A 71473-nucleotide genomic window follows, 5' to 3' on the forward strand; every position below is an offset into this window, starting at 1 on the left:
TTATGGAGTATCTCTTACACACACAGTGTCGTCTTGTGCTGGTCTACTTCATATAAATGTCAAAACAACCCATGACTTACGTAGCCCTTAAATCTGACCTAAACAAATTGGTCCAATAAAGTCAATCAACTAAGTTATATCAATTATAAAAAGTGAAAGGAGTAATAACTGAAGAAAAAATAGCTCAAGTAGGATTCTCCAAATGAGACCAAAAACAATGCAGTGTACAGATTAAACACAATTTAACTTAATATACTCATGTCTTCAAAATATTTTCTGAGAACAATTAAATTTCATAAAAATTATTCTGATAAATTCTGAGGTCACATAAAGAATTACTTCATGAACTTAGTTCTTTTTTCTTTTTGAGACAGAGACTCATGTGTTGCCCTTGGTAGAGTGCGGTGGCATCACAGCTCACAGCAATCTCAAACTCCTGGGCTTCAGCTGTTCTCTTGCCTCAGCCTCCCAAGTATCTGGGACTACAAGCGCCCGCCACAACGCCAGGCTATTTTTTAGAGACGGGGTCTCGCTGGCAAAAGCTGGTCTCAAACTCATGAGCTCAAGGAATCCACCTGCCTCACCCTCCTAAGTGCTGGGATTATAGACATGAGCCATGGTGCCCGGCCTAAAACTTTATATACTTTGGAATAAGAAAATGGTTGTAGCATGAGTAAGGAACAAAACCTTACTCATGGGAAAGAAGATTTTCATGGGAAAATTTTGAACCAGGAACCATAAGACGTTAGAAAACTTCAATACAAAAACAGAGACAATATACTTTCAGAACCTTTGAGGTTTTTCCTTTGCTTGAAAATTATCAACACGTTTGAAATTGTATGTTTTCTTACAACCTATTTGTTTTCTTCTCAATATAGGTACACACTGACACAAACACAATCATGTTCGCCATAATCCTTTTACAAATAAAGTTTATCTTTAAGGTGATATACTTTTTTATTTTGCTCCATGTACATCGAAAACAAAAATACGTGTTTTCAATTCAGAGGTCATGTGTACATGGAAAAATGTAGAATGAAATTTTGTAAACAGTTACCCAGCACTCAGAAGTGTATGGCTTTTGGTTATACCCCTATATATTCTTCATCATTACCATCATAATGACCATGTAGCTAAATATTAAAAATATAACCTATAGAAATGATATTCTTCAAACATTTGAAGTTTAATACTCATTGGAATAAACGCCATTAAAACTGTTATTCCACTAAGTTATCCAATAGTACACTGCTATCGTCTTTTACCAACAATCTTGAATAATGTGGGACAGGTTAATGTTGGTGGCAAGATAACACTTAATTTTTGCACATCACTCTTTACACACTAAACACAATTTTGGTTTATTTAAAAAAATTAAATTTACATATTCCCTCATAAGGCATTTCAAAATTCACTGTATTTTATTACCTTAAATTGGTAAAACAACTTATTTCTAAAATTCAAAGAGCTTCTAAGTATAATGGAAAAGAATATTACTCTGAATAACTACCTTTGACATCATTTACAATATTCTTTTTTTGTTAAATTTTATTTATTTTATTGATTTACTTTTTTTTGAGACAGTGTCACTATGTCACCTTGGTAGAGTGCCATGGCGTCACAGCTCACAGCAACCTTACCCTCTTGAGCTTAAGTGATTCTCATGACTCAGCCTCCCAAGTAGCTAGGAATACAGGTGCTCACCACGATGCCCAGCTATTTTGTTGTTGTTGAACGTGTCATTGTTTAGCTGACCCAAGCCAGGTTCGAACCAGCCAGACTTGGCATGTGTCTGACACCATAACCACTGTGCTATGGGTGCCGAGTCTCACAATATTCTTGTAAGTCAAATCACGAACAGCCTTTCCAGTTATACTTTCTACACATATCTTACATTTCCATATCCTTCATATTCCTTGGAAGAGGATATGTATGCTGCTTACCTAATTTAGAAGGACCTTTCATAGTTTTGATAAACAATTGGCCACACAAATAAATACAAAAACTCTAAAAATAAAGGTACAGCATCAAGTAATTTCATAGTTGATTTACATCAATATTTAATTTTTAAGAAAATTTACAAATGTTTAAGGCATAATAGGATACAATGAATGTATAATTAAAATTTGCTATAAAATTAATCTCCAGTTCCTTTTATACATACATGCGCAAAAATTACCTAAATTATCTTTAATTTTGGATTATTCTGTACATTCAGTGCTCTACTTTAGAGTAATGTCTGAAACTCTCAGTGCCTTATTGCTTTCTACTGTGAATCCTATGAAGTTGACTTAGAGCTGATTCTTTGATTAAATATTTCTTCAAATTATGGTATCTCTAAAATACCTTTTAATATAAAATCTAGTGTTTCCTAAGGTTTTTTTGAACATTTTGTCTGTATTTATATATTTATAGCATTTTTTTCTCCAATCCAAATACTCTGAATTTTTTTTTATTAAAGAGCAATTGATGGAGAGTTTCATTCCAGTATGATTTATCCTGTGCTTTTTAAAAATAAAACGTTTGACAGAAGTAATTTGCACTACTCTTTATAGTTTTTTTTCTCAGTATGAATACCCTAGTGCATGCTAAGATGTTTGTCTTCTGAAAGGTATTTTGATAGTTTCATTTATACCACTGTTACCCAATATGACTCTCTCAAGTAGTATATGAACACTTATTAAGGGCTTTTATACTTTCTTTACATTTGTAGCATTTTGCTCAGGGATAGATTCTTTCACATATAGTATGGTAATAGTGTTGGATAAAGGCTTTGCCACATTCTTCACATTGGTAAATGTTCTCTTCAGTATATGTATCTTATGCTTAGGAAGGTAACCACACAGATTAAAGGCTTTGTCCACATTTGTCAATTTTTAAGGTTTCTCCCCAGAATGAATTCTCTTATGTTTAGTTAGGTCTGAGCACCAGTTAAAGGTTTTGCCACATTCTTCACATTTGTAAGGTTTCTCTCCAGAATGAATTCTCTTATGTTTAGTTAGGTCTGAGCACCAGTTAAAGCTTTTCCCACATTCTTCACATTTGTAGGGTTTTTCTCCACTATGAATTCTCATATGCTGCTTAAGGTATGAAGAGCAGTTAAAAGCTTTGCCACATTCTTTACATTTGTAGGGTTTCTCTCCAGTATGAATTCTCTCATGTGTTTGAAGGCTTGAACTATAGTTAAAAGTTTTGCCACATTCTTTACATTTGTAGGGTTTCTCTCCAGTATGAATTCTCTTATGTCTACGAAGGCTTGAGCTACACTTAAATGTTTTATCACATTCTCCACATTTGTAGAATTTCTCTGTAGTATGAATCCTCTTATGCTTAGTAAAGTATGAGCATGAGTTAAAAGCTTTCCCACATTCTTCACATTTGTAGGGTTTTTCTCCAGTATGAATTCTCTCATGTGTCTGAAGGCTTGAGCCATAGTTAAATGTTTTGCCACATTCTTTACATTTGTAGGGGTGTTGTCCAGTATGAACTGTTTTATGTACAGAAAGGCATGCATAATTGTTAAAGGTTTTGCCACATTCTTCACATCTATGGGTTTTCTCTCCAGTATGAATTCTCTTATGTATATTAAGGCTTGAGGTATAGTAAAAAGTTTTATCACATTCTTCACATTTATAGGGTTTCTCTCCAGTATGAATTCTCTTATGCTTCATAAGGTATGAAAAACGGTTAAAAGATTTGGTACATTCACTACATTTGTAAGGTCTCTCTCCAGCAGTATGTATTATCTTATGGTCAGTGAAGTATGACCACCGATTAAAGCCTTTGCCACATTCTTTGCATTTGTAAAGCTTCTCTCCAGTATGGGTTCTCTTATGCTTAGTAAGGTATGAGCATGAGTTGAAAGCTTTTCCACATGCTACACATTTGTAGGGTTTCTCTCCAGAATGAATTCTCTTATGCTGCTTAAGGTATGAAGAGCAGTTAAAAGCTTTGCCACATTCTTTACATTTGTAGGGTTTCTCTCCAGTATGAATTCTCTTATGTCTATAAAGGCTAGCACAATGGTTAAAAGTTTTGCCACATTCTTCACATTTGTAGGGTTCCTCTCCAGTATGAATTCTTTTATTTTCACTAATGTGTGAACACTGGTAAAAGGCTTCCCCACATTCTTTACATTTAAAAGATTTTTCTATAGTATGTCTTATCTTATGTTTATTTAACAATTTTTTGAAGACTTCCAAATATTTTTTACATAGAAAGATTTTGCTATGCATAGTAGCTGAACATTTATTAAGTCCATTATAAGAACCTTTCTGCTCCTCATACTCACCCATACTTTCCCAGACTTTCATTAAGTTTAAATGCTCAAGGCCACAGGTTCCATATTTTCTCACTATCACATTTGGAAATGAAATATTTATGCTTTCTTCTGACAAATGGTCTAGGCTGGAATAAGAAGATACAGCTGAAAGAAATCAAATAAAAATAAATTATCCCACTTATTTTGTTTCTTCAGAATCAGATGAATATACATTACACACTTAATACACAATTATACTAAGCATGTTATCAAAATGGCATAATACAATGTATCAGGTCTAATTCTTTTTATGATAAATAAATGTAACAAAACTACCTTTGTGAGAATTCTAACAACCAGATAAAACCTTTCAGAACACCAGGTAGGTAGAATTCCATGGGTCCCTCAGTAAGGTGGAAAAGGTTATTTTATTTACTGCCTAAACGCTTCTTCCTTCTTATACAGCTTGGTACATACTGAAGTAAACATACAACTCCCACAATTATGTCCATCCTTTTGGCTTTTGGGGGCCCTTCAAAAGAGAAGCTTGTCTCCCATAACACAGAGTGCTGAAGGAAATGCTTCTATAGTTTCAACGACAGAATGGTATGCTGAAACCAAAGGTTAAAAAAAAGTTACAGCAGCAGAGACTTTAGTACCACAAAGAATAGCTGTAGGAAATGGTAACAGGTGCTTATGAAGAAATGGGAGGAAATTAACTGAAAAAGAAACAGATAATTCCACTAAAGAAACATATCAGAACAGATTTAAGGACATCTAAATTTCTAGTAAAACCAACTGATGTGAAAATGCCCCTGAACAAAATCACTTGTTAAATTTTGCAAATGGTGGCATATTGTTAATTCTCACATCTGAATCAAAGATTACAACATATAAAAAACATACCTAATAGAAGAAAATAATCAGAAATCAACAAGAAAGGAATTCAGACATATAGGTCACCTGACAAAATTAAAAATAAAATATCTGAATTAATACTAAATGAATAAGATGGGAACAATAATTATAAGTAAATAAAAAAATAAAATCAGGAAAATGTGGCTACCAGGCTTGGTGCTTATAGCTCAGCGACTAGGGCGTTGGCCATGTACACCAGAGCTGGTGGGTTCGAACCTGGCCCAGGTCTGCCAAACAACAGTAACAACAATAAAAAAATAACCAGGCATTGTGGCAAGCACCTGTAGTCCCAGCTACTTGTGAGGCTAAGGCAAGAGAATCACTTAAGCCCAAGAGTTTGAGTTGGTTGAGTTGCTGTGAGTTGTGATGGCATAGCACTCTACTGAGGGTGACAAAGTGAGATTCTGTCTCAAAAAAAATGACTGAGAAGTTCTCAAATGTATAAAAGAAGATATAATAAAACCCAGAAGCTCTACATACTTCACTGAGGTAAACACGAAGGGACCAGAATAAGACTGATTATTAGCAAAGTTTTGAAAAGTAAAACAAAGGAAGAAAATCTTGAAAGCAGCAAAAGTGATTTGTCAGGTATAAGCATGGTCCTATTACTAGTGGCTGTACCAAAAGAAACCTTGCATGCCAGAAAAGAATTGGGTGATATATTCAAAATGAACAAAAGAACAAAAACTTCAAAGGAGAAATACTATATCCAGCAAAACTACCCTTCTAAATGAAGAAAGAATAAAGATTTTATCAAGCTAATGGATTCTGAACATGTTCATTACCAATGTACTTGCTGCCCAAGAAATACCAAAGGCAGCCCTTTCATTGAAAATATTAAATAAAATAAAAAGATGTTCTAAAAGGAGGCAAAACTATAGAAAATATTAATAATTCTCAGAGAAAATATGTAAGTACACATAAGCAAAATTCAATAGTATTACAATCTTGTGCAGAAAATACTTTCAATCATGTTCTAAAATTTGAAGACAAAAACAATAACAAAAACATTAAGCACCTCTTAATGAGCATAAAATATAACAAGATATATATAACTGGTGATGTTAATAACAAAATTGAGGACAGATGTAATGAGGAGCAATGTCCAAATGCCACTGAAGTTGTTACCAGTTTAAAAATATATTGTTGCATCTGTAAGTATTGAATGATTGCCATGGTAATTAAAGGAAATCACCTATAAAGATTCACTACAATAATAAGTCACTACAAGTAACAATGAGACACAAAGGAAGACAAAAAGAGAGTAAAAGAATGGCAAAATAGCTATAAAAATAAAAAAGAGCAATTAATAAAATGGCAATAGTAAGTCCTTCTCTTTCAGATTATATAAATATTCATAGACTACATTTCAAAATCTAAAGACTTAAGTTAAATGAAGATGTGGATTTCAAGAAGTTATTAACCAAGACCCTGCTAACAAGAGACTCACTACCTTAGATGGAATGACAAAAATGGACTGCTAGTGTCAAGACAGAAAAAGATATTCCATACAAATGTTAATCAAATGAAAGCAGGAGTGGTCACAATAAGGTACACTACATGTTGACAGAAAACTTGTCCTCTATCCTTAAATATACTTTACGTCAAACTGTCACAAGAAACAAAGAAAGACATTGAATAATAATACAAGTGTTCATTCACTGGGAACCTATGTTTTATTTTTATATTTTATATAAATATAAAATATAAAATATTTTTATATATACATATGTGTGTGTAATATCAGGGTTGTAAAGTACAGACAGCAAACACTGGCAGAATTGAAAGAAGAAACACACAGCAATATAAAAATGGTAGAATATTTCAAAATCCCACTTTTGGTAGCAAATGATAATAGTAAGGGAAGACATTACTAATCAAATGAGAGCAGGGGAGTTCACAATTAGGCAAAATATATTTTGACACACCATTCTCATATTGCCATCTGATCTTTGATAAAGTGGAGAAAAATATTTAATGGGAAAAAGAATCCCTTTTTAATAAATGGTGCTAGGAAAATTGTATAGCCACATGTAGAAGATTTAGAAGATTCAACCAGGATCTGCACCTTTGAACACTTACAAAAATTAATTCATGATAGATAACAGACTTAAACCTTAAGCATGAAATGATAAGAATTCTAGAAGAGTTTAGAAAAACTCATAAATAGCAGCCTAGGCAAAGAATTTATGAAGAAGACCCTAGAGGCAATCACAGAAACCAAACTAAATAAATGGAACCTGATTAATTACAAAGCTTCTGTGCAGCCAATGAAACAATCAATACCATGAACAGACAACCTACAGAATGGAAGAAAATATGTGCATGCTATATAACCAATGAAGGGCTTTTAACCTATCAAGAACTTAAGCAAGTCAGCAAGAAAACATCAAACCCCATTAAAAAGTGGGCAAAGGACCAGAACAAAAGCTTCTCTAAAGAAGATAGACTAGGGCTCAAAGGAGTAGGGCGCTGGCCCCATACTGGAGGTGGCAGGTTCAAACCCGGCTCCGGCTAAAAACTGCAGAAAAAAAAAAAGAAGATAGACTAATGGCCAACAAAAATATGAAAAAATGCTCAACATCTCTAATCATCAGGGAACTGCAAACCAAAACTATAATGAGATATCACCTAACTCCAGTGAGAATGGCTATCAAAAAGTCCCAAAACAACAGATGCTGGTGTGGATACACAGGAAAAGGAACACTTAAACACTGTTGGTATAAATGTAAACTAGTAAAACTTGAATGGAAAGTAATATGGAGATACCATTTGATCCAGCAATTCCATTGCTAGGTATTTACCCAAAAGAACAAAAGACACTTGCATTTGAATACTGATTACAGCACAATTCACAATCACAAAGATGTGGAAACAACCCTAATATTTATCAATATATAAGTGAAGTAATAAAATGTAGTCTATGTATGATCTAGTATCTTCCGGAATAACCTGAAGGAACTGGAGACCATCCTCCCAAGTGAGGTATTACAACAACGAAAAAACAAATAGCACACGCAGTCACTTTTATTGTTTATTTTTGGGGGACAGAGCCTCAAGCTATCGCCCTGGGTAGAGTACGGTGGTGTCATAGTATACAGCAACCTCCAACATTTGGGCTCAAGTGATCCTCTTGCCTCAGTTTTTCTACTTTTAGTAGAGATAGTCTCCTTTTTTGCTCAGGCTGGTCTCAAACCCATGAGCTCAAGCTATTCACCCACCTCAGCCTACAGAGTGCTAGGATTACAGGCGTGAGCCACCGTGCCAGGCCATGCACTCAATTTTAAATTGGAACTAAATGATCAACACTCACATGGACATATCGTACTAAAATTCAATGGAAATCTAGCAGGTGAGAGGGGGAAGGGCCTGGGTAAATTTATACCTAATGGATACAATGCATACTATCTGGGTTATGGACACCCTTATAGACTCAAAATGTACAAAAGTAATTCATATAACCAAATAATTTATACTCCAGTAATATCCTGAAATAAAATTATAGAATACAAGAAAAAAAACAATGAAAAGATTAATCACACAGTGAAAAAAAACAAGATACAATTATAATACTGTTTACTAGAGACTCACATTAGATATAATGACAAAAATAGGTCGAAAAAAGGAAGTCCATGCAAATGTTCAAGATAAGGGGAGGTCACAAGTAGGGACAATATATTTTGAGACAAAATTTGTGCTATTTCATAAAATGTACTTTAGTCGAAACTGTCACAAAATCAAAGGATATTAATAATAAAAGCACTCTCACTGGGAAAAATCTATGATTTACTTTTATATAGATATAAAATCTAACATACTTTATATTCAGCAGAACCGCCATAGTTGACCACATTCCTACATTGACTACCTCTACAGGTTGAACAGCTGTTATAGTCCCTTGGGTACTCAATGTACAGAGGTTCTACTGTATACATATATGTGTGTGTGTTTAAAATCAGGGTTGCAATATATAAACATTGATGGCATTGAAGCAAAAAATACATAATACACTAACGGTAAGATACTTCAACACTGCACTTTATGTAATTATAAATAATAATGCAAGACATTATATTAAGAGGACAAATTAAAAGCATGATAAAACAATTATACCTGATAGACATATAAAGAACACTCCACACAACAGCAGCAGAATACACAATCTCAATAGCTCACAATATACTATCCTGCATAGAACTCTTTACGCCACAAAACAATTTATAAATTTTTAAAAATTATAATCTTATAGACCTTTATTGATGACCAAAATGGAATAAAACTAGAAATCAGAAGAAAATCTAGAAAATACACAAATAAATATAAATTAAATGATACACTTTTGAGCATGTTCATTAATGAGTAAGAAAACTCAATATTGTGAAGATGTCATGTGTATATTTACTTATCCCAAATGATCTACAAATTTAATGCAACCTGTTTAAAATTTTCAGTGTCATATTATTAGGGGAAAAAACTATTTAAAAATCATACAGAATGCCAAAGTATCATAAAGAGCCCAACAACCTTAAAAAAAAAAAATCACACTTTCTGACTTCAAGACATGTTATGTTAAAAAGGTATAATAATCAAGGCAGTTTAGTACTGACAGAAGGGCAGACAACTTTACTAATGAAATGAAATGTATGAAAAAAATAAAACCCTCACATACGTGATGAAACAAAGAGTTATTTGCACATCTGTATTTACTGATGTATTATTCACAAAAGCCAACATATAAAAACACAAACTTACCTCAACAAAGTGAGTAAATATAACTTGTGATGTAAAAATGGAGTATTACTCCACTTTTCAAAAGCAAACAGATACTTTAAAATTTACTTGTATAAATAGTATAAAGTAGTTTTCAGAAACAAAAGAATGATAGTGTTTGTAAAGCAATAGGCAATAAGAAAAATAGGTAGTTATTTAATATATACTGAGTTTTAGTTTTTCAAGATAAAAATATTCTAGAGACATATGTTGAGTATCAATATCCTTAACATGACTTAACCGTATAACCAAATTATTTAAGAATGTAAATGTCATTTTTTTTTCTCTTTTTGTTTTTCTTTTTGGAGACAGAGTTGCATTATGGTGCCCTAGCAACCTCAAACTCTTGGGCTTAAGCAATTCTCTTGCCTCAGCCTCCCAAGTAGCTGGAACTACAGGCGCCTGTCACAATGCCCAGCTATTTTTGTTGTTGTAGTTGTCATTTTTGTTTGGCAGGTACAGGCCAGGTTCGAATCTGCCAGCCCTGGTGTATATGGCTGGCGCCCTAGCCGCTGAGCTCCAGAGGCCAAGCCAAATGTCATGTTTTTTTTTTTTTGTAGAGACAGAGTCTCACTTTACCGCCCTCAGTAGAGTACCATGATGTCACAGGACTCAGAGCAACCTCCAGCTCTTGGGCTTTCGCGATTCTCCTGCCTCAGCCTCCCGAGCAGCTGGGACTACAGGCGCCCGCCACAACGCCCAGCTATTTTTTGGTTGCAGTTCAGCCAGGGCTGGGTTTGAACCCACCACCCTCGGTATATGGGGCCAGCACCCTATTCACTGAGCCACAGGTGCCACCCATCCAAATGTCATGATTTTTATAATAAAAAACAATAACACCAAAAATAGAATTTTGAAGCTTTTCAAAAATTATCTTCAAATTACACAAATGTTTCACACAAACATAATGCTTATACACTAATAAGTATATACTGAAATTAAGACAATTTTCATAATTATTCACCTGGACAAGATAAAATAACCACTGCTCACCAACCAGGAATAAAAAATATATACTATTCAAAAACAATTATAAGTAATATTTACATAGGTTTTTATACTGAAAACAGAAATATACCTGGTTTATATTTAATTCTTTTTTTTTCTCTTTTTTGAGACAGAGTCTCACTTTGTCAAGCCTGGGTAGAGTGTCCTGGCATCATAGCTCACAGTAACCTCAAACTCTTGGCTCAAGCAATTCTCTTGTCTCAGCCTCCCAAGTAGCTGGGACTATATATTTAACACTTGCCTCACAATGTGTTAAAGCATACAGTTGAACATTTTCATACACATTTATAATACATAGGTAAAAGGTAAAAACATAATTGACTGATAGGAGGTGCCCTACTTTAAAAAATGAAACAGAACTATAAAATTACAAAACTAAAAGAAACTTTAGCCCATGAAATTCCGAAGAAACAAAGTTACTGAAGAATTCTACATCAGTGTCATTTTCAAGGGTGACTAGGCATCCATGATTTTGAATAATTAGAATATAGATAGGACAGTAATATTTCATAAAAACACACTATAATTATTCCTAAAAAGCTTTAATAAAAAATTAAGAATTAGGCATTTAAATGATATTAGAGATCATTAGAGATTACTCTTCCCTTAAATTATTAATAAATACCTGTCTTTCTCTCTTATACAGAAGAGAAAGACAGTAATCCAGCTTTAAGAAGCAAAGTCAAATCTTGCATTCCTAAGTACAGGAACTACATAAATATTATCAAATATGATGTGAAGTTGTAAGTTATACTTTCAGTCAAGTAAAGTCTGATGAAAATAGATGGAAATGCTAACATGCAGTAAACTGAAACAGACAAACCAGTCATTTTCACAAATGTGGGGTGTGTACTAATGTAATTCAGCTTTTATAACACATTTAAGTTTAAGCATGTTATTTCAAAACTTTTAAAAGTTCTTGGGCGGCGCCTGTGGCTCAGTGGGTAGGGCACCGGCCCTATATACTGAGGTTGGTGGGTTCAAACCTGGCCCCGGCCAAACTGCAACAAAAATATAGCCAGGCGTTGTGGCGGGTGCCTGTAGTCCCAGCTACTCTGGAGGCTGAGGCAAGAGAATCGCCTAAGCCTAAGAGCTGGTGGCTGCTGTGAGCTATGACGCCATGGCACTCTACCAAGTGTGACAAAGTGAGACTCTGTCTTTAAAAAATATATATTAAAAAAAAAACTTTTAAAAGTTCTCTATTAATACATGTACAACATAAAATGATATAACTGTCACACTGATAACAAGTGGAGGATGTCAGTCCAAGTTGACTTGTGAAATTGAACTATATAGTTACAGCTTTCAGAAGTTTTTGTACTCTCCATTACCTTAAAGTGTTTCAAAAGAAAATATGTACAGATGTAATATGAAAGAAAATGAGAAATGAAGCAAAGCAATTAACTACAAAGTCAATAAAATAAAAATGAAAGCAGTAAAAGAGTGCTAAAATTACTTCATTTGTTTCAATAATTACTTAAAACACAGATGAAAATCTTTAAAAAAGATAATATGGCTTAATTAAGAATAAATAAGTTCCTATAATATTCTGCTGATGAGAGACTCATTTTACCTCTAAGGAGCCAAATAGGCTGAAAATAAAAGGAGGAAAAAAAATCCATGCCAACAGTAACAAGTGGTGCAGGTGGCCATAATTACTTACATTAGACAAAATGTACTTAAGCTCAAATCTGTCTTAAGAAACAAAGTTTGATATTACATAATGATAAAATGTGTCAGGAATCTGTAACAATAATATATACATATATGTGTGTAAATTGTAAGAACTTCACATAAACACTTCAGTAAGTTATAACATGTGTTGTAGATGTTTTGTAACATTGATAGGTGTATATATACTGAAAAGGCTGTATTTCACCCTTTGGAACCAAAAAAACTTATATTCCAAAATTGTAAAAATATGAATTTTGTGAAATGTGATGAGAGTCACTGCTATGTGAAATAAACACTTGGGGAAAATTATAATTTAGATATATAAATTATCTAAAAGTGATGACAATGCTAGTGATTCCTTTCTGCCTACAATAAACTTTCAAGTACATCTTTTGAGTACATGAGATGCCTGCTAATTATCTAATTTACTTCTTGCATAATATGAAATTCTAGCATATTGTCCTGAATATTTAAATCTGGACTCAGTTCTAGCCTATTCAGCCACAGTCCTTGGCCAGTACTGCCCATCTAAGGACCCATTCTGCGGCCTTGGAAAGCCTCCCACTTATTCAGTGGGAGCTGCACTCATCCATATAACTGGTATCAGGTATACACCCTATGCAGAACCAGCTGCAACTGCCTGACCTACAGATGAAAGTCATGAACACAATCTAGTCTGCTCATTATAAGACAGGATTCACAACTACCCAAGCCCCGGGCATCAGGCCAACACTATAGGCTGACCTCAATGCATATATAGCAGCAGAATTGTGACCTAGTTATAACTCTTTTTATCCATAAACCCAGAGAAGACCCTATCAGCCTGGGTCCCCAAGAAAGGAAGATCTTTACCTGCTGAAACCGGCTTATAAAAACTATGACAGGTGCTGGCTCTTTCAAATGCACAGACACCAATGCAAGGCTATATTACACCCATCTTCAATGCTTCTATTTTAGTATTGAAATCCTAAGCAGAAATATTAGATGAGAAAAGAAAAAAAAAAGCTGTCTAAATAGAAAATAAAGAAGAAAAATTGTCACTGGTTGTAGATAATATCTTTTTTTTTTTTTTTTTGGCAGTTTTTGGCCAGGGCTGGGTTTGAACCCACCACCTCTGGCATGTGGGGCCGGCGCCCTACCCCTTTGAGCCACAGGTGCCTCCCGTAGATAATATCTTATACTTAGAAAACCAGAATACACAAAAAACTATTTAAATGAAAACATGCAGTAAATGTGTTTTACTCAGTAAAAACTCAGTAAATGAACAAAATATTATTAATAAATTAACATACAAATATCTATATATCATACATCAATAGAAATAAAAAAGAAAAAATCTAATTTTAATAACACCAAAATGTTAATTTTAAGGCAATAAATTTAACCAATTAACCAAAAAGCGTCAATACATGCATATAATGATAAGATAAATAGAAGACAAGTAAGTGTAGACTATCCCCTGTGTATAAACTGAAAGAATAACTACCATTAAAGTGCCATATAATACAAGTAATCTCTAAATTCAATGAGCTCCCTATCAAAATTCTGATGGCATTTTTCACAGGAGTAAAAAACACCATCATAAAATTTTTTGGAACTACAATAGACTTTGATAGTCAATGTAATCATAAAGAACAAAGCCGGGAGCATCATACTTTTTTTTGGGACAGAGTCTCAGTATGTCGCTCTTGGTAGAGTGCTGTGGTGTCACAGCTCACAGCAACCTCAAATTCTTGGGCTTAAGTGATTCTCTTGCCTCAGCCTCCCAAGTAGCTGGGACTACAGGCGCCCGCCACAACACCTGGCTATTTTTTGGGTGCAGTTATCATTGTTGTTTAGCTGGCCTGGGCTGGGCTTGAACCTGCCAGCCTTGGTGTTTGTGGCTGCACTCTACTCAATGAGCTATGGGAGCTGAGCCCATCATACTTTTGGATTTCAAACTATATTACAAAACTACACAAATAAAATAAAAACAGAATGGTATGTACGTTAAAAGGGACACGACCACCAATGGAATAGAACAGAGACCCAGGAAATAAATCCATGTTTACAAAGTCAACTAATCTTTGACAGAGTGCAGAAAGTATAGTCTAATCAATAATTGGTGGTGGGAAAACTGGAGATACACCAAGAAAAAAAAAATAATGACAATTTTCTAACACCATTTTCTCCAATTATCTCAAAATAAAGACTTATGTAAGATATGAATCCTTAAAAAATAATAAAAGAAAATGTGAAAAACCTTCCTGGTATTGATATTGGTAATGGATTTTTTTGGATCTGACACCAAAAGTATGAAAATAAAAGCAAATATAAGCATGTTGGATTGCATCAATCTAAAAAGCTTGTTCACTGCAAATAAAACAAAATAATAATATTTATAGGACAGGAGAAAACATTTGCAAAACATATGTTTGATAAGAGGTTAATATCCAAATTCTATAAGGAATGCATATAAATCAAAACAAAAATAATAATGACTACAATAAAACCAAATGAAAAAAAAGATAAGACTAGATATTTTCCCAGTGAAGACATACAAGTGTCCAACAAGTATACATAAAGGTGTTCTATGTCACCAATCATCAGGGAATTACAAATCGAAATCATGATGAAATACCATTTCATCCGTATCTACAAGGAGGGCTAATATCAAACAGAAGAGATAACAAGTTTTGGAAGGATGTGAAGAACAAAAAGTCCTGGACACTGGTGAGTTGTGAGTTGGTAGATTCATTATGAAAACAAGTATGGAGGTTCTTTAAAACATAACAAAAGTAGAACTACATAGAATTCAGCAATCTCATTTCAGTGTATAGAACCAAAGAAATTAAACAGTATGTTGAATAAATATATGCACTGCCCTATTCATTGCAACATTATTTATAATTGCCCAGATATGAAAACAACCTAAATGTTTGTGAATGCTGAATGGACAAATAAAATATGGCATATTTATGCAACAGAATATTATTCATTAACTAAAAATATTATTCAATCAATTCAACAACTTAGATGCACCTAGAGGACATTATGCTAACTGAAATAAGCCAAGTACAGAAAGACAAACATGCCATGATCTCCCTTACATAAAGAATCTAAAAACAATTGTATACATAGAAGCAGAATGTACAAAGTTGGGAACAAATAGGAAGATGTTATTAAAACAGTACAAACTTTCAGTTGTAAGATGAATAAATAAGTTCTGTGGGCCTGATGTATAGCACTGTGACTATAGCTAAATAGTTTATTTATTTATAAATATCATTAATATTTATAAAAAATTATTAATATTTATTTTATTTTAAAATGTACTTTAACAGTAGACCTTAAATGTTCTAAGTACCAAAAAGAGATAACTGTGAAGTGTTAGATATGCTCATAAACTTGATATGTGCATATATTATCATAGGCCTTACACTACATACAATAATTATATAGTTATACAACTTTTATTTGTGAAGAAAGTCTATGTCACACACACACACACATATACACAAAGGACACAAAGTAAGCATCATACTAAACAAGAGAAAATTATAAAATGATAGTTATTAAAAATTAAATAGACCAGGCACGGTGGCTCATGCCTGTAATCCTAGCACTTTGGGAGGCCAAGGCAGGTGGATTGCTTGAGCTCAGGAGTTTGAGACCAGCCTGAGAAAGAGCAAGATCCCATCTCTAAAAATAGCTGGGCGTTGTGGGCACCTGTAGTCCCAGCTACTTGGGAGGCAGAGGCAAGAGGGCTGCTTGAGCTCAAGAGTTTGAAGTTGCTGTAAATTATGATGCCATGGTACTCTACTAGGCATGGCAAAGTGAGACTCTGTCTCAAAATTAAAAAACAAAAAGGGAAGTTTAAAAATTTAAAACACAGAGTTCCTCAATATACACAGATATTTTTGCAACCTGAAAAGCAGCGGAAGAGCAATCAAATCCTGCAGTCCCTTATTAGCCATAAACAGGACTTTGACTCTCAGTGTAACTGTGAAGGAAGATCACTGAAAAGGAAGTCAAGTCCCTAAGACAACTTAAGAACAGAAAATAGAGATGCCCATATATCTGACACTAAGAGAAAGAAACCATTTCCACAGGGCGGCACCTGTGGCTCAAAGGGCTAGGGCGCTGGCCCCATATGCCAGAGGTGGTAGGTTCAAACGCAGCCCTGGCCAGAAACTGCAAAAAAAAAAAAAAAAAAAAAATTACCTGAAACCATTTCCATTGCAGCAGAGCTTCCCAACCACATTTTCAGGTCTGGCTTCCTCCTTGACCTTTGGACCTCTCACCTGAGTCATCTGCTTCCCTCACTCCCACCTACCTGACTGTTCTGCTACTGCTGCATGTCTCTTCACATTCCAGGGCTCTTTTCTTTGCTCCAAACAGGTGATCAGGTCTGGCTTAGACACAGCAAGACCTGTTTTATTAGAAAAAAGTAATATGACTCTTGCTAGGACTCTCCAATTACCAACCTACCATTGTACAAAGTAGAGAAGAAAAAGCATTACAGAATACTTTAGAAAATTAATCAGAAAGTATCATTTTCCGACAGAAACTTTAGAATATTGAGGAAGTATATAAAATTTGTGGGTCCTTATCTTTATTACCCAGTACTAGTGAATCAAAAATTGATGATAGAAATTGTATTTTAAGGTGTAGATAACAACATTTTGTGCCATTAAATTTCTGAAATTACCACTAAACTACAAATCATCTCAAGAAAGAGTAAGAGTAATGTCAAGATAAATCATTTTAGAGACTTTTTTCTATACTAAAATATCCTTAAGTTTTCCTTGGAAACAAAAATTTGACACTCATTCACATAAAGCAGGAACTCCCAAAAAACATTCTACAAAGGAAAAATATAAAATCCTTGAAACAGAAATTGTGTATTAAAATTATGCTCACCCAGGGTGAACAGGTTTCTGTAATTCTCTAACATCACATCCCTATATAAATTCCGCTGAGTAGGGTTCAGGCATGCCCACTCTTCTGGAGAAAATTCTATGGTCACATCCTTGAACGTCAACAGTTCCTAAAATAAAAACGCATATTCACAAAGTGGCCATGGGAAGCGTTCTTAATTTGACTTTAGGTGAAATGATAGAAGAATACGAATACTGTTTCTTACCCCTATCCCAGTCTCTGGAATTACTCAAAAAGATAATTTTTAATATAGAAATATTGTGTAATGTAGTCTCTAAATATGAGGAAAGAGGATGACACAAGATCCACAAAACCACTGTAGATATTAGTTATCTGAATGATACAGTATAAAATTAAGGGCATCAAGACGAACATTTATCTTTTTGAGTGCAACATTTACATCATACAGGATAAATGTGTCTATATTTGAGATGGTGTGTATATTTAGGAGGTATTACATCTCAAGCTTCAATGTGTACAGCAATAAACTGGAGATCTAGTTAAAATTATTTTGATCTAATCAAAAAGATTCTGATTCAGGAGATCTGGGGTGAAGCCTGAATTTCTAACCAGCTCACTGGTGATGTCAATGCTTCTGGCACAAGAAGAATGTCTTTCAAACATCCAGTAAGCTGCAGAGCCTGGATTTATTCCAGTTCACGTGACCAGAAAATAACGATGACAGTGTTCATTTTCCAAAGCAAGCTATATGGAAAGGCACTCTAAAAGGAAAAGGGATCTTCTAGATTCAATGTGATGGTATATACACAGGTTGGTAAACCTCCACAAGGTATCTATTAATAATTAAGATAAAAATAATTACCTTTACAGAAAATAATACAAAAAATTACCTTGACAGAAAAAAATCTGTCAGGGAGAACAATAACCAAGTGAATAAAATTAACATGAACTGTAATAAAACTAATATTAGAAGTCAATGAACACAGACATCACCCAAAGCAAACTAAAATAAGTGAAAACAACTACACTAGAACCTCTGTAAGTTGACCCACCAAGGGAATGTAACAAATTCAACATATGGAGATGGTCAATTTAGGGAGGTGGTGTACTATAGAGAGTCCACCCAAGAGACTGTAAGAAACTAGTCAAAATACAGAAGTGGTCAATGTAGAGAGGTGGTCAACAACTATGGAGGTTCTATTGTATGCTGATATGTTGAGTTAGTTAAAGAAATTAAAGCGATTACTGTTCATGATTGTGAAAATTTATTATCTAGCCATCTACCCATAGGAAGTATGAGAAAGAATGCACTGAAAATAAACATGAGCACTCTGGGAGGCCGAGGAGGGTGGATAGCTTGAGCTCAGGAATTTGAGACCAGCCGAGGTTTGAAACCTCATCACTACTAAAAAATAGAAATAACTGAGGCAAGAGGATAGCTTCTGCCCAAGAGTGGGAAGCTGCTGTGAACTATGACACCATGGCACTGTACCCAGGGTGGCAGCTTGAAACTCTTGACTCCAAATAATAATAATAATAATAACCGGGCATTGTGTTGAGCGCCTATAGTCCCAGCTACTTGGGAGGCTGAGGCAAGAGGATTGCTTGAGCCCAAGAGTTTGAGGTTGCTGTGAGCTATGATATCACTGTGCTCTACTGTGGGCCACAAAATGAAACTCTGTCTCAAACAAAAAAAAAAGAAAGAAAGAAAAAGAAAATAAACACAAGTATATGATTAAAGATGCATTTATAATATGATAGAAATTAAGATTATTATACAGTGTCCAGAGACTTGCATTATCAATTCAGAAAATATTAAATGAGATTATTACCCCAAATCTTCAAATGATTAAAGAGAATATGCAAAAAAAGCTTCAGTCAGGATTATGAACTGTCAACAAAGAAGACTATGTTCATTTGCATGAGGAATAAAAGCCTTTTAAAACTACATAAAAATATCATTGAAAAAGGTTGTTAAAGTAAGTGATTTCAAAACAAACAGCTCTGTGCTACTGTAACTGAATCTATGAACAAATTTCAATGAACTCTTTGTTATTTATTTTTCTGATTTTTGAGACAGAGTCTCACTTCTCACCCTCAGTAATATGCTATGGCATCACAGCTCACAGCAACCTCAAACTCTTGGGCTCAAGTGATTCTCTTGTCTCGGCCTCCCAAGTAGCTAAGACTACAGGCACCTGTCACAACCCCTGGCTATTTTTTTAGAGACACAGTTTCCCTCTTACTCAGGCTGGTCAGGCAATCCACCTATCTCTGCTTCCCAGAGCAGACTGCTAGGATTACAGTTGTGAGCCACCGTGCCCAGCCTCTATCTGTTATTTATAATACTATTTCTCTCATGTTTTATATTGTCAGGCCAGTAGGGATTGATGAGCTTTTAGCTAACTACTTAAACTATTTGAGATGTTTTCCAGAAAAGGTAGAATTTCTGACAAGTGAGTTGAGATTTTGGACTCACCATCCCTCACTAATATGCTCCAATGCTTGTAGCACCTCATCAATTTTAACACAATCTGCCCCAATGTACATAGTCTGCCCCTTCCGTGAAGTGTGAAAACACACACACACACACACACACAGGTTGCCTTTATTCCCTACAGGAAAACAAACACAAAAATCATTCTTTTGTAATAGAATCTGGTATTCTCCACACTGTGGCCTTTTAAGCCACAGACCTTAGACATTTCTGGTCTAATTATTTCAAGCCTAATTTTACTTATTTTTCACAAGACCTTTCCAGGAAGTTCTACTGAGTAATTCTTTTTTTTTTTTTTGTAGAGACAGTCTCACTGTACTGCCCTCAGGTAGAGTGCAGTGGCGTCACACGGCTCACAGCAACTTCTAACTCTTGGGCTTACGCGATTCTCTTGCCTCAGCTTCCCAAGCAGCTGGGACTACAGGCGCCTGCCACAACACCTGGCTATTTTTTTGTTGCAGTTTGGCCGGGGCTGGGCTTGAACCCGCCACCCTCGGCATATGGGGCCGGAGCCCTACTCACTGAGCCACAGGCACCGCCTCTACTGAGTAATTCTTAAAAGTGTATAGTCTGGGGGCCGCACGGAGTGGCTCAACCTGTAATCCTAGCACTTGGGAGGCAGAGGTGGGTGGATTGCCTGAGCTCAGAGGTTCAAGACCAGCCTGAAGCCACAGATAAGAAGCCTTGAGCAACTGGTCTTACCATGGCTAGGTTACAGTTTGGTTTTATACATACAGAAATTACACATGAACTCATAAACACGGCTCATTTAAAATGAGAGAAGATATAAACAGAAGGGATTAGGGGAACTTAGGGAGGATCCTCACTAGATAGATTCCTATTCTCAGCAGCACCTGGGGAAGAGGAGTAGGTAAAGATGCTTGTATTATCTGATTTTTTTTCTTCCCGAAATCACCTTAACTTTCTTCTTCCTAAACAGATGCAGTGATCAGAAAACTAAGGCTATAGCTATGGGTGCTAGATCAGAGATAATTTGAAAGCAAGAAACTGAAACTCTATTTTTAAACTGTAGTGTCATAATGCCTAATGGAATTATGGAATGGTTTGTGTCTTCACTCCATGTGGGTTATAAGTAAATGTAGCTATACTGCCTAGTGTTATAGTTCTATACCTCTGTAACCCTACCCTATATGAATGGGAGTAGTTAAGGGGGATGCACTTGCTAGACTAGTACTGCTGTCTGCAATCTAAACCAGCACTGTGACTGAATCTAATGTCTCTTCCCAAGGTGGAAAAATGTGGTGAGAAATGGGGAAAATGAGAAATTGGAGCTGAGAATAAAATAACGAATAAATGGGATGGATATGTAATGAGGGAAATGTCAGAGCACATGATGATATGACCTTTAAACACAATAATACCAGATGCCAGAGAGAGTAAGACATACATAGCTGAGACCACTCTTGTTTTTGGAACTTGAGAAGATATAATGGAAGCCTCCAAACCTCACTGCCCAGTCACTATGTAGAGATGGAGGTTCAATTCAATCACTAATGGACAATGATTTAATTAATCATGTTAATGTACTGGGACCTTCCTATACTCCAGTGAATACACAGGGAGTGTCTGGGTTAATGAACACATCAAGTAGCTGGCAGTATTTATTGTTGCATCCTTTATAATAAACTAGTAATACAATTATAGCAAATAAAGTACCCTTCCTAAGTTTTGTGAGCTGTTCTAGCAAATTATTTAACATGGGAGGGGGTGACGGTACCCCTTATTTACATTGAAGATGGACAGAAGTGTGAATTACTTGATGACTCCTACTTGTAGCTGAATGGAAAGGTCACACTTAGGGTAATAAATATGTAAGCTACAAGGTCTGTGGTTAACTCTAGATAATGTGAGAATCTGCAGAGAACTAGCACGTTTCTTGTGAGGAAAAACCAGCACAGCTGATATCAAGTGTTTTCAGGGCCGGGCATGGTGGTTCACGCCTGTAATCCTACCAATCTGGGAGGCCAAGGTAGGTGGATTGCTTGAGCTCAAGAGTTTGAGACCAGTCTGAGCAAAAAGCAAGATCCCATCTCTACTAAAAATAGAAAATACTGAGGCAAGAGGACAGCTTGAGCCCAAGATTAGAGGTTACTGTGAGCTATGATGATGCCACAGCACTCTACCCAGGGCTACAGTTTGAGATTCTGCCTCCAAAAAAAAAAAAGTATTCTCAAGTTCATGAATAAGAAGCATTTTTACACACAAAAATATTAATAACATCAGAATTTAAGGCAAGGCTCAAAAAAAGATGTAAGTCTACCTAACATTTGAATCTACAGTTTGAGATTCTGCCTCCAAAAAAAAAAAAAAAGTATTCTCAAGTTCATGAATAAGAAGCATTTTTACACACAAAAATATTAATAACATCAGAATTTAAGGCAAGGCTCATAAAGATGTAAGTCTACCTAACATTTTGACAGTTAATAAATAATTGTTGAGCTGGGCATAGTGGCTTATAGTCCTAATTACTAAGAGAATGGCTTAATCCCAGATAGATTAGGCTAGCCTATTCAACATCCCAAGACCCCATCTCTAAAAAAAGTTTTAAAAAAATACGTTAAAATTAGGTAAGTATAAATAAAACAGACATTTACACATAAAGTCTTCATGTAATCTAAAACCTTAAATGCTACTTATGTTAAATCAAGTGAGAAATACTCATTCAATGTCTGGATTATAACCAAAAAAGTAAGAAATGCAAACAAACTGGTTAGTAACATTCATTCCATGCTTTTTAAATTTTATAAAAAGAATACATATATTTAGGCTTGTTCTTCAAAATATATTTATAGAAAAAATGAATAGGACTAAGAATGAGGGTTTGGGAAAATAATGAAAAGCCTATATAAGCCAATGCTCTGCTCCTTGCAAATAAATCGACAAGGTTTTCATCTAAGCTACTGGACAACAACCAAATACTGTCAGAAATTAGACTGAAGAAATTCTTTGAAAACAAACTGCCTGGCACGGTTGTAGCTCTCTATTGGAGTGCAATCGCTAATTGCACATGGATACAGGTGTAAAACTCTGCAGACTTACTAACAGCAGATTGAAAAGGACCAAAGACAGTCATTGAACATGATGATGAAATTTCAGAATAAGCATAAACGAAGAACAAAACACCAAAAAAATTACCTCAGACAATTTCAAACATCATCTCAAATTTCAACCATGATAAAATAATAAATTACAGAAATTATTAGTAAAAGTTTTTTTTTTTTGAGACAAGAGTCTCAAGCTGTTGCCCTACATAGAGTGCCGTAGCGTCACAGCTCACAGCAACCTCAAACTCTTGGGCTCGATTCACTTGCCTCAGCCTCCCAAGTAGCTGGGACTACAGGTGCCAGCCACAATGCCGGCTATTTTTTTGTTGCAGTTGTCACTGTTGTTTTAGCTGGCCCAGGCCAAGTTTGAACCCACCAGCCTCAGTGTATGTGACTAGTGCCCTACCCACTGAGCTATGGGTGCTGCCCAAGAGTAAGTTTTAATAAAAAAGCCGTGGTAAATACTAGAGCTACAAAATCCAGTAACTGAAAGGAAATATTCACTAAATGGGCCTAACCACAGCAGACTGAAAATGACTAAAGGCAGATATTCAACTTGATGATGGAATTTCAGAATGAAGAGTAGAAAGAAAAAGCAGCCCCTGGATGCTGGAAAAAAGAAAAGAAAATTTCAGCTACTGACTACTGGATCGGGGAGACAGTTGGGAGTCTAAATCAAACCGTCTATTACAAAGAACGTAACATTAAAAATATTCTTTTAGACAATGTCTAACACCTTCCCAAATTTTGTGAAATGTGTCAATTTATAGAGCCACAGAGACAAATAATTCCTAACTGGGGCAGAAACAAACAAAACTATGGAATGCAGATCATTATCACAGTGCTAAAATACAAAGATAGAGAAAGGAGTTTCAAAGTAGACAAGGAATAATCAATATATGATTAACTGAATTAGGGCTGACTTCTCATCATAAGAGAATATAATTTTTAAGCCTTGATACAATATATTCTTCTTCTATAAATTCTATATCCAGGGACACTATCTTTGTGAAGGTGAAATACAGATATGTGCAGATAAACAAAACCAGAAGAATTTGATCATCTATAGTTATGAATTATAAAAACACTAAAAATAATTCTCCACACTTAAAGAAAGTGACAGCAGGCCAGGTGTGGTGGCTCATGCCTATAATCCTAGCACTCTGGGAGGCTGAGGTGGGTGGATTGCTTGAGCTCATGAGTTCAAAATCATCCTGAGTCAGAGTGAGACCCTGTCTCTAAAAATAGCCTGGTGATGTGGCAGGTGCCTGTAGTCCCAGCTTCTTGGGAGGCTGAAGCAAGAGAATTGCTTGAGCCCAAGAGTTTTAGGTGGCTGTGAGCTATGATGCAAGAGCACTCTACTGAGGATGACAAAGATTCTGTCTCAAAGGAAAAACAAAAAAAAAAAAAAAGAAAAAAATCAGTTAACACGTGTTGACAAGGGTGTGGAGCCAAGGGAACCCTTGTACATTGTTGGCAAGGATGTAAATTAGTACAGCCACTATGATAAACATTTTGGATGTTCCTAAAATTAAAAATAGAACTGCCATATGATTTAACAATCTTATTTCTGTGTATATTTCCAAGAGAATGGACATCAGCACCTTAAGGAGCTACCTTTGATCCCATGTTCACTGAAGCAGTATTCATAATGGCCAAAACGCAGAAACAGGGTGGTGTCTGTGGCTCAAAGGAGTAGGGCGCTGGCCCCATATACCAGAGGTGGTGGGTTCAAAGCCAGCCCTGGCCAAAAACTGCAAAAAAAAAAAAAAAAAAACCACGCAGAAACAACCAAAATGCCCATCAATAGATAAATGAATAAAAGTTTTATATACATATAATAATTACTCAGCCTTAAAAAGAAATAAAAATCAAGTCATTGGTGACAACATAGATGTAAATAAACTGTAGAAAATAAGCCAGACATGAAAGAAGTACTACAGGATCCCACTTACATCACAGAACTAATAGGCAAAGTTCCAAAACCAGACTCAAAGGCTGGATACCAGGAACTGAGAAAACAGGGAATCAGGGAGGTGTTGGTCAAAGGATACAAAGTTTCTTTAGGAAATATAAATAAGCCCAAATATCTACTATGCAGCACATTGTATTTAGTTAATAATAGTGCATTATATACATAAAATTTTATGGAGGGTAGATCTTAAGTGAAACTAAGTTAATTAGTTAATTAGTTAACTAATTTAACTTAAAGAAGGAAATTGTTGGAGGTAATAACTAGACACATAAAACAGAGAAAGAAAATAAAAAATAGCAGTAACACTTCGAAAAGATTATTAAAACTTACAAACCTGGGTGATACCTATGGCTCAAGGAGTAGGGCGCTGGCCCCATATGCCAGAGGTGGCAGGTTCAAACCCAGGCCTGGCCAAAAAAAACAACAACCTTACAAACCTTTCGCTAGATTAACTAGGAAAAAATGAAAAATGAATGAAACACAAAAATTATAAATGCAAAAGGTGACAATACATTTGATGCCACAAAAATAAACAGAATTATAAAAGAATAAAATTATATGCAGAATAATTCTGTATATAGCAACTGTTCACTAAAAATTGAAAAAATAGATAAAACTGATAAATTACTTGAAACAGGCTACCATAATGAATCATGAAGGACTAAAAAAATTAAACTTAAGGGCAGTATCTGTGGCTCAAGGAGTAGGGCACTGGCTTCATATGCTGGAGGTGGTGGGTTCAAACCCAGCCCGGGCCAAAACTGCAAAAAAAAAAAAAAAAAATTAAACTTAACTTGAGCTTGAATCCCATAATCCAAAAGCTCTCAAAAAAGAAAATCTCAAGTTTGGATGACTCATTGGAGAATTTCAAGAGAAATTAACATCAGTGCTCCTCAAATTATACCAAAGAATTGAATAGGAACATTTCCAATCTCATTTTTTCAGGTGAACATTACCTTGATATCATATGTAAATATCTTTCATAATAAAAATATTTAAACAACTAGAAATATGTGGAAACAACTTCAATCTAATAAAGTCCATATATAATTGGAAAAAAAGCTCTATGAAGTCTATAGCAGAGGAGTGTGGTCAACATGACTGCTTGCCTGATGTGAAAAATTGATGGGATATCTCATCATCTCAGGGATCTGCTAAGATATCTGGGTGAATGTGTAAAGTACTATATACCCATCTCTGCCATTAAGAAAATAGGTGGGGCTCAGCACCCATAGCATAGTAGTTATAGTGCCAGCCACATATACCAAGGGTTCAAACCCAGCTCAGGCCAGCTAAAACACAGTGACAACTGCAACAAAAAATAGCCGAGCGTTGTGGTGGGTGCGTGTAGTCCCGGCTACTTGGGAGGCTGAGGCAACAGAATTGCTTAAGCCCAAGTGTTGGAGGTTGCTTTGAGCTCTGATGCCATAGTACTCTACCCAGGGTGATGGCTTGAGAGGGGAGGGGAGGGGAGGGGAAAAGAAAGAAAGAAAGAAAACAGATGAGAGAAATGAACAAAGGAATTTTCAAATAGAATTTAAGGAAAATATAAAGGACAAGTTTTTCAAATATAATTTAGGGAAAATATAAAGGACAAGATTTCCTGAATTTCATATAATAGTTTCTCATCCCCAATTGTTCCTTTACAAAGTGAAAAAGGAATTCATCCCAATAATCAAAGTCAGTGTTTTTGTAAACATAAAATAACATAGAGATGTTCAGCATTCTTTAAGAATTAGGGTGTGCCTCATAGATAGTCCCAGTTTAACAATAAGGATTCTAAGGTCTTTGTCCCATAGTAGCCTTGGAGGGGAGAGAAGGCCAGAATAACCTGTCTGAAGTACAGAGTGGTTTTCATCAAATGGATTTTGATATACGGAAAGCCTACACTTTTTAAAGATGTGATTACATCGAATTATTTCCTGTATCAAAAGGCCAAAGTCAAAAATATGAAAAGGAGGCCATTGGATCCATATCTTACTATTAGGAAAACACAGGTGGAGAATGTTAGTTTACGGTAACCTCAGTCTATTTTTTAAAGAAAAAGAACATCAACTCAGAATGGTGAGAGGTCAAAGGACAGAATGAAGTGGCATGAAGTATACCTCCCAGAATCCAGGACTGGGTGGTAATCAAAGCATGGAAGGAGGAGCCCAAGGAGAATAACCAACTGCTCAGACCAGTGCCTTCAGCATGCCTCCTACCTCCCACCATCGTGTCTGGGGAAGTACTAAACAGCGCCAGTCTCCTCACTGTGTGATGGGTGTGTGGAGGGGCAAATGACAGCCCACTAGGGGTTGATTTGGTTGGTCTCTCTTAGTGGCACAGTAAGGAAAGATTTCTGGGGTGATCAAGAGAAACAAAATAGGCTCTCTGCCTATAGCTCAGCGGTTAGGGCACCGGGCCACATGCGCGGGGCTGGTGGGTTTGAACCCGGCCCAAGTCTGCTAAACAAACAAACAAACAAAAATAGCTGGCATTGTGGCGGGCACCTGTAGTCCCAGAGTTTGAGGCTGCTGTAAGCTATGACACCACAGCACTCTACCAAGGGCAACATAGTGAGACTCTGTCTCAAAAAAAAAAAAAAAGAAAAAGTAAAATTTACATGTAGGAGAAATAGAAATAATGTGTAGTCAGACACCAAAGTGTGGATTACTAAAGATTAAGTACCACAATATTAATTTATTGTGAGTTGGTGTCAGGGCTGGTATTAGTGATGGGCTGACTAAGACAATGTGGTACAAGAGATGTTTTGGGCCTTCTGAGAGCACATCATAAGCCTTGCAGCTTCTGTCTGGGCCTCTTGGAAAGCTGCTCTGGGAGAAGTTGTACAAACCATATGTAAATAGGGAGTGTTGAGGTTTTGATTATTAGGTTCAAAATACAGAAATGAAACATTTTACATTAAATACTAGCTCTCAAGCTATAGTTGTGAATATTAATTGCTCAGTTAATACTGCACTTTTTGTTCTTCACTGATTATAAGTGTGAACTACAGCTGAAGTCCATAAACGTAGTTATGACTGATGCACACTTCCACTTTTCCTTATACATCATTAAGTGATCACCTAAAAGAGCACAAGAATTGATGCAGTCTGTAAAAAAAGGTTGAAAAGTCTTTAACTGTAAATATAAAACAGTAAATTAACAAAAAAATCACTTATGTAAATTTATATAAATAAAAGGTACTAACTATAAAAATATGATGTTTTTCCTTTCCATTTTTCTTATTAGACCTTGTTCAAACTTGCCCCACTAAATCCTGAATCCTTTCTCTCCATGGACACCACAGGATGTCACCACAAGTGTTGAACAGATCCACAGTTCCCAAGGCATTAAACCTCATCAATGAGTAGACATCCTTCAGGTTTTGCCAGGAGTGACATTTCCAATGTAACAAAATTATCCTGTGTGTCTGAACACTAACAGCTCTTCCCCTTACATGGGCACTCATAAGCTGATGTTACAATGAATAAAAAGAATAAACAACCAAAAGTAGGAGCGAACACCAGATGCCAGTAGATCTGAGAGAGATGAAGGAGTCCAGACAAAAGTTCCACTGTGATGCTTGGGACACACTGGTTGGATGACAGTGATACTACGCATAAGCAAAGAGAGGAGGGTATGCTTTCCATTTTGGATTTGTTGAGCTGGAGATCGCTTTTGGATAGCTCCAAAGAAGCATTCGACAGAGAATTAAACCTATGGTCAAAAATTTGGATAATAGGCACAAGACAGAATGAGAAGTATAAAATCACAGAAGGCAAAATGCATCATGGAGAATTTCAGGGAGAGAAGAATGGGGTCCAGGGTGGAGCACTTGGATAAGCTGAGGAACCAAAGAAAGCAGAATTCAGGGAATCAGAGTAGAAAGTATCATTGAGGTCATGGCAGAAACTAAGAGCGAAATTACAGAGGTCATGGAAAGTAATGTCAAATATGGGAGAAGATGCAAGTAAGGCAGAGATTAAAGTGTAGCCATTGAGTTTAAATGTAAGTTATGTTATTGGTAGGTATTTGAAGAATTGAACTAAAGCTACCCTAACTGGGTTAAAATGCAAATGAGCACTAGTAATATTTGTCAGAAAACAGAACTTTCAAAATACTGTTGTAAAACCAAGGCTATACAGAACTTTAAGGACCTGTGATCAATTCAATGCTGAGATATTCAAGGGGCTTTTTTCTTTGTTTTTGAGACAGTCTCACTTAGTCACCCTCAGTAGAGTGCTGTGTTGTCATAGCTCACCGCAACCTCAAACTCCTGGGCTTAAGTGATCCTCTTGCCTTGGCCTTCCAAGTAGATGAGACTACAGGTGCTTGCCACAACACTGGGCTATTTTTTAGAGATGGGGTCTCCCTCTTGTTCAGGCTGGTATCAAACCTGTGAGCTCAGGCAATCCACCCACCTTAGTCTCCCAGAGTGCTAGGACTACATGTGTGAGCCACCAGGCCCAGCTTCAATATTCCAGGTTTTATCCATGAATCAAATACAACCTTCCTAAAGCTGTCTGAGACTACACTATTCTAGCAACTCCAGAAAAACATTATTATGTGAATTCTGTGTTAGCACTAGGTAACTCTCCATTACTGAATGCTAAAAATGTTTGTTTACTTCCAGATCGGTCATAAAAAAACTTGACATCATCATCATCTCTGTAATAAACATGTCTGACTTTTTGCCATGGCATCAAAAATACCAAAGACAAATCTGCAGTTAACTTCAATCACGTGAAGATCTTACAACCTGCTCATATCACCATATCTCTTTTAACTTATATATGTAGCAGCCCATATAGCCTATGGCTAGGAGGAGGGAGAGTTATCAGAAATACCTGTATAGCTCAATAATGGAACACCTTGGTGAAAAGGGCAATTTAGCTCTCCTAACAAGCATGAGAGCTTGCAAGATGAGAGCATTGGTGAATTGGGCAGTCTCTGTACCTGCGCTGTTGAGAGGCACGAGGTCAGCCTTATATTAGGCTAGAGGAGAAGGCAGTCCAGAGCATGTGCATTTGGACCCGCTTATTCTGACTTTGTCTCCTCTCCTGCCTGCAGACCACCAGCATGTCGTGTCTCTGCTGAAGATTACCAAGCTCTACTAAAGACTAAGATCTATCTATTCTAAGACTGTTTTACTCTCTCTCTCTCTCCTGCTAAAGTAGATAGACCTCTGGCACCTAAGAGAAATTGTTCCTGAGCAAGGTAGCTTAGCAGTCTGTGTCCAGAACCTAGTTAAGCCGGGCACAAGACCTGGCCAGTCCCGGGCCCTGACAAGTGGTGGCAGCGGTGGGCTGTGACATATATACATTTCCCTCATGGTAAGCTTTAGAAATTTCGAACTCTTCCATTTTAACTTATAGATCCCATGAAGCTTCTATAATACAACATAAAACAAAGTGAAGAATAAAGAAACAAACAACTCACCAGAGATTTGTTCATCTTTTCCTACTCTAGGAAATACACACAGAATTCTGAAAGCATCCCTTGAAGAGAAGGTCAAAGGAATGAAGTCATGGAAGAACTGGCCTGGCTTGGTCCTAGATTCTTCCGCTCAAACCACCCTACATGTTAGCTGAAAGAGACCAACAACATTAAGTCGCCATGTAAGAGAAGAGTCTCTTTTGCAAGAAATGACAACAAAGATCCCACTGAAGATGTACCCACAAGTACATTAACAGGTAACAATTAGACATACATTTATTTTGAGTTAATGAAAAAACAGATTAGCAAACTGATTTAGCAGCAATTCATGTTCCCTGAAAGAAATACTAATTTAGGCTCGGCACCAGTAGCACAGCCATTACCGGGCCAACAACAACAAAATAGCCAGGCAATGTAGCAGGTGCCTGGAGGCTGGGAGGCTGGTGCCACTTGGGAGGCTGAGGCAAGAGAATCGCTTAAGCCCAGGAGTTGGAGTTGCTGTGAGCTATGATGTCATAGCTCTACCAAGGACAACACAGTGGGACTCTGTCTCAAAAAAAAAAAAAAAAAAATTAAGAAAGAAATACTAATTTATACCAAAGCATTAAACATTATACCTTCACTAAAATTAATGTTATAAAAATACACATTAGCCATATGAAGTATTTTCCTATTAATATGGGGTACCACATAGGACTTTATGGTTCCATTACCACACCTCTTTTATATACCTACGTTCAAAAATGTATGCATGTTATAACCCAACATTTTACACTCAGTTATATATAAAGAAAAGTATATGTGCATTTTTTTTTTTAGAGACAGAGTCTCACTTTGTTGCCCTCAGTAGAGTGCGGTGACATTAAAGCTCACAGCAACCTCCAGCTCTTGGGCTTAGGCAATTCTCTTGCCTCAGCCTCCCTAGTAGCTGGGACTACAGGCGCCTGCCACAAAGCCCTGCTATTTTTTTGTTGCAGTTTGGCCGGGGCTGGGTCTGAACCCACCATTATAGGTGTATGGGGCCAGTGCCCTACTCACTGAGCCACAGGCACCATCCAATGTGCATTTTTGTTGTTGTTGTTGTATACTGTCCCAGTTATGGCTCCAAAGGACACATTTCCAAGTATCTACACACTGTTGTAGTCTCCTCTGACAATAATCTGGGGTTTGCCATTTGGCTAAGAGGACATCAGTACAGTTGATGCAAACATAGGTTGAAAAGTACTTGCTCACTGATGTTTGCTTCTTAGACACAGCCACAGTATGAAGAAGCTTAGCGCTTATAAGTTGAATATAAAAGGCCTATCCAAGTTTCAGCAGGAACCCCCAAACTTCTAAGTGCAGCCATCCTAAACCAACCAGCTTCAGGCAAAACAGCAGATGACTAAAGACTCATTTGTCATCCCAAACACCATCATGGTGGAATTTCCCAACTGAGGTCAGCACAAATACTGATTCATAAAAATGCATCAAGAAAAGGATTCTAGAATTCTATACATCTAAGCCACAGAATATTTTTAAAACACATGGCAATAGGAGAAACAGTCTTTAAGTATATGCCAATACAATTAAAACCTGAAAATCATACGCAGAAATGTTGAGAAGCACAATAACTATCAAGTGTATAGACTTCAACATGACTGAAGTCATGTGAATCAAAGCAATTATCTAAAAATAAAATGTCTAAAGTTTGTTTTACAACGTAAGATTCTGTCACTCATATGCAGATATTTTTGTTTTATTTACATTTTATTGGCTCACACAAGTGTGTTTGTCTTAATTTTCCCATTTTAAACAATGTAAAATAAGCTCTTTATATTTCCCCGCAGAATTTATGATTTTTAGGAAGGGATTACTGACATGAAGTGGACAATACTACTGTAATTAACCCTCTGAGGTCCTATAATCCCAGAAAATGCTGGAGATAAAAATGGCCAGGGATGTTTAAGAGGGCGTATTGCAAAGCAATGGTGATTCTATGTAGTAATATAAATAGGTTTCATTAACACAAAAATAGCATTAATAAACTAAACACCTGTTTGGAGTTAACTGTGGCAAAATGAGTAACAGTAGCCAAGATATCAAGAGGTTTGATATCTACATATGATGTGAGTCTGGGTAACTCATTTATTTCTTCATATCCAAACATTTCAACTACTTTATAAGGCAGAAATACCTTGGAAAGACCTTCATGATTTATCAGAAAGATCAGGATTGAGACAGCATCATACTAACTCTAGATGACAAATTTGGTGGTGCCCAGATCCTGGAAACCCATGAGGAAAGTTTAAAGTAATCGTTACAGAGTAACACAGATTATTTCATATATGGCAGGCTACTCTAGCACCGCAGACCACACATCGCCAAGAAGTAATATTTGGTAGGCCCTTTCCTAGCCTCAGACCAACTCGCCTCTCCCTTCTGAAGTTACCCCAAATCTTCCCACATAGCTTCCCGGGGAGGTAACGTTCGCCTCACTTCTGCAGCATCACTAATTGCTTGGCTCATAAAAAGTTAAATTCTCCCTTTTCAGGGACTTATTTGCGTCTTCTCGGAAGTGCTAGTGAGTACGTTCAGGTCAGAAAGCTTTCGTGCCCCTGGAAGCCCACGCCCGCCTTCCGGCAGCAAAGTCTTTAGACAAAGCAATATCGACAGCTCAGCGCAAGTCGCCCGGGTTCCAGGCCCTGGCCCAGGTCCACCTCAGATCCACCCGCGTTTCTGCTCCCACCAAGTGGGGACCACCCGTGCCAACCCCCAGGGTTCCCCGAGGCCCACCGGCTCCTCTCTTACCTCGCATCAACCAGGGATTCAGAACCCCATCCCTAGACCTTTGGAGCGAGAGCAATGAAGACCACGCCCAGAACTTCGGAGCAGAATGGCGGGAGCGGGCGGAGCCGCGCTTGCGCAAAAGGAATACGGACGTATTCTTCCCGAGCGGTCTCCAAGACCGGCTCAGAGCCTTAGACTGCATTTCCCACAAGGCGCCGCGGCCTGCCCTTACGCACCAACAGAGGAAGTTCTGTTTACTTCCGGGGAATCCGTCCGGCTGCGGTGAACCAGGGTACGAGATGTCAGGGTTGCTTTCTATCCAAGTGACGACGTGGAATTCGGCTTCTCTACTAAGTCTTAGATTGACAGATGATATAGGACTATGGAAAATTAGAACGTGCGCAAAACAGGCTAGCATATGATGTCAATAATCAGGTTTAATTTTTTTTATTTAAGTTAAAGGTGTTTAGTTTTTAGGAACTGCGACTGTGTTGTACAGACAAGGTTTATTTAAACCTTGAATAAACATGCCTTTACTGTACTTAAAACTCATTAACAAACAAGGTGGTAATAAGGTAACGCTCTTAGATCCCACAAAATGATGTTTGTTTTCTCCCACCAAACTAATTTGGGCGTCTTCAATGGATTATGTTACGCAGTTGGAAATGGCTACCCTAGCGTATGTAGTGAGATAAAATATGAGCGCCATCGGGTTGGTGTATTCCGCATGCTTTTGCCAATGTACACTTGGAATGTCTCGTAATTGTTTCCCCCAAAACTCCTACGTTCTGTAAAACCATTATTTATGAAGTCTTTAATGTTTTAATTTTGTTTTTATGTTGAATATGTGAAATAGACGTGAATTTTGCCTTTCTTTCCCTGTTTATGGTATACACTAGGCAAAGGGTTTCTTGCAGGCAGGAGTTTCTCAGAACTCCTACTCCCAGTACTGATCCTTAAGAAACAAAAATTTCTGGCTTAAATTGTGGGGCTCTTCGGGTTATCGGTGTGTTTTGGAATCTGCCTGATGGGAGACTGAACTTTGTGTGAGGGTTAATAAGGATGTGAGAGACTTGACTGTTGCCCAAAACCTATCTCTCAGTTTTCCTTTTCCTAATATACGTCCTACTTTGTTGAAATTCCAGTATTTTTTCTTATCCAAAAATAACCACTGAGCAACATTACTCTTCACATCCAGGATACTCAGCCTTGATCTTTCAGATCCTTGTTCCCTCGGATGTGGAATCCCTGGCCTTCCTCCTCAGAGTTATAATCCCAAGTCTGCCCCTAAACAGTTATTAATGTACTTGGTGATCCTTTAAGTACTGTTAAGATTGGTAGGAGTAGGTTGACGGAATCAGTGACTGATATTCTGCCCTCTAGGATATGGATTACTAATTACTCTCATTGTGGCACTCGGTCACTTATCCATAAAAATGGAGACTGTGAATAGTTCAAACTGAACCCACCTCTAATATTATAAAGCCAGGAATGCAATCCCTTTTCTTCCACTGTGAAGGTCAAATTCTCAGAGTCAAGAATGACAATGTCAGGGTTTACATCTGGATGTTCTTAACACTAGCCACATTTAGTAATATCAGTATTCAAGTTTATGTGTTTTAGTTAGGGTCATTTCTATGTATTTTGTTTTTAATATTTTTGTAACTAGAATTGTTTACTTAATTTCATTTTGGGGTTGTTCATCACTACTGCTCCAAAATTCAATTGATTTTTAAACATTGATCTTAGATCCTGACACTTTCTTTAACTGGTTCATTAGTTCTAATACTTTTAAGTAACTTTCTTACATTTTTTCTAAATGTAAAATTATGGATTAAAGCCATATAGGACAGACTCACAGCTAGTATCATACTTCATGATAAAAACTGAAACCCTTTTCTCTAATATCTGAAACAAGACAAAGATGCTCACTTTCACCACTGTGTATCAACATACTAATTGAAGTTCTAGCTACAGCAATTAGGAGAAAAAATAAAAGGGCATTCAAATTAATAAGAAAAATTCAAATTATTCTTTTTTTGCAAATGATATAATCTTATATCTAGAGAAACCTAAAGACTTCACAAAAATCTAGAAGTGATTAAAAAATTCGTAAAGTTTTATAATACAAAATCAACATACAAAAATCAGTATTTCCATAAGCCAACAATAAATAATCTGGAAAAGAAACAAATAATATAATTCCATTTACAATTGCTACAAGTAGAATACCTAGAAATAAACTTTTTTTTTTTTTGAGACAAAGTCTCACTTTGTTGCCCTTGGTAGAGTGCTATGGCATCATAGCTCACAGCAACCTCAAACTCTTGGGCCCAAGTGATTCTCTTGCCTCAGCCTCCTGAGTAGCTGGGACTACAGATGCCCACCACAACACCCAGCTATTTTTAGAGACAGGATCTTGCTCTAGCTCAGCCTAGAAATGAATTTAACCAAAAAAATGAGCAATCTCTATGATGAAAACTAAAAGCACTGATGACAGAAATTGAAGAGGACACACACAAAAAAGGAAGGCCATTTTATGCTCATTGATTGGAAGAATCAATATTGTTAAAATGTTTACCCAAATCAGTCTACAGATTAAATACAATCCCTATTAAAATACTAATGATGTTCTTCATAGAAATGGAAAAAATAATTCTAAAATTTATATGGAATTACAAAAGACCCAAAATAGCCAGAGCAATCCTGTGCAAATAGAACAAAATGGGAGAGATCACATTAGCTTACTTAAGTTATACTACAGAGGTATATAAACAAAGGAGTATGGTACTGGCTTAAAAACAGACACACAAATAAATGTACAGAATAGAGAATCCAGAAATAAACCCACACATCTATAATGAACTTATCTTTGACAAAGTTGGCAGGAACAAACAGGAAAGAACAATCTCCTCAATAAATGGTATTGAGAAAATTGGCTATCCATATGCAAAAGAATGAAGCTAAACCCTTATCTCCCACCATTACAAAAATCAAATAAAAATGGATTAAAGACTAAGTGTAAGACCCGAAACTAAGAAAGTACTAAAGTGAAGCATTGGGAAAATAGTTTGGGACATTGATGTGGGCAAAGCTTTCTTGAGTAACATCCTCAAAGCAAAATTTGAAGAAAGGGGATTGATCACGTCAAGCTAAAGGGCTTCTGCACAGCCAAGGAAACAAACAACAAATTTAAAAGACATCTCAGAGAATGGGAGAAAGTATTTGCAAATTACACATTTGACAAAAGATTAATTACTAGAATGTATAAGGAGCTCTAACAACTCAATAGAAAAAGTAATCTAGTTTAAAAATAGGCAAAAGATCTGAATAGACATTTCTCAGGAGAAGACATAGAATTGACCAAGAAGGATAGGAAAAAATGTTGAACATCATTAGTCATCAGAGAAATGCAAACCAAAACTACAATGAGATAATATGTCATCTCAGTAAAAATGGCTTTTGCCAATAATAAATGGTGTGGAGAATGCAGAAAAAGGGGAGTCGTATATCCTTGTACACTGTTGGTGGGAATGTAATTATATGCAACCACTATAGAGAACATCTGATCCAGCAATCCTATTGCTAGGTATGCTATATTCAAGGGAAGGAAAACAAGTATATCAAAAAGATATCTGCACTTCCATGTTTAATAGAGCACTATTCACAATAACCAAGATATGGAATTAACCTCAGTGTCCATAAATGAATGAATAGACAAACTGTGGTACATATACACGATATAATATTATATAGCCATTAAATAATGAAAATGTGCCATTTACAACAACATGGAGAAGAACTAAAGAATGTCATGGTAAGTGAAATAAGCCAAGCATGGAAGACAAATATCTCATGGCCTCACTCACATGTGCAAGCTAAATATTAAAACAATTGATCTCATAGACAGAGTAGAATGATGGTTACCAGAAGCTTGTAAGGCTAGAATGGAAGGGGAATAAATACATAGTTAGATACATTAAATAATGTTTGACAGCACAATAAAGTGACTATCATCAGCAGTAAGTGAGATTCTACTTTAAAATAAATGTAAGTGGAATTGTAATGTTCCTAACAAAGAAATAATAAATGCCTGAGGGGATGTATACCCCATTTATTCTGATTTGAATAATTTACATTGTATACCTTTACCAAAAACATGCATGTACCCTATAAATATAGACAACTATTATGTACCCATAATAATTAAATATAAATTTATTTAAAAAGAAAAATAAATAAATACAAAAGTCTGCCATCTGCCAATAAATATAATTGTGGTAGTTTTTGTCAAAAAGATTTCTCTTAATTTTATTTATTTATTTATTTTTTTGAGACAGAGTCTCACTATGTCGCCCTCGGTAAAGTGCTGTGGTATCACAGCTCACAGCAACCTCAAACTCTTGGGCTTAAGTGATTCCCTTGCTTCAGCCTCCCAGGTAGCTGGGACCACAGGCACCTGCCACAGCGTTGGGCTATTTTTGTTGTTGCAGTTGTCATTTTTGTTTGGCAGGCCCGGGGCCGGGTATGAACCTGCCAGCCCCGGTGTATGTGGCCATTGCCCTAGCCGCTGAGCAACAGGCACTGAGCCTCTTAATTATTTCTGTTGCAAAAATGTTCTGGTTTTCTCTTTCGTACAATGATGAATAGATGTAGTGAGAATAGATAAATTTATTTTGTTCTTGATCTCAGGGCATATGTAAGCTTTCACAGTGAAGTATAATATTAGCTCTGGGGGTTTCACATGCCTTTTGTTAGTTTTAGGACATTCTCATTTCCCCTACTTCACTGAGTGGTTTTTACAATGAAAGGATGGTGGATTTTGTCAAATTTATTTCCTGCATCTATAAGCATCTATTAATATGGTCATATGTTCTTGTTTATTATAATATAGACATACTAAATTGTACAAAGTATTAAATGATTTTGCATTGTTAACAGCCTTGTATTCTTGAGATGAATCAAACTAATTCATGGGGTATAATTAGTTTTATAGGTAACTATAAAAATGTTCTAAAGATTTTTAAAATTTATTCTGATTAGATATATTTCTCTGATTTTTTTCTTTTCTTGTGCTCTCATGTTTGATCATCATGGTAACACTGGCTTCATAGAACATGTTGGGAAGTGTCATTGCTTCTATTTTCTGGAGAGGTTTGGAAGAATTTATGCTAACTACTGACCAATTTCTTTTTTTTTTTTTGAGACAGAGTTCTTCCCTATGCCCTGAGCAGAGTGCAATGGTGCTATAGCTCACTACAACCTCAGACTCAGGCTGCGGGCATCCTGCTGCCTCAGCCTTGGAAGCTGCTGGGATTACAGGTGCTTGCCGCAGCATCCAGCTGGGTTTTTCCATTTTTTTCATGAGTTGAGGTCTCACTCTTGCTCAACAAGCCTCGAACTCCTGAATTTGGACAATCCTCCCACTCAGCCTCCCACAGTGCTGGGATTACAGGCATGAGCCACCGCACCCAGCAACTCACCATATATTTAGTAGAATTTAGCAGTAAAGTTATTGAGTATAAACTTTTCTTAAGGAGTAGTTGTTCTATTACTAATTTAGTTTATTCTCTTGTTATGAATCTTTTCAGATTATTTACTTCTTTCCTACCATTTCAGTAGTCTGTGTTTCTATGAATATATTTATTTTACCTAAATTATCTCATATATTTTTATGCCACTCTTCATGTTTTTTAATGACATTCTTTTATTTTTGTTATTTGACTCCTAGTATTGTCCCTTTTCTATTTCTGATTTTAGTTATCTGGATCCTCTCTCTCTCTTTTTTCTTGGTCATTCTAGATAAGGTGTGTCAGTTTTGTTAATCTGGTAAGTCATAGCCAATAATTAAATGCTATTATTTTTATTTTTCTATTGCTTTTTAATTATTTATTTCATTGCTTTCTGCTATAACCTTCTTCTACTTACATTAGACTCTGTTTCCTCATCCTCTGTTTTCAAAGCTATAAAATTTCCCTCCAAGCATAGCTTTAAATGTCTTCCATAAGTAATGTACATTGTGTCTTCATTTTTATTTCTCCAAGTGTACTTTTTAATTTCTCTTGTGATTTCTTTTTAAACCTTTGGCAATTTTAGATTGTGTGGTTTAAATTCATATATTTTGAGTATTCTTAATGTTTTGTGTCATTGACTTTCATGTTTATGTCATTGTGATTGGAATACATAATGTTCTTGTTTGTTGAATGCCTTAACATAGAGTCTAATTGGGGAATGGTTATATGCATTTGAGAAAAATGTGTCCTGCTGTTGTTAGATGGAATATTTTGTCATATTTTTCAGGTTTAGATGAACCATGAGGATGCTTGTGTATGTTTTTTATTTCTCATTTGGCTAGTTGTTTTATCCATTGTTGAAAGTGGGATGTTGAAGTCTCTAACAATTAATGTTCCATTTTTGATTTTGATACATGTCAGTTCTAACATTAGTTATTTTGTGGATAATTAGGTGAATATCTGTGTTTGATTGTTCTTTCCTTTTCGATAATAGTTATTTTTAATTTCTTTTTTGTAGAGATAGGTGTCTTGTTATAAAGTCCAAACTATCTTTTTTTTTTTTTTTTTTTTGAGACAGTCTAACTCTCACCATGGGTAGAGTGCTGTTTGCATCATAGCTCGATAGCACACAGCTCACAGAAACCTCAAACTCTTGGGCTCAAGCAATCCTCTTGCCTTAGATTCCCAAGTAGTTGGGACTACAGGTGCCCACCACAACGCTCGGCCAGTTTTTCTATTTTTAGTAGAGATAGGTCTAGCTCTTTCTCAGGCTGGTCTAAACTCCTGATCTCAAGCAATCCACCTGCCTGAGCCTCCCAGAGTGCTAGGAATGCAGGCATTTTTCCACTGTGCACAACCTCTACTTATTCTTTTTACTGATAATTTGACCATTTTATTATCATAAAAAGTTTATCTTCAGTATTTTTTCTTTGAAAATCTATTTTGTTGGTGGGGGTGGGGGGCACAGTGGCGCTCACCTGTAATCCCAGCACTCTGGGAGGCCATTGCCACGATTGCCTGAACTCAGTAGTTGGACTGAGCTAGAAGGAGATGCTGTCTCTAAACCAGAAAAAATAGCTGGGTGTTGTGGTGGGTGCCTGTAGTCCCAGCTACTAGGAAGGCTGAGGCAAGAGAATTGCTTGAGCCCCAGAGTTTGAGGTTGCTGTGAGCTATGACACCATGGCACTTTACTGAGGATGACAAAGTGAGAGTCTGTCTCAAAAAAATAAATAAATAAAAAATAAGAAAATCTATTTTGTTGACTAGGTGCAGTGGCTCACTTCTATAATTCCTGCACTTGAGGAGGACACGGCCAGTGGATTGCTTGAGCTCAGGACTTCAAGACCAGCCTGAGTGAGAGCAAGACCCTGTCTCTAAATATAGCCTGGTGCAGTGGCAGGCCCCTATAGTCCAAGCTACTTGGGAGGCTGAGCCAAGAGGATCACTTGAACCTAAGAATTTGGAGATGCTGTAAACTATGACACCACATCTCTCTACAGAGGGTGACAAAGTAAGACTCTGTCTCAAAAAGAGAAAGAAAATCTATTTTGTCTGATGTTAGTATACCTACCTTTTCATTACTTTCTAGGGTTTCCATTTTACATGATGTATTTATTTCATACTTTTTTTCTATTAGTTGTATCTTTGAATCTGAAGTGTGATTCCTATAGACAGCATAAATTTGGATCTCATTCTTAGTTTCACACAATGAGATAAAAATGAAAGAGTGATAAAGCAGAGAGTAGAAATGTCCTATTTACCTTTGCAAGTTTAGAGCAGGCACTTTTCCGTAAAAGTGTGCATTTCTAAAATAGGTGCTTTCGTTTCCACTTTGTGTACACAGTTATAAATCTATTCTTTATTCCCTGAGTGACAATGATTCTGCTCCTTGTAATAACCCATTCTAGTTCCTTTGATCTCTCTTCTGGGGTAGGCCTCAACACTGGTCTATGAAGACTTAAACAAAACACTGAGTTTCTACCAGCTCAAGGATGTCTCTTTCTGGGATAATAGCACCCAGCAAGTTGTCAACTGGTCATGTTGTACCACACGAGTGGAATTATAGAGAAAATGCCAGCACACTGTTCGAATTGAGTATGAGGTCCTTTATTGGCCGGCCAACCAAGATAGGTTCAGATCTGATAAATCTCCACGTCTGCATGACAAAAGAATTGGGTTTTTATACCTTTTTCAGTTGAGGGAGGAGGGTGGTAGGTGGAGTCTTTACAAGGTTAGATTTACAGGATTGGGGTTGGTTAGTTAACCAGGGGAACCGAGGATAGGAATGTGGTTTTACAAGGGTCTGCTATGACTCTGGGCTAATCCCCTGTCTCTGCAGGATATGTTTGTTTAACAGCCCATTTCTGCAAGGCCTACATGCTGAATGGGGTGCTGAAGGGGAAGTGGAAAGAAAGTGCAAATTGGTATTCATTGGCCTTCTCAGTCAAACTTTGGACTGTGAAAGAATGTCCTGCTTTTTCCAGACAATATATGAAGATAAGTCCCTTATCTCCATCCTCTGTGGGAGTGTGGGAGTCTAGTTCCTTTAAGTAGTAGTTCATTGACTCAGATGGCTTTCTATTTTTTGTTTGCTTTGCAGTTTTTGGCTGGGGCTGGGTTTGAACCTAACACCTCCGGCATATGGGGCCGGCGCCCTACCCCTCTGAGCCGCAGGTGCCATCCTCAGATGGCTTTCTGATAGATCATTCCTTTTCCACTTTTGTAATTTTCAACTTTCTTGATGCTATTCAGCCTCTGTTTTTTGCCTCTTTTCTCTTATACACTCTATTTCACACAGTCACCTCTGGACAAATGAAAGTTCACTTTTTTTTTTTTTTTAATTGTTGGGGATTCATTGAGGTACAAGAGACCAGGTTACACAGATTGCATTTGTTAGGTAACATCCCTCTTACAGTTGTGTCTTGCCCCCAAAAGGTGTGTCACATACCAAGACCCCACCCCTTCCCTCCTCTCTCTCTCTCTCTGCTCTCCCCTTCCTCCACCCTCCACCATATACTAGGTCATTAATTGTCCTCATATCAAAATTGAATACATAGGATTCATGCTTCTCCATTCTTGTGATGCTTTACTAAGAATAATATGTTCCACTTCCGTACAGGTTAATACAAAGGATGTAAAGTCTCCATCTTTTTAAATGGCTGAATAGTATTTCATGATACACATATACCACAGCTTGTTAATCCTTTCCTGGGTTGGTGGGCATTTAGGCTGTTTCCACAGTTTGGCAATTATAAACTGAGCTGCAATAAACATTTTAGTGCAGGTGTCCCTATGATAAAAGGATTTTTTTCCTTCTGGGTAGATGCCCAGTAATGGGATTGCAGGATCAAATGGGAGGTCTAGCTTGAGTTCTTTGAGAGTTCTTCATACTTCATTCCAAAAAGGTTGTATTAGTTTGCAGTCCCACCAGCAGTGTAAAAGTGTTACTTTCTCGCCACATCCATACTAGCATCTGCAGTTTTGTGATGTGGACCATTCTTGCTAGGGTTAGATGATATCTCAGGGGGTTTTTGATTCGCATTTCTCTAATAATTAGGTACGATGGGCATTTTTTCATATGTTTGCTAGCCATATGTCTGTCTTCTTTGGAGAACATTCTATTCATTTCTCTTGCCCATTGATATATGGGATTGTTGGCTTTTTCACATGGATTAATTTGAGTTCTCTATAGGTCCTAGTTATCAAGCTTTTGTCTGATTCAAAATATGCACATATCCTTTCCCATTGTGTAGGTTGTCTATTTGCTTTGGTTGTTGTGTCCTTAGCTGTACAGAAGATTTCAGTTTAATTAAGTCCCATTTGTTTATTTTTGCCATGGAAGACTTCTTCATAAAGTCTTTCCCCAGGCTGATATCTTCAAGTGTTTTTCCTATTTTTTCTTTGAGGATTTTTATCATTTCATGCCTTAAATTTAAGTCCTTTATCCATCTTCAATCAATTTTTGTTAAAGGAGCAAAGTTACAGGTCCAGTTTTACTCTTTTACATGTGGATATCCAGTTTTTCCAGCACCATTTGTTGAATAGGGAGTCTTTCCCCCAGTGTATATTCTTGTTTGGTTTATCGAAGATTAGGTGCTTGTAAGATACTAGTTTTATTTTTGTGCCAGTACCGTGCTGTCTTGACCACTACTTGGCCTTGAAGTACAGCCTAATATCTGGTATGCTGGTGCTCCTGGCTTTAATTTTATCACTAAGAACTTCCTTAGCAATACAGATTTTTTTCTAGTTACATACAAAAAAAGAATCATTTTTTCCAAGTCTTGAAAGTACCATGTTGGTATTTTAATAGGGATGGATTGAATAGGTACATTGCTTTGGGAAGTATAGACATTATTATTATTTTTTTTTAGAGATAGAGTCTCACTTTGTCGCCCTCGGTGGCATCACAACTCACAGCAACCTCCAACTCTTGGGCTTAGGTGATTCTCTTGCCTCAGCCTCCCGAGTAGCTGGGACTACAGGCGCCTACCCCAACATCCAGTTATTTTTTTGTTACAGTTTGGCCAGGGCTGGGTTTGAACCCGCCACCCTCAGTATATGGGGCTGGCGCCCTACTCACTGATCCATAGGCACTGCCAGGAAGTATAGACATTTTAACAATGTTGATTCTTCCTAGCCATGAGCATGATATGTTCTTCCATTTGTTAAAATCCTCTGCTATTTCCTTTCTTAGGGTTTTATGATTTTCTTTATAGAGGTCCTTCACCTCTTTTGTTAGGTATATTCCTAAGTATTTCATTTTCTTTGAAGCTATAGTGAAGGAAGTTGTGATTGTTAAGGTGAAAGAGAAGCAAGTCTAACTCCATTTTCATATAATTCTTTTCCCTGAGAATCAGGGGGAAGGCAAAGCAGGCCTGATTCCATTCTTTTGTATTGTTACATTTTATTGCTTTCAAAAAAACCTGTTCCACCTGCCTCCCCACCCATTGCATGGTATTTTAAGTGTACCTCATTAGAACTGTTAGAATTATTAGTATTGTACAGAAAGTCCCTAACTACCCTTGTTGTCCCTTGTGATTATGTTAAGGTGGTCTTCATGCCATTTGTACGTGATATGGAAATGTTAAAAGAGCAAGTTTGACTCCACTTTACTGTTCACACCTTTTCTGTTACATTCCATTACCTTCGAAACTGGTTCCTCTTATTTGCCCTCCCGTTGTATAACTGTGAATGTATTCAACTAAAATTGTTAGTGATGTAAGTTATTCACTGCCCTGGTGATTATATCCCTGGTGATTATCGCTTTTTATGATCATGCTGTTTACAACCCTCACCTGTGAGTCCTCCTCCCTACATTATCTTCGGACATTGTAGATTATACCTGCTTTGTAATGAAAAATTACTAATTGCTCTCATGATCATACATTGTATAAACTGACTAATCTGCCTTATCCTCGTGATTTCTCCTAACTGCTGTTTTCACTTTTATGACTATGTTTATTTGCCCTCTGGAAAAATTTTGCCTTATGAAAGAGCATTAGACAACTCGGGACTGCTCTCAGAAAGTCCATGTTTGGACACTGAGGCAGTCACCGGCCAGCACTTCAATAAAAGGACTCCTCTTCAATTTGACTTGTCTGGCTGTGTGGTCTTTGGGGGAACTCCTGGGCATAACATGTCCTTAATTAACCTCTCATCTTGGCTTTTGTTGGCATATACAAAGGCTACTGACTTGTGGACATTGATTTTATATCCTGAGACATTACTGTATTTTTTGATGACTTCCAGAAGTCTTGTTGTTGGGGTTCTCTAAGTATAAGATCATATCATCAGCAAAGAGGGAGAGTTTGACCTCCTCTGCTCCCATTTGGATGCCCTTTATTCCCTTCTCTTGCCTAATTGTATTGGCTAGAACTTCCAGCACTATGTAATGGTGACAGAGGACAACCTTGTTTCATTCCATTTGTAAGTGGAAAAGCTTTTAGTTTTATTCCATTCAGTAAAATATTAGCTGTGGGTTTGTCATAGATAGCTGCAATCAGTTTCAGAAATGTGCCACCTATGCCTATACTCTTCAGTGTTCTAATTAGAACAGAATGCTGGATTTTATCAAATGCTTTTTCTGCATCTATTGAGAGGGTCTTTATTTTTGCCTCTGTTAGTATGGTGGATAACATTTATGGATTTGCGTATGTTAAACCAGCCTTGCATCCCTGGGATGAAGCCTACTTGATCATGATGAATGACTTTTTTGATGATAAGCTGTAATCTATTGGCTAGGATTTTGTTGAGAATTTTTGCATCTATATTCATTAGTGAAATTGGTGTGAAGTTCTCCTTTTCAGTTGGGTCTTTTCCTGGTTTTGGTATCAGGGTGAAGTTTTCTTCATAGAATGTGTTGGGGAGCATTCCTTCCTCTTCAATTTTTTGGAATAATTTCTACAGTATGGGAATAAGCTCTTCTTTGAAGGTTTGATAGAATTCTAGTGTGAAGCCATCTAGACTGGGGCATTTTTTGGTTGGGAAATTTGTATTGTTTCATCGATCTCAGTGCTTGAAATTGGTCTGTTCAGAAGATCTATTTTATCTGGGGTAAGTCTAGGGAGAGGGTGTGATTCCAAATATTGATCCATTTCCTTCACATTGTCAAATTTCTGGGCATAGAGTTTCTGGTAGTATTCAGAGATAATGTCTTGTATGTCTGTGGCATCAGTTGTTATTCCCCTTTTATCATTTCTGATTGAGGTTACTAGAGATTTTACTTTTCTATTTAGTCTAGACAAAGGTTTATCTATTTTATTTATTTTTTCAAAAAACCAACTCCTTGTTTCATTAATTTTCTGATCTCTGGTTTAATTTTGGATATTTCTTTTCTTCTGCTGGGTTTAGGTGTAGATTGTTCTTCTTTTTCCAATTCCATAAGATAGCTTATGAGTTTGTTGATGTGCTCTCTTTCTGTTTTTCTAATGTGGGCATCTAAAGCAATACATTTTCCTCTCGGTACTGCTTTTGCTGTATCCCACAGGTTTTGGTAGCTTGTGACTTCATGTCTTCATTGTTGTTATGCTAAAGTATAGTGCCCAGGAGTTCCACGAAGACCACACTGCCTAACAAGCCCAATTTACAGCAAAGTCCTGTTATTGAAATACAGCTGGCAACTGCCTCAGTATTCCAACATGGGGTTTCTGAGAGTAAACCTAAGAAGTCAGGTTTTTAAGGCTTAGTTTGCATCCTGGTTGGCACGCAGTCTGTCCAGGTGCACTCAAGTGGGGTTAGTGAGCAAGCATTGTACAGAAGCAAAATTTTTATAGTTAGTTAGCCATACATCATATATCTTTGTTTTAATATTTTCCCATACATCTTAGTTCCAATACTTTCTCTCCAGACATCTTTGTCTCAGTATTCTCTCCACCTGGCATTGTTTAAAAGTCAGTCTGGGCATAGTCACTTTGTTTCTCAGGCCCAGAAGTTAGCTAAGCAAGAAGTTAGTGAGTATTTTCCCATCTATCTTAGGAGCGAACCATACTTACTCCATTTTGTTGAGGGCTCACAGCCCAGGAATTTGCCAGGAGTTAACTAGTATTTTCCACCATAGTCTAGGCCTAACACAAGGAAGGTAATTATTTCCTCTTTTATTTCTTCCTGCACCCAACTGTCATTCAGCATAAGGTTGTTTAACTTCCATGCCTTTGTGTGGGGTTGAACGTTTTTATTGTAGTTAAGTTACACCTTTAGTGCTTTGGGGTCTGAGAAGATACAAGGTAAAATTTTAATCCTTTTGATTCTGTTGAGGTTTGTTTTGTGTCCTAGGATATGATCAATTTTGGAGAATGTTTCATTGGCCAATGAGAAGAATGTATATTCTTTAGCTGTGGGATGGAGTGTTCTATATACGTCTATCAAACACAGTTGTTCTAGGGTCTCATTTAAGTCCCTTATATCTTTGTTTAATTTCTGTTTTTGAGGATCTGTCCAGTTCTGTAAGAGGATTGTTAAAGTCCCCTGTTATTATGGTGTTATAGGATATTATATTGCTCAGACTAATTAAGGTCTGTTTCAAGAATCTGGGAGCATTTAAATTTGGTGCATAAATATTTAGAATTGAAATGTCTTCTTGTTGTATTTTCCCCTTGACCAATGTGAAATGACCATCTTTGTCTTTTTTGACTTTAGTTTCTTTAAATCCACATGCATCTGAAAATAGGATTGCAACCCTTCTTTTCTTCTGAATTCCGTTTGCCTGAAAAATTGTCTTCCAACCCTTAACTCTGAGTTTTAATTTGTCTTTTGACATGAGGTGTGTTTCCTGCAGACAGAAAACAGATGGCTTGTGTTTTTTAATCCGATCAGCCAATCTATGCCTCTTCAGTGGGGAATTTAAGCCATTAACACTTATTGAGATAATTGATAAATGTGGTAGTGTTCTCTTCAACTTATTTTGTGAAAGTCCATTGCTTAGTTTTGTCTTTTGCATCACTGTAGAAACTAGGTTCTGTCTTTAATTTCTGGGTGCTTACATTGCTGGTCGTCCATTGTGATGGTGAGTGTGTAGAAACAAGTTGAAGTATTTCTTATAGCTTTGGTCTTGTTGCAAATTTCCTCAATGTTTGCGTATCAGTAAAAGATTTGCTTTCTCTGTCAGTTTTAAAGCTTTGCTTAGTGGGATATAGAATTCTGGGCTGGAAATTATTCTGTTTAAGTAGATTAAAGGTAGATTACCATTGTCTTCTGGCTTTAAAAGTTTCATTAGAGAATTCTGCAGTCACCATGATGGATTTATCCCATAGGTCAATTGGCACTTATTTCTGGCAGCTTGCAAAATCTTTTCTTTTGTCTTGACTTTGGACAGGTTCATCACAATGTGTCTTGGATTAGCTTTATTAGAGTTGAGGTGACCTGGGGTCTGATATCCTTCTGAAAGGAGTATGTCAGAATCTTTGGTGATATTTGGGAAATTTTCATTTATAGTATTCTCTAGTATGGCTTCCTTTTCCCTGGGGCATTCTTCTTCTCCTTCTGAGATACCTGTAACTTGTTTGTTTGAACGCTTCATAAAGTCCCATAATTCTGTCATTGAATGTTCTGCTTTCTCGCTCTTCTTTTCTGCCTCTTTAACTATCTGAGTTATCTCAAGAGCTTTGTTCTCTACTCTGAGATTTTTTCTTCTGCATGTCTAATACTGTTGATACTTTATATTGCATCTTTAAGTTCCCTAATTGACTGCTTCAGTTCCTTGAGCTCTGCTATATCCTTTCTATATTCTTCATATTATTTATCTGATTCTGTTTTTGTATTTCATTTTGATTATTTTCTACTTTTTCAGTAATTTCCTTCATTTTTTTTTTGTTTATTTTGCACTTTCTCAGCAATTTCCTTCATTGTTTTCATTGTTTATATTTTAAATTCCTCTTCTGTCATTTCTAACATTTCTTTATAGGTGGAATCCTCTGCAGTAGCTACCTCTTGGTCCCTTGAGGGGGTTGCTTTGGACTGGTTTTTCATATTGTCAGGATTTTTCTGTGGATTATTCCTCAAGAGTGTTTTCTTTTATCTGTTTCCTTGCCCAAATTTTCCTTTCACTTCCTCTTGCTCTTTACATTACCATGCCTCTGGCCTAAGGTTTTGATTAGTCCTTTTGGTACAGGACTAAAAGGATGAGAGGATTGAATAGCAAGAAGGGAAAAAATATTTAAAAAAAGAAAAAAGGGAAAGGAGAGGTGGTGAGTAAAAGGGAATATTGACAAAAAGAAGAGAGGCACAGAAAGAGGGAGACAGGAGTAATAAAGGTGTACAGTAGTATACTTTGACCCAACCTTAAAAACCTCCAACATCTGGGGGTGCTGGGTTGGGTGGTTCCCTTGAGGTCAGCAGCTCTTTGCCAGCCTGTTCAGACACAGGATCCCACCTTCATTAAATAGAGAGCAAAGACAAAAATACTATAAATCAAACAAAAACAAACAAATAAACAGAAAATCTTATGGAATAAAATCGGGGGAAAAAAACAAATAATAGGAGCAGAAACACTAGCAAAAATGAAGTTCTTCTGATTAAAGAAGGCAACAATGGAAAATTTAAACTAGAAAAATGAAGAAAGAAAAGAAAAAGAAAAATCTAGAGGGAAAATGTTGAAATAAATTAAAAAAAGAAAGAAACAAACAGAAAAACCCAAGCAGAACCCAAGCAGTATATATATCTTGCTGAATATTGTCAGCAAGGGTTGAGATCCTAAATTTCTCCTCAGCCTGTTTAAAAGACACTTTAAAGTGTTAACCTTGGCTAAGCATAAGCTTTCCCAGGAAAGCACTTGTCACTGGGATCTCTCCTGAAGTGGCTGCCCACTTATCCAATGTGCCAAAACAGGTCTCACTCTATGCCCCCGAGGGTCGAAGCTGCAAGGCAGCCCTACTACTGACAAACACTGAAATCTCTGCTCTTCCCCAGTATCTCAGTCCTGGCCTTTGGCACTAGTCAGTCACTAGATCACTTGCCCACGGTCTCCCAGCCCAAGCCTTGCCTTGCAACCCTGCAGAGACAGTTCTCCCACAATGGCTGTATGCAAGGCCCACAACTGAACAATATTAGCTCTGTTCTGGCTTAGCAGCTCAGTCTGGGTTCCTAGACAATGCTTTAAGTCATCTGCATTCTTGTCCACGTTCTCCCATGGTAGTTCACTGAGTGCCCAAGTCCAAAGAAAAAAAATCAACCCACAGGGAAATCTCACTGCTGTTGTAATTACAGCTGTGGCAGCCATGTCCTCAGACTAAAGGAATGCAACCACTTTCCAGTTCTCCACTGCTTTTGTTCTCCTTCTGGGGTCCAGAAGTCTCTCACTATCTCCCTGTGTTCCCAAAGGGATGTTTCTGGGAAGAGCCCACAAGCCAGAGATGCCTGGAGTCTTCTCACCCCAATCTCACCTCTCCCATTTGCAAAGAAGCTGTTACTCAGCCACCATTTTGCTCCCTCCCTCCGTCTAAAGTTCACTCTTTTTTTACTACTGCAAATGTTTAATACTGATGAAAGTCAGTTTTTACCAATTTAACTAGTGTCAAGCTTGCGGGAAGTTAGAGATTGAGTACCCTGAACCCCCCAAGAGAAAAACATCCAAGAGCAAAATAGAGCTTAGGAATTTAACTGAGCAAGAAACAGTAGCTTAGCTTTAGTATTTCAATTGGTTTTTAATATAAGTAGCTTTGCTGACTAATAACAAGTCTGTGCAATTCTCACAGAAAACAGTTTTGAGGAAGGAAACAGTATGTGAAACCTTGCTTTCTTAAAGATTAAAATGGCCCAGGCACATTGGAGTACAAAATGGCTGTGAGCATGTGCAGCACAGCAAGGCCTGGCAGGCAATAGATCTAGCCTGAGGGACCCAACTCTCCCTGTAAAGGGATAAGTCTCCAGCGCTGAAGACAGAGAGAGATGGGTGTCACAAAAGTCACTGGGAACAGTGTGAATGACCAAAACCCACACAAACAGAGGGAGTACCTCTGGGGCAGAGATGAGAAGAAGGACTTCTCAATGTGGGCATTGGCAACAGCTGGTTTGCCCCACAGGGCAACAAATGATCCACCAGTCCCTTTGGACCCTTGAGGAGTGAGGCCAACCAATGAGATGTGGGCATATTCTGTTTGCCTTAAGGTTTTGTTCCTTGTTTTTCAAGAATGCACAGGCTAAATATGGTTAACTATCAATTAAGGAAGAGGAGGATTCTTACAATTGCTAATGCATGACACAAACAGCTCACAGGCTGATCTTTGTTCAGTTCTCCATTAGCTAATAGACCTCCCACCTAAAATTGGCATAGAGAGAACTCAATAAAAGCTGAGTGGTCAAAATACAGGGGCCCCCCACTGTATTCTCACCACAGCTAATGGGGGACCCCTGGACCCACCTTTAAAATTCCTCTCTGTCTTATGTCTCCCCCCCCCCATTTGGTTGATTCCACTTTAGCAAGTACTCCATGATCCTGGCGAGGGGCTGGTCCCCAACATCAAACTTTGTTTATCTTTCAGAGGATCTTCATTTCCCTCTAGTTTGGGGCTGAGGAAATGGCTCCTCACTTGCTTTGGATGGTGGATTTTTGTTTTCGGCAGGGTCTAAGCTAATTGTTTGGAAACAAGGTACTAAGTATTCCATTTGATCTTTATGTGTCTGGCTCCCTTACAAGTTAGGCATGGCCAGTGGAACTACTAATACTTTTGTCCAACTGTTTGTTTCTGATAAAACCTTTCTGGGTTGCAGATATTCACCTGGCTGTGCACATTAGGCTATGCCACTTTGTTTAGTGTAAGAACAGTTGACCCTTGAAAAGATAGGGGTTTGCACTGCATGAGTCCACTTATACAAAATTGCCCTGAATGTGCCTACCTTTCCTGCCTCTGCCAGCCCTAAGACAGCAAGACCAATCCCTCCTCTTCCTTCTCAGCCTACTAATATGAAGACAAAAAGAATAAAAACCTTTATGGCGATCTACTTCCACCTAATAAATAGTAACTATGTATTTGTCTTCCTCATGATCTTCTTTTTTTTTTTTTTTCATTGTTGGGTATTCATTGAGGGTACAAGAAACCAGGTTACACTGATTGCATTTGTTTGGTAAAGTCCCTCTTATAATTGTGTCTTGCCCCCAAAAGGTGTGTCACACATTGAGACCTTTTATTTTTTTTGAAACAGACTGTCACTCTTTTTCCTAGGCTATAGTACAGTGGCACAACCATGGCTCACTGCATCCTTCAATTCCTGGGCTCAAGCCATCCTCCTGGCTTAGGTTCCTGAATAGCAGGGACTGCAGGCATGCCTGGCTAATTTTTTTCCTCTTTATTTTGTAGTGTTGGGTCCCACTATGTTGCCCAGGCTGTATCAAACTCTGGGCCTCAAGTGATCGTCTCACCTTGACCTCCCAAAGTGCTAGAATTACAAGTGTCAGCCACTGTGCCTAGCTTTGTGATTTTCTTTTTTCTTCACTTTTCTTTTTCTTTTTTTCAGACAGTCTTGCACCCAGGCTGGAGTGCACTGGCTTATAATATCATACCACACTGCATCCTTGAACTCCTGGGCTCAAAGGATTCTTCCACTTTAGCCTCTTGAGCAGCTGGGATTACAGGAGTGAGCCACCATAACTGGCTTGATTTTCTCTTTTCTTGTCTTGTCTTCTCTTTCCTTTTTTCTTTCTTTCTTTCTTTCTTTTTTTTTTTTTTTTGAGATACAGTCTTACACTGTCACCCTGGGTAAAGTGCTCAAAGTTTTGTGCTCAAGTGATCCTCTTGCCTCAGCCTTCCAAGTAGCTGGGATTACAGGCACCCACCACAATGCCCAGCTATTTTTTGGTTTTAGTTGTCGTTGTTTGACAGGCATGGTTTGGGTTCGAACCCACCAGCTCTGGTGTATGTGGCTAGCACCCTAGCTGCTGAGCTACAGGCACCAAGCCCCTAATTTAATTCCATTTTAGTCAGAAAATATACTTTATAGTATTTCAGTCTGGAGACTTGTATGTGTGGTCTATCTTGGTGAATGTTCCACATAGTCCTTTATAAATACTACATAGGTTAAGATTTTGTCACTTTGATCTCTATTCCTCCTGATTTTCATTATCTGGTTCTATCACCATTTACTGAGACAAGATTATTACTTTAACTATCACTGTGGATTTGTCGATCTCTCACTTTAATTCTATAGTTGTTTGTTTCAGGTATGTTGATGGTCTGTGTTAAGGGACTGACACATGTATAATTGTTATATTATCCTCACATAGGATTCCCTTATTATTGTAAAAATACTCTATTTCTGGTAATATATTTTGTCCTAATGTGTCTTTTGTCTAGTAATAGTATCTGTACTTACACTAACCTTTTCAAAAACTTAGGAAATGGGGTCTCATTCCCCAGTCACCCAGGATGGAAGTGCAGTGATGTGATCATAGCTCTCTGTAATCTCAAATTCCTGGGCTTAAGGGATCCTCCCACGTCAGCGTCCTGAGTGTTAAGTACAGACACTTACAATTATTCTTAGCTAAGTTTTAAAATAAAATTTAGAGATAGGGTCTTGCTGTGTTGCTCAGGCTAATCTCAAATTCCTGGCCTCAAGCTATTCTCTCACCTCAGCCTCCCAATCACCTGGGTTACATTTGTGTGTCATGGCAGCCACCTCTACCTAAACTTTTTATGATTAGTGTTTGCAGGGTATATATTTTTCAGACCTTTTATGTTCAGCCTGTTTTGTGTCTTTTCATTTAAAGTGTGTCTCTGTGGATGACATATTGTTGGGTCTTGCTTTACTATCAAGTCTGGCAGCCTCTGCCTTTAGTAGACTATTTAACCCTGTTACATTTAACATTTTTATTTATTTATTTATTTATTTATTTATTTTTTGAGACAATCTCACTTTGTTGTCCTTGTGGAGTGCTGTGGCATCACAGCTCACAGCAACTTCAAACTCCTGGGCTTAAGCAATTCTCTTGCCTCAGCCTCCCAAGTAGCTGGGACTACAGACACCCTCCACAACACCCAGCTACTTTTAGAGATGAGGTCTTGCTCTGGCTCAGGCTGGTCTCAAACCTGTGAGCTCAGGGAATCCACCTACCTTGGCGTCCCAAGTTCTGGGATTACAGGCGCGAGCCACCACACCCAGTTACATTTAACTGTTTTTTTGTTTGTTTGTTTTGTTTTTTTTGAGACAGAGTCTCAAGCTGTTGCCCTGGGTAGAGTGCAGTATCATCATAGCTCACCACAATCTCCAACTCTTGGGCTCAAGTGATGCTCTTGCCTCAGTTTTTCTATTTTTAGTAGAGACGGGGGTCTTGCATTTTGCTCAGGCTGGTCTCAAACCCGTGAGCTCAAGCTATGCACCCTCCTTGGCCTCCCAGAATGCTAAGATTACAAGTGTGAGCCACCACACCCAGCCTACATTTGCCAGAGCGCTATTTTTTGAAGAGATTGTCCTTCCCTTTTGATGGTCTTGACACTCTTGTGGACAACCATTTTACCATATACATATGCCCTGGTCTTTTATGTGCCTACAACACTTCCTAGCTTATTGCAGCTTGAGACATTCAATTTTGTTCTTCTCTTTCAACTTTTTGGCTATTTTGGATCCCTTTAAATTTCCCATAAATTTTAGGATGGGATTTTCTCTTTTTTGCAAAAATTGTCCATGGGATTTTGATAGGAATTGGATTGAATTTGTCAATCACTTTGAGTAGTACTGGCAACATAACAAAATGAAATATTTCAGTCTATTAACATGTTTGTCTTTCCACATACTATGTCTTCTTTAATGTCGTTTTTTTTTTTTTTTTGGCAGTTTTTGGCCGGGGCTGGGTTTGAACCCACCACCTCCGGCATATGGGGCCAGGGCCCTACTCCTTTGAGCCACAGGTGCTGCCTCTTCTTTAATTTCTGTCAACAATGTTTTATAGTTTTAAGTACACAAATCTTTTGCCTTCTTGACTAAGTTTATTTCTAGGTTTTGTTTTTCATGCAAATTTAAACTTAATTCTTTTTTTTTTTTTTTGTAGAGACAGAGTCTCACTTTATCACCCTCAGTAGAGTACTGTGGCATCACAGCTTACAGCAACCTCCAGCTCTTGGGCTTAGGCGATTCTCTTATCTCAGCCTCCCGAGTAGCTGGGACCATAGGCACCCTCCACAATGCCTGGCTATTTTTGTTGTTGTTGTTGCAGTTTGGCCAGACTGGGTTTGAACCTGCCACCCTCAGTATATGGGGCCGGCGCCCTACTCACTGAGCCACAGGCGCCGCCCAAACTTAATTCTTAATTTTCTTTTCAGATTGTTCATTATTAGTGTCTACAAATGCAACTGATTTTTTGTTCATATTCTATTCTATAACTTTGCTCAATTTAATTTTTTAATTTCAAAAATGTACAAGTGCTTTTTGTTACAAAGATAAATGATACCATGCTGAAGTCAGGGTTTTTGATGTACCCATCACCAGAATACCATACATAGTACTTGATAGGTAGATTTTTTATCACCCACCCCTTCTGATCTTCCCCCTTGTTTGTTTATACTTTCAATTGCTGCTCTTTATGACCACATATATCCTTCATTTAGCATTTACTTTTAGTTTAGAATATGTGGTATCTTTTTTTATTCCTGAGATGCTTCACTTAGGATAATGGTCTCTAGTTCCAACCAAGTTCCACCCATATGTTCTTTACATGTTCTTCTACTAAGAATTGATAGGCACTTATTTTGATTCTATATCTTTACAAGTTGTGAATTGTGCTATGATAAATATTCAGGTACAGGTGTCTTTTTTATAAAATAATTTATTTTCCTTTGAGTAGGTACCGAGTGGTGGAATTGCTGGACCAAATTCTAGGTTTACTTTTACCCTGTTTCCCTGAAAATAAGATATCCTCCGAAAATAAGACCTACTTACAGGAAAGATAAGACATCCCCTGAAAATAAGACCTAGCGCATCTTTGGGAGCAAACCTTAATATAAGACACTGTCTTATTTTCGGGGAAACAGAGTAGTCTTTGAGGAATATCCACATTGCTTTCTATAGCATCTGTACAAGTTTACATTACTACCAACAACATATGTGTTCCCTTTTCACCACAACCATGGGAATATCTATAGTTTTTTAACTTTTTAATAATGGCAAGCTTAGTGCAGACACAAATCCAACTATATCATTAATATAACATTAAATGTTGACTGATCTAAAAATCTAATCAAAAGTCAAAGATTGTGGCTTGACACCTGTAGCACAGTGGTTATGGCGCCAGCCACATACACCGAGGCTGGTAGGTTCGAGCCCAGCCAGGGCTAGCTAGACAACAATGACAACTGCAACAGAAAATAGCTGGGCATTATGGCGGGCTGTGATGTCACAGCACTCTACTGAGGGCAACATAGTGAGACTCTATCTCAAAAAAAAAAAAATTAAAATTTGAAAATAAATGAAAAAGGAAAGAACAAGTATAAACATATATGCACCTAATTAAGTATCACCAAAATACCTGAAGATAATATTGACAAATAAAGGTCAAAATAGAAAATTAAATATTAGTGCTTAGACACTTCAACACTCCACTTTCAATAATAGACAAAATAACAAGCCAGAAGAGAATCAGAAAACCAGAAGACACTAACATTTTCATAGTCCATTTAGACTTGAAAAATATGAACAAAATATTCCACCCAACAAAAGAAGAATACACATTTTTTTCCCAAGTACACATAAACATTCCCCCGGGTAGACTCTATGCTAAGCCAATTAACAAACTAGAATATATACTCCATCAACCTGGAAAAAAATTAGAAAACTCAAATATGTGGAAATTAAACCAAAAATCACCAATAGTTTAAAGGGAGATCAAAAAAGAAATTTAAAAATACATAGAGAGCATTATAAATGGAAACACAAAATACAAAACTTAAGGAAGAGAGCTACATTCATGCTTGGGGGAGAAATTTATAACTGAACATACACAGAGTAATAAAAAATACCTGAAATCAATACCATGATCTTCCCCTTAAAGATACAGGAAGAGCAAATAGAATTTAAAGTATTAAATAAGTAGAAGAAGGGAACTAATAAAGATTAGAGCAGAAACCAATGACGTAGAGCATTTAAAAGCAATGAAAATCAATAGAAGTTAATGATTGGCTATGAGTTAAGAGATCAACAAAACTGGCACACCTTATCTAGGTTGACGTGAACAAAAGACAGATAATTAAATAATTAAATCAGAAGTGAAAGAGGGAACATTACTACTGAGTTTAAAAAATATTTATAAAAATAATATGAACAATGGTACAACAATATTTGAGATCATTTAGATAAAATAAACACATTCATAGAAACAGACAGCTGAAATGATAGAAAAAAGTAAATAATCTGTATAGATCCATGACTGGTTAAGAAATTAAATTAGTAATAAAAAAAACTCGCCAAGAAAAGCTTATGTCCAGTAACTTCACTGCTGAATTTTACCAAGCATTTGAAGGAGATTTATAATTGATTCCACAGAGATCCACAAAACATCCTATGAAGCCAATATGGCTGTGATAACAAAGTTTTGTGTTATACAAAGACATTGTAAGACAGAACACTTTGTACTAATAAATGCAAAAATCTTTAATAACATACAAGCAAAGGGAATCTAGCTACCTATGAAGATACACCCTGTGAAAAAGTGTAATTCACCTCAAGAATACAAGGCTGATTGACAGCCAAAAATCATTTAATATAATATAGTGTGTCAATAGAATAATAAACAAAACCCTATGACCTTATCAACAGATGCAGATAATGAATTTGACAAAATCCAGCATCCTTTCACTATAAAAACATTCAACAAGGTATGAAAGAAGGGAACATCCTCAAATTGACAGAAGGCATATGAAAACTCCAGAGGTAACATCATACTTAATTGTGAAAGCCTATATACTAAAATCAGAAAGCTAATAACTTAACCATTCTCACTGCATCTATTCATTATTGTACTGAAGGCAGTAGGTAGGTCATTTTGGCAACAGAAATAGATTAATATATCTTGAAAAAAACAAGTATAACTATATTTATTCACAAATGGCATACTCTTGTATTTATTCATTTTTAATTTTTTATGTTTAATTATCATGGGAACATAATAGTTTATATGTATATAGGGTACATGTGAGGTTTTGATACAGGAAGACAATTTGAATTAATTAAATCAGGGTAATTGGGGGTATCTGTTGCCTTGGGCATTTAATGTTTCTTTATGTTAGGAGCATTCCAATTCCATTCTTTTAGATATTTCAAAGTAGAACCTAACTTACTGTTGATCATATCACTTTGTTGTGCTATCAGATATTGTTTATTTGAGCTAACTATATTTTTGCACCCATTAACCATGCCTACATGATCCACATTTACCCCCACCCCCATTATCCTTCCAAGCCTCTGGTGACCATATTCTATTCTCTGTCTCCATGAGATCAATTTTTCCTAAGTTTTTCTTTTCTTTTTTTTTTTGAGACAGAGTCTCACTTTGTCACTCTTGGTGGAGTGTTGTGGTGTTACAGCTCACAGCAACCTCAAACTCTTAGGCTCAAGCAATCCTCTTGCATCAGCCTCCCAAGTGGGACTGCAGGCACTGCCACAGTGCCTGCCTATTTTTAGAGACAGGGTCTCACTCTAGCTCAGGCTGGTCTTGAACTCCTGAGTTCAAGCAGTCCACCCGTCTTGGCCTCCCAAGTGCTAGGATTATAGGTGTGAACCACAGCACCTAGCTGTTTCTAAGTTTTTAATATTTAGCTCCCACATGTGAGTAAGAACATGCAAGGTTTGTCTTTCTGTGCTTGGCTTATCTCATGTAACATAATGTTCTCCAGTTCCACCCATGTTGTTGCAAATGCTAAGGATTTCATTCTTTTATGGCCATATGATATTCCATTGTCTATGTATGCCACAATATCTTTATCCATTCATCATTTGCTGGACACTTATGTTGATTCTATATCTTGACTATTATGACTACTGCTGCAATAAATATAGTAGTGCGGTTATCTTTTTGATATACTGAGTTCCATTCTTTTGGAAATATACCTAGCAGGAGGATTCCTGGGTCATACAGTAGTTTTATTTACAGTGTTTTGAGGAAGCTACACATCGTTGTTGATGATGGTTGCACTAATTTACATTCCTTCCAACAGTGTATAAGAGTTCTTTATCTACATTCCCACCAGCATTCATTATTACCAGTCTTTTTGATAAAAGCTTTTTTAACTGGGATGTAGTTTTGGTTTGCATTTCTCTGATGACTATTGATATTGAGGACTTTTTATATTCTTGTTGTGCATTTTCATGTGTTCTTTTTTTTTTTTTTTTATAGAGACAGAGTCTCACTTTATAGCCCTCGGTAGAGTGCCGTGGCCTCACACAGCTCACAGCAACCTCCAACTGCTGGGCTTCAGCGATTCTCTTGCCTCAGCCTCCCGAGTAGCTGGGACTACAGGCGCCTGCCACAATACCCGGCTATTTTTTGGTTGCAGTTAAGCCGGGGCTGGGTTTGAACCCGCCACCCTCAGTATATGGGGCTGGCGCCTTACCGACTGAGCCACAGGCACTGCCCTTCATGTGTTCTTTTGAGAAATGTCTATTCACATCCTTTGCTTATTTTTTAATCAGGTTATTTGATTTATTCCTATTGAGTTGTTGGAGCTCCTTATATATTTTAGTAATATAGTAATCCCTTATCAAATGGGTAGTTTCTTGTATTCTGTGGGTTGTCTCTTTGTTGATTGTATCCTCTGCTATGTAGAAGCTTTTTTTTTTTTTTTTTGCAGTTTTTTGGCTAGGACTGGGCTTGATCCCGCCACCCCCCGTATATGGGGCCAGGGCCCTACTCCTTGAGCCATGGGCACCACCCTGTGCAGAAGCTTTCTAGCTTGGAATTATCTTATTTGTCCAATATTGCTTTGGTTGCTTGTGCTTTGGAGGGTATTAATCAAGAAGTCATTGGCCGGATGCAGTGGCTCACACCTGTGATCCTAGCACTCTGAGAGTTTGGGGTGGGTGGATCGCCTGAGCTCACAGGTTTGAGACCAGCCTGAGTAAAGGCACAACCCCATCTCTACTCAGAATAGAAAAACCTAGGCAAAAGGATCACTTGAGCCCAGGAGTTGGAGGTTGCTGTGAGTTATGATGCCACCGCACTCTACCCAGGTGAAAGCTTGAGACTCTGTCTCAAAAAAAAAAAAAAAAAAGAAGTCCTTGCCACACCAATGTTCAAAGTATTTCCTCAATGTTTCAGATCTTTGACTTAAGTTTTTAATCCATTTTGATTTGATTTTCATAAATTGTGCAAAATAAGAGTCTAATTTTATTCTTCTGCATAAGGATATCCAGTTTCCCCAATGTCATTTATTGAATAAACTGTTCTTTCTTCACTGTATGTTCTTGACATTTTTGTTGAAGATAAGTTTACTATATATGCATGGATTTATTTCTGGGTTTTCTATTAAATTCTTTTGGTCTATGTGTCAGTTTATGTGCCAGTAGCATACTGTTTTGGTTACTACAGCTTTGTCATATAATTTGAAGTCAGGTATGTGATTCTTCTAGTTTTGTTCTTTTTGCTCAGAATGGCTTTGGCTATTTCTTGTCTTACGTGATTCCACATATACTTTAGGATTACTTTTTTTCTATTTCTGTAAAGAATATTATTGGCATTTTAGTGGGGATTGTATTGAATCTGTAGACTGCTTTGGATAGTATGGATATTTTAAAAATACAAATTCTTCCAAGCCATGAACACGGAATATCTTTCCATTTGCGCATGTGTCCTCTTCAATTTTAGTCATCAGCGTTTTATAATTTTCATTATGAAACCTGCCACTTTTTTTTTTTTTGTAGAGACAGAGTCTCACTTTACTGCCCTCGGTAGAGTGCCGTGGCGTCACACGGCTCACAGCAACCTCCAGCTCTTGGGCTTATGTGATTCTCTTGCCTCAGCCTCCCAAGCAGCTGGGACTACAGGCACCCGCCACAACACCCGGCTATTTTTTTTTGTTGTTGCAGTTTGGCCGGGGCTGGGTTTGAACCCACCACCCTCGGCATATGGGGCCGGCACCCTACTCACTGAGCCACAGGCGCCGCCCCCGAAACCTGCCACTTTTTTTGATTAAATTTATTCTTAGGTATTTTATTTGTAACCTACTATAAATGGGATTACTTTCTTGGTTCCTTTTCCAGACTGTTTACTGGTGGCATACAGAAATGTTACTAATTTTTGTATGTTGATTTTGTATCCTGAAACATTACTGAATTTATCTCTCAGCACTAATGTTTTTTTGGTGGTATCTTTAGGTTACTCTAAATATAAGATCATATCATGTGCAAATAGGGATAATCTGACTTCTTCATTTCTAATTTAGATGGCTTTTATTTCTTTCTTTTGTCTGGTTACCCTAGCTAGAATTTCCAGAATTCTGTTGATGAACAGTGTGAAAGTGAGCATCCTTATATTGTTCCAGGTCTTAGAGGAAAGTCTTTCAATTTTTCCCTGTTTAGTATGATAGTAGCTGAGGGTCTTTCATATGTGGCTTTTATTCATAATCTTTTTTTTTTTTTTTTTTGAGATAATCTCACTTTGTTGCCTTTGGTAGAGGGCCATGGCATCATAGTGCACAGTAACCTCAAACTCTTGGGCTCCAGCCATCCTCTTGCCTCAGTCTCTCAAGTAGCTGGGACGACAGACGCCTGCCACAACGCCTGACTATTTTTTAGAGAGGAGATCTGGCTCTTCCTAAGGTTGGTCCCAAACTCCTGAGCTTAAGCAATCCACCCACCTCAGCTTCCCAGAGTGCTAGGATTACAGGCATGAGCCACCATGCCCAGCCATACTCACAATCTTGTGTTCAGAAAAACATTTACAAAATTCACTAAAAACTATTAGAACTAATAAAACAATTAAAGGAAGCACCAGGATACAAGATCAATATACAAAAATCAATTGTATTTTGGATCAGAAGCGGTAACAACCCCCAAATACAATTTAAGTAAACAATTCTAGTTACAAAAATATTAAAAGCAAAATACTTAGAAATAACCCTAACAAAAACAAGTAAATCTGACTACTGAAATTACTATACGTGGTTAGTGTTGGAAACATTCAGATGTAAGCCCTGATGCTGTCTTCCTCAGCTCTTCAGATTTTACTTTCATAGAGAGAGGAAAGGGATGGCATTTATGGCCTTGTATTATTGGGGGTGGGTTCAGGGAGATTCTACACAGCTAATTGTGTATTAGTCTTTGCACTTTTATGGATAAACGACTGAGGGCCACTATGAGAAGAATTCATATATCTATGTCCTACAACCAACCCTTGCCAATCATCCTGTAATTGAAAGGATCATCAAGTATCATATTAATACCTATTTAAGACACAGCCCTGGGATTCAGAACTCTGAGGAAGTGAGGCTAGGGAACAGGGATCTGAGGAGATTGATGTTGAGTTCCCTTGATCTGCAGAAAAGTCACTGAATGGTAATTTTTGGATCACAGAGGTACTGGAATTTGAACAAAGCAGGGCATGTTTTGTTCAAGGGATAAAAAAAAAGCAAGGGATAGGTTTTGAGAAAGACTCAAATCTCTCACACCCTCTCCACCCTCACTCAATTTTCACCCCCCCTTTTTTTGAGACAGTGTCTTACTATGTCGCTCTTGGTAGAGTGCTGTGACATCACAGCTCACGGCAACCTTAAATTCTTGGGCTTAAGCAATTCTGTTGCCTCAGCCTCCCAAGTAGCTGGGACTACAGGCGCCCGCCACAACGCTGGACTATTCAACCCCCCTTTACCCCAGACCGTACCACACACTGAAAACTCTAATTGCCCCAGGCAACGTAAGCCAGGAATTTTCAAAAGGAACAGAGCTAATAGGAGCTCTGAAAGACCCCTGCAAGAAATGCTTTGCCTACTATGTAGCAAATACCAGGGAAAGAGAGCAAAAATTAAGGTCTTTCTCACATATGTAAAAATAAACAAATAAATAAAAACATTAAAGACTTCATAAATGGATGGGTTGATGGAAGGTGGGAGTTTCTGGGAAAATAACTACGAGACACTGGATGTGTACATTGGCAAAAAGATTGCAGAGGGCACCCACTCTATGACCCTGGCATTTTATTCCGCTATATACACTGGGGCCATGTTTCTAATTAATATAATCCATTGAGCGCACAAATTAGTTTAGTAGAAGAGAACAAACATTTTTACGGGCTCTAAAAGCGTTAACTTGGGCTCGGTGCCTATAGCACAGTGGTTATAGCGGCGGTCACAAACACCCAGGCAGGCAGGTTTGAACCTAGCCTGGGCTAGCAAACAACAATGACAAGTGCAACATAAAAAAAAAAAAAAAATAGCCGGGCGTTGTGGCGGGCACCTGTAGTCTCAGCTACTTGGGAGGCTGAGACAAGAGAATCGCTTAAGCCCAAGAATTTGAGGTTGCTGTGAGCTGTGATGCGTTGGCACTCTGCTGAGGGCGACATAGCGAGACCCTGACTTAAAAATAAATAAATAAATAAATAATAAATAAATAAAAGCGTTAACTTAATACTACCAGGTTTGTTAATGAGCTTAAGTATAATAGACACATGATTTTTCAAGTTCTGATGATGCATCTGTAAAATATAGTTGTGACTCCTAAAAACGCAATACTTTAACCGAAATAAAAAAATTAAATCCAATTATCAATATGATAGACTGACTGTTTTGCTCAGATTTTAATTTCCTGAATATTCTCGGAACATCTCAGGTTCCAAATTCTACGTCACCGTCAGGTGGATAGAGAGCCTTCCAGTCGTCTCAGGGTACTAGGACAACCAGACTGACTCCCGGGAAGTAAACTAAACTTCCGTGGTTGACAGTTAACGGAAGATCGTAGGGTCGCGTGGGAAATGCTCCGATGACGTCTCCAGCACAGTTCGGTCGGAAGAGCACGTCTGCGCTCTTCTGCGCATGTGCAGCGTCGCCGTTCATTCCTTTGTCGGCGGGGATTTTTGGTTTGTGAAGTCTCTCACTGTGGTTTTACCAGTTAAGGTTTAAAGTTTGGATTGCTTCTCTAAAGGTTGTTGCAACAGTAAATGGGGAACCCCAGAACCTCAGGGGATCCTGCAGGTGGGACGGGTGTCCCCTATGTGGTGAGATCAGAAACGCGCGCGAATCTGAGCCAGGCGAGGCCTGGCGTGTAGGTGTGAGCCGCGAACTTGGGCCGGTGTTGGCAAGGGGAGACTCGGGCTGTGTTGTCCGCGATCGCTCTGTCGAAGACTGCGCTACCCGAAGACAGAGTTGGGCTTCCAAGGGCGCAAAAACTGGTCTCCCTTTGGGGTGGTCGCGTCTAAGGTGCGACTCTGCTAGCGGTGGAGTCTGGGAGGTCGGCGGGGAGTCCACAGTCCAGCTCTGCCAGTAACCCTGTTACTCAGGTTACACGTTGTTAGGTGAGCATATTAGCAATACTGGGGAAATACCCCCCAATTTTCTGTTAAGTAGTTGTGAAGTTTGTGTAGACCGAGCCTTTTTTTATTTTATTTTTATTTTTAAATTAAATCATAGCTGTGTACATTAATGTGATCATGGGGCACCATACTCTGGTTTCATAGACCTTTTGACACATTTTCGTCACACTGGTTAACATAGCCTTCCTGGCATTTTCTTAGTTATTGTGCTAAGACATTTACATTCCACATTTACTAAGTTTCACATATACCCTTGTAAGATGCACTGCAGGTGTAATCCCACCAATCTCCCTACCTCTGCCCCCCCAATTTTCTGATAAGTAGTTGTGAAGTTTGTGTAGACCGAGCCTTCTTAAGTGGTAGTCTTCCTATTTGTGGGTTTCTTGGTGTATCTTGAGCCAGTGAAGTTCTGGTCTTCTGGCACGCTGTGTAGCCTGTCCTGCACTCCTGGTTTCAGTTTGCAGGAATTTAATTAAAATGTCCAGTTTCCATGGACATTGAGCTCTCCAAGGTAAATTGGAGTCCTGGATGATGGTTTTGTTTACTTGGGAATAAAGTAGGTGTTGCAGAGTTTTAAAGTGGACAGACATCCTATGAATAAAAATTTCACCTGAAAGAAAACCTCTCTGACATAAACTCACTAAGACTCAGGCTGTGTTATCCATGATTTTGCCTTAGGGGAAGAGGCAAAAGAGTATTGGGAAAGGAAAGATCCTAGCCTTTTTTTTTGAGACAGAATCTCAATTTGTCACCCTTGGTAGAGTGTCCTGGTGTCATAGCTCACAGCAACCTCAAACTATCTGGCTCAAGTGATCTTGTTGCCTTAGCCTGTAGCTGGGATACTGGCACCTGCCACAACACCCGGCTGTTTTCTTAGAGATGAGGTCTCGCTGTTGCTCAGGCTGGTCTTGAACTCAGGCAGTCCACCCACTTCGGCCTCCCAAAGTGCTAGGATTACAGGTGTGAGCCACCAAGCCCAGTGATTTTTAATTTATAAATTCTTTGTTTGATCCATATGTGTTCAACCATGCCAGGGTCCATATACACTTGACATGTATTGTTCTTCTCAAAACTACATGTGATTTTGAAGTTTTAGTTATTGTATTGGCATGTAATTGAAGACTATTTCTCCCATTCTCACGTATGCTAAAAATATTGAATTTCAGTGCTTAGATGTATCAAATCCTTTCCTTTACAATGAATACACAAAAATGTATAGGGTTAAAAAGAACCATTTAATTTGATCATGATTTTATACATCAACATTTAGGCTGACCAAAGCTGGTGGTTCCTGCTGCCAGTTTAATGTCAGACTATGTATATATCACCTTTATTCATGTCCTATTTGCCACAATAATTCAAATGGCAAAGCCCAGGCTATTGTTAGAGGGGATCATATAAGGGTGTGGATATATGGCGGTATGTCATTTGGAGAAATTACTGGGATAGTATACCACAAGAAATCCACATAATATGGGGTAGTGCCTGTGGCTCAAAGGGGTAGGGCACTGGCTCCATATGCTGGAAGCGGTTGGTTCAAACCCAGCCCCCGCCAAAAACTGCAAAAACAAACAAACAAAAAAAAACACATAATACATTTTTTTCCCTATGTGCATACTTTGTGTGAAATTTAGTTATCTTAAAGCAAGAGGGGCCAACTGTAGTGGCTTGTGCTCATAGTCCTATCTACTCTGGAGGTTGAGGTGGGAGGCTCTGCTTGAGCCCAAGAGTTCAAAGCTGCAATGAGTTATGGTCTCCCCACTGCATTCTAGTGTGGGCAACAGAGTAAGACCCTGTCTTGATTACAAACAAAAAAAAAAAATGCAAGAGGCATTATCATGGAAACACTGATATGGGGTCCTGTGTAGTATTCCTGTATTAATAGGAAAATATTTCACATAGCCCAAGAGTATTTCTATAACATTAATTTTAGTGAAGATATAATGTTTCATTCTCTGATTTAAATTACTAAATATTTTCAGGAACATTAATTGTTGCTAAATAAGTTGGTAATATGTTTTCATTAGCCCAATAATAAAATATATGTCTAAAATCTTTGCAAATTGATGTAGTTGTGGGTGGTACAGTGGGATCTTTTTTGCCCTTTCGTGCCTAGGGGACCATTCTGTCACAGGAAGCATTTCTATCTTTGATCTTATCCACCACATATGTAGAATGTTTTCAGCAGATGAATCTAAGACCAAGCCACACCAGTTTTCTCATGACTCCACTTAATTCACATTTTTTCTCAGTGATTCTTTCAGAATCCACAGTGTGTTTTCAAGAGCAACAGAAAAATGGATAAATTATCGGTGAGTTTTGTGTTTCTTTTCCTTTTGTTTTACGTTACATTTTATGAGCTTCATGGGGTACATGAATTAAAATGGAAAAGTGGGAGTGAAGACTTCCAAGCTCTTTTCTTATGAACTTGGAAATCCAGATGGTATTTTTAAAAGTACCTATCTTCTTTTTAATTATTATTATTTTGTATTATTATGTTTTATTATTATTTTTTATTAAATCATAACTTTGTACATTGATGAATTTATGGGGTTCAGTGTACTGCTTTGATATACAATGTGAAATTCTTACATTAAACTAAGTAATACATCCATCACAATTATACTCATTTCTGAATAGTTTTGAAATGTACCATTGCATCATGTACATAAGGTGAGGTCCCCACAAATACCCTCCCTCCTCCCATATGCCCCCTCTCTTCCCCTCTCTCACCTTTTCCCTTCTACTTTCTGGACTGTAGTTTATGTATCTTCTTAATGTCTTCGTGGATAATGATAGAATTTTTCTTCACAGAATTATGAATACGATGAATTATATTATCAGAATTTTTTTTTTTTTTGAGACAGAGTCTCACTATGTTTCCCTCGGTAGAGTGCCATGGCATCTTAGCTCACAGCAACCTCAAACTCTTGGCCTTAAGCAATTCTCTTGTCTCAGCCTCTGGGACTACAGGTGCCTGCCACAATGCCTGGCTTTTTTTTTTTTTATGTTGCAGTTGTCATTTTAGCTGGCTCAGGTTGAGTTTGAACCTGCCAACCTTGGTGCATGTGGCTGGCGCGATAACCACTGTGCTACAGGTGTTGCGTGAAGTCCCTTCTGCGTGATTGGTGACGCAGCGTATAGACCTGCAGTTGAAATAGTATAGAACAAATAGTGGCTACGAGCTCTATGATGGCGAGTGGCAAACTTCTTTATTTCTTCCCAGCTTTTATAGGCATATAACTTAATCAATAAACACACGACTTAAACCTTGGACCCAGGCCTCTTACCACCTGGTACTTAGGGGCCCGTGGATAAACCAGATTAACTGATAACCATTTTACTAACATTATCTATGGGCTAAGGTTTAACCAGATTAACTGATATTACTTTATCTAACTTAATCCTCCTAAAAATACATCACTTAATGGAAAACATGTTGTTAGCCATTACTTCTTTGCTCTTATCTGATAAAGCCTGAGGCTCTGGGGGAAAAAGATAGATTGAATACCTGCCTACTGGCCTCACCGTTTGGAGGCAGTTACTTTAATCTTTAAGCAAGGCATAGTCAGGAAATTCTTAAGACATTCCGAAACTCGTTTGCAAGTCTCAGCTCCCATGTGGGCCTTAAGTCAGTGGGGTTTATGCCCACAACCAACCAGGCCGACCTTAGGTCATGGGGTTTTTATGCCCACAACCAACCTGGCCATATGGGATTCTGCCTCAGTTTCTCACAAGTATGCCTGCACAAAGTCTTTTCACTGCTCCCTCTCAAACAGCTTTTTTGGCCAGAGGCATATAGCCCTTTCGCCTATATACAGGCTCTGAGCCTATTATCAGAATTTTTAATATGGAGGTTTCTTTTATTCCTGGAATAAATTCAGTAAATTTTCTGTGTATATCCCTTTCTCTATGAGTAAATATTAGCATTTCCTCAAATTCTATACTTGCTCTTTTTCTTCTCCTTCAGTTTCTTAGGTATTCTTCAATAATTTCTTTTGTTGTCAGGCACCACTGAGATTGTATTACTCTCCATATCGCCTCATGTTACCATGGATGTCTCTACTGAACTCTGGAATCATATATCCAATCATCAGTTGGATGTATTTAACCATAATTATTTCCAATATGGTATGTCCAAATCTCTGTCAGTTCTATCCATCCTATGCTTCCTCCATTTTACAAATTTTACTTTGTGGCACCAGTATCAAACTAGCTGCATTTACGTACATAGCCTGGAAATACAACTCTTTTTACCTTCTGCTCAACAAATAACAGCAAATTTTGTTGCAGCTTTTTTCTTTTATTTCTGTATCGTTTAGTGTTACTTCACTATTATGTGCTTTTCTTCCTGCTCTGTATCCTAAAATAGGTGGTCACTGGTGACCTAGGTTTCTTCTCCTGACTTGCCTTTAAGCCTTTCCCTATTCTTCTTCTTAGGAATGACTGAAAATGTAAACATAGTTCATACAACTTACCTGTTTGTACAGGATCTCATTGTTTATGCCCTATGGCATGGGAAATGGCCATGTTCATTCTGGGGTAGGCACAAGCAGTCCTTTGGCATATAGATAGAAACTTTTGGTATACTTGTATATGTGATATTAATTCATCAGTAATTAAAAGATGATACATTTTTTGTTGTTGGAATTGTCAGATATTTAAATGGAGAATTACTTCATAATTAGTTCTGCATTATTGTGCTTATAGTTTCATGGCCCACAGTCATTCCCATATATACATTCTTGTGCAGTTCCATAAATGCAGTGTGTGTAGGGCTGGGCAAGGTGGCTCATGCCTATAATTCTAGCACTCTGGGAGGCCGAAGCAGGTGGATTGCTTGAGCTCACGAGTTCAAGCCCAGCCTAAGCAAAAGTGAGACCCTGTCTCTACTAAAAATAGAAAACTGAGGCAAGTAGATTGCTTGAGCCCAAGAGTTGGAGGTTGCTGTGAGGTATGATGCCACGGCACTCTACTCAGGGTGACAGCCTGAGACCCTGTTTCAAAAAAAAAAAAAAGTAATGTGTGTTTTTTGTGCCCTTGGGAATGAACTTTTGCTCTAGACTCATATCATGACAAAATGGTCTAAATTAGGTTGGGCACGGTGGCTCATGCCTGTAATCCTAGCACTCTGGGAGGCTGAGGTGGGTGGATTGCCTGAGCTTGTGGTTCAAGAGCAGCCTGAGCAACAGTGAGACCCCCATCTCTAAAAAAATAGCCAGGTGTTGTGGCAGGTACCTGTAGTCTCAGCTATTTGGGAGGCTGAGGCAAGAGAATCGCTTAAGCCCAAGAGTTTGAGGTTGCTTTGAGCTATGAGGTCACGGCACTCAACCTAGGGTGACAAAGTGAGACTCTGTCTCAGAAAAAAAAAAAAAAGGTCTAAATTAGTTCACTAACACATTATTCCAGGTATGTAGTTATACGTATGTCTGTATATCAAATTGTCAGCTTCTTAGAGAAACAGACTTATTTATGCTTCTATCCCTACCAAGAAAGATGGTTCTATATCTATAAGGTCATCTTTTAATAGTATGAGAAGTACAGGGACCATTGAACAATGCAGGATCTAGGGGCACCAGGACCACGACTTTTTTTTTTTTTTTTTTTTGAGACTGAGTTTTACTATGTTGCCCTTTGGTAGAGTGCCATGGAATCACAGCTCACAGCAACCTCAAACTCTTGAGCTTAAGCAATTCTTTTGCCTCAGCCTCCTAAGTATCTGGGACTACAGGTGCCCTCCACAATGCCTGGCTACCAACCACCAGAACTTTTAAAATTCCAGTTATAATTTTTTTTTTTTTGAGGTACAGTTTCAAGCTGTCACCCTGGGTAGAATGCAGTGATATCATAGCTCACAACAACTTCCAACTCTTGGGCTCAAGCGATCCTCTTGCCTCAGTTTTTCTATTTTTAGTAGAGATGGGGTCTCGCTTTTGCTCAGGCTGGTCTTGAACTCGTGAGCTCAAGCCATCCACCTGCCTCGGCCTCCCAGAGTGCTAGGATTATAGGCACGAGCCACTACGCCCAGCCCCAATTACAATTTTTGCCTTGCCAAAGCATTACTAATATCTTATAGTTGACCAAAAACTTTACTAATAGTAAAGTAATACATATTTGGTATATTATATATATTATAAATTTTTATAATCAATATAGTAAGCTAGAGGAAAGAAAATGCTATTGAAAATTATAAGGAAGAGAAACTATATTTACTATTTTTTATTTAGAGATATTAGTCTTGCTATCTCTGGGGTGGCAGAGGTGAAAGAAAATCTGTAAGTGAACCTACATAGTTGAAATCTGTGTTGTTCAAAGGCCAATTGTAATTAATAAATGATAACACTAGCAGTATACTTGTACTGTGACTTTTTTATAACATGTAAAAAGGAAGCTGCATCTTATGTAAAATTCATAAACACACTCACACACATATGCACACATACACAGAATGATCTCTCCAATTCCTGTTCTCGTGACCCAGGAGAAATATGCCATTACAGGGGTTGGTGTCATTTAAAGACGTGGCTGTGGACTTTACCTGGGAGGAGTGGCAGGGCCTGGATGATGCTCAGAGGACCCTGTACAAGGATGTGATGTTGGAGATCTACAGCAGCCTCGTATCACTGGGTGAGTGAAATTCTCATACCTCCAAGGAGGAGCACTTTTTTATGTGTTGGTAAATACAAGAATTAATTATAAGTTTTAATATATTTAGGTATTAGATTCCAGTCCATGAAGAATATGAATGTCACCTGTCTTTAATGAAGAGTTTATATTGGCATTGTACAACTTTTCAGACTGAATTTTGGTCATTTTTCAAAAGACTTGACTTAGCAATTTGGCCAAGTTCTACATTTTTTTCCATTAACAGGATATTGTATTATGAAACCTGAGTTAATCTTCAAGTTGGAGCAAGGAGCAGAGCCATACGTGGTAGAAGAATCTGCAAAACTGAGACTCCAAGGTCAGTCAGTACATACTAAGTAGGGAGGCTGGGAAGAATAGAAGACAGTAGATGTTGGCAGTGTTGATCTCTTTAGGACCAATTTTTTTCAGTATATCCCACACCTGAGGACAATTGGCTCGTGTACATTAAATCATATGCATTGTATCATGTACAAGCAAGGCTCTGACATGTACATCCCTACCTTTAAGTTTCCTGAGTATGTTTTCACCCCCACTTCTAAGACATTAGGTTATATAAATTTTCAGTATTCTCAATTGTCCTCTTTTCCTCCCTTCTCATGGACTGTGGTTTTATCATTTAGTCTCACTTTTCTTTATTCTTT

At 37.6% G+C, this 71473-nt stretch overlaps 1 protein-coding gene across 5 annotated transcripts; it reads right to left on the reverse strand.

Annotated features, from left to right (window-relative positions):
- Window positions 1–863: 863 nt before the first annotated feature.
- Window positions 864–33384, reverse strand: LOC128572379 (zinc finger protein 724-like). 5 transcript variants are annotated; one of them, XM_053572268.1, is made up of 6 exons: window positions 33261–33384; window positions 30474–30621; window positions 18130–18273; window positions 17534–17660; window positions 16947–17042; window positions 864–4426 (listed from the first exon to the last, which is right to left on the reverse strand). In XM_053572268.1, the coding sequence occupies exons 4-6, from the start codon at window positions 17565–17567 to the stop codon at window positions 2877–2879; spliced, it is 1680 nt and encodes a 559-aa protein (XP_053428243.1). In that variant the 5' UTR covers window positions 17568–17660; window positions 18130–18273; window positions 30474–30621; window positions 33261–33384; the 3' UTR covers window positions 864–2876. The 5 variants fall into 5 exon arrangements, with proteins under 5 accessions (XP_053428243.1, XP_053428242.1, XP_053428244.1 ...); XM_053572267.1 differs by lacking the exon at window positions 18130–18273; XM_053572269.1 differs by lacking the exons at window positions 17534–17660; window positions 18130–18273.
- Between the last annotated feature and the right edge of the window lie 38089 nt (window positions 33385–71473).

This window comes from Nycticebus coucang, chromosome 20 (assembly GCF_027406575.1).
Source record: "Nycticebus coucang isolate mNycCou1 chromosome 20, mNycCou1.pri, whole genome shotgun sequence".
In the NCBI taxonomy this organism is placed as follows: domain Eukaryota; kingdom Metazoa; phylum Chordata; class Mammalia; order Primates; family Lorisidae; genus Nycticebus; species Nycticebus coucang.

Coding starts and splice junctions, on each gene's coding strand:
- LOC128572379 (XM_053572267.1), bottom strand. Junction 17,043..17,533: donor CAGAAACCTGTTCACCCTGG/GTGAGCATAATT, acceptor CTAATAAAACAG/GTCTTGCTGTGTCTAAGCCA. Junction 4,427..16,946: donor AGCAGTAGCAGAACAGTCAG/GTAGGTGGGAGT, acceptor GATTTCTTTCAG/CTGTATCTTCTTATTCCAGC.